Source organism: Meles meles, chromosome X, assembly GCF_922984935.1.
Source record: "Meles meles chromosome X, mMelMel3.1 paternal haplotype, whole genome shotgun sequence".
NCBI classification, from domain to species: Eukaryota; Metazoa; Chordata; class Mammalia; order Carnivora; family Mustelidae; genus Meles; species Meles meles.
Genome location: NC_060087.1, coordinates 130,515,466 through 130,587,032, shown reverse-complemented (window position 1 = coordinate 130,587,032; position 71,567 = coordinate 130,515,466). Strand labels below are relative to the sequence as shown.

At 46.5% G+C, this 71,567-nt stretch overlaps 2 protein-coding genes across 3 annotated transcripts; both read left to right on the top strand.

The window, feature by feature from the left end:
• The first annotated feature begins 40,100 nt into the window (after window positions 1–40,100).
• Window positions 40,101–42,755, top strand: LOC123935061 (paraneoplastic antigen-like protein 6B). 2 transcript variants are annotated; one of them, XM_045995503.1, is made up of 2 exons: window positions 40,101–40,346; window positions 40,768–42,755. In XM_045995503.1, exon 2 carries the CDS (start codon window positions 40,842–40,844, stop codon window positions 42,162–42,164), a length of 1,323 nt encoding a protein of 440 aa, XP_045851459.1. In that variant the 5' UTR covers window positions 40,101–40,346; window positions 40,768–40,841; the 3' UTR covers window positions 42,165–42,755. The 2 variants fall into 2 exon arrangements, with proteins under 2 accessions (XP_045851459.1, XP_045851460.1); XM_045995504.1 differs by having other exon boundaries at window positions 40,765–42,755.
• A 14,377-nt stretch (window positions 42,756–57,132) lies between these two features.
• Window positions 57,133–65,498, top strand: LOC123935503 (synaptonemal complex protein 3-like). The gene is made up of 8 exons (XM_045996395.1): window positions 57,133–57,256; window positions 58,008–58,077; window positions 58,230–58,264; window positions 59,898–60,015; window positions 60,890–60,989; window positions 62,745–62,843; window positions 65,196–65,300; window positions 65,445–65,498. Exons 1-8 carry the CDS (start codon window positions 57,133–57,135, stop codon window positions 65,496–65,498), a joined length of 705 nt encoding a protein of 234 aa, XP_045852351.1.
• The last annotated feature ends 6,069 nt before the right edge of the window (window positions 65,499–71,567 follow it).

The window sequence follows — 71,567 nt, the reverse complement described above, 5'->3', positions numbered from 1 at the left end:
GAAGGAGAGAAGTGAGTTGGGGGAAATTAGAGTGGGAGATGAAGCACGAGAGATGTGGACTCTGAGAAACAAACCGAGGGTTTTGGAGGGAAGGGAAGTGAGGGATGGGTGAGCCTGGTGGTAGGTATTAAGGAGGACATGTATTGCATGGAACCATGGGTGTGGTGCATAAACAATGAATCTTGGAACACTGAAAAAATAAAATAAAATTTAAAAAATAATAATTTTGGTAGAAAAAAATAAAGTCAAATTGCTATTAGAACAAACAAACAAACAAAGAAATATTATGGTCCAATCCTGTAACTGCTCCTTTGCCAACACTTAGTTTCTTTGCACCCTCTCCTTCCAGTGCCCTTCTTTATCCAAAGCCCCATGGCTTCCTGAAACCTGGGAAAAGGCTACTTTTCAGCTGTACTCAAACAGCTGAATGTTGTTGGGGCACATATCTCTCCAGTGCTGAATGGCTTAAACTTAATGGCCCTTTTCCTGGTATTATACTAGTCCCTCTCTCTAAATTACTCTTCAATAGTATCTCCTCTCAGCAGAATTCCAATCTCTCACCTAATGACCTTGCCCCATACTTCACTGAGAAGACAGGTGCGATGTGCCAAGATTCATGTCATCCTCCCACCATTACACCTACCCATTGCCTGTGTCTGTGTCCCTATTTCCAGCCCTGACCTGGTGACAATAAATGAACTGTCTCTGCCTCTAAGGTCAACTTCCATCCCTTCCCACCTCCTAGAAGTACATGCTAATGCCCCTTTCCCTTCCTTTTTGCTGTATCATTACCTCCTATCTTTTTATCAAATCTATCCCACCAGCACACACACATGTTCTTTATCTCACATCCTTAGAAAGCTCCCTTTGTCTTCATGTTACTTTTTAATTACAGCCCTGGTTCTCTGTACTCCTCACCAAAACTTAATAAAGTCTGAACAATTTTTCTTTTCTTCCTTCACTCACTCCACGGGGACCACTTGAACTCCTGGGAGTGGTGGAGGGAATGAAAATGCACTAAGGAAAGAGGAAGCCCATGGACCACAGGAGGATGGCCTCAGTCTTACGAAGTCCCAGGCCTTCAGAGTCAGCAGGATATGGTGATATTTCCCAATTGTACATATGGGGAAACTGAGGCCCAGGGAGGAAATGGATTTACTCTATGTCCCACAATGATGGGACTGCATTGCTAGAGCTGAAACTTGTTCATGTTCCTAGTTCTCAAATATACCAGGCTGCTTTCAATTATTTTTTAATTTAATTTAATTTTTTCAGTGTTCCAAGATACATTGTTTATGTACTGCACCCAGTGCTCACGTCAATTATTATAGTGACTTCTTTTTTTAAAAAATTTTTTTAAGATTTTTATTTATTTATTTGACAGAGAGAGATCACAAGTAGACAGAGAGGCAGGCAGAGAGAGAGGAGGAAACAGGCTCCTTGCCAAGCAGAGAGCCCGATGCGGGACTTGATCCCAGGACCCTGAGATCATGACCTGAGCCGAAGGCAGAGGCTTAACCCACTGAGCCACCCCGGCGCCTTATTATAGTGACGTCTTTCATGGTTTTCATGGCTTTTGTCCCATAGTAATAACATAGTAATAGTAATAACACAAAATATTATATGTAAAAGTATTTAAACAGTCCAGATTTATGTAGAATAAAATATAAAAGCACACCACGAACCTCTTATAGTCCCACATCTACCTCCCTCTCCTCAGTGGTACCCACTGTCAATGATAATAATGACAAAAAGAATCACACTCCACTGAACTGCCTCTGGAGAGTTTGCTGTACTTTCTCAGACTCATTTGCCCTGGATGTGAACTTGCCTTGGGCCAGCCCCTCTCAGGCTGAGAGATCACTCTGCCAAATCTATCACTTGGCTCCCTTTTATTGCTCATGGAAGGGTCTTGGGTTATTTTGTCCTAAGGAACTTCATTATGTCCCAGAAAGGCTCCTCAGTTTAGAAATGACCCTTCCTCCAGTCCCTGTGATCTTGATAGCTTCCTCCCTCACCCTTCCTCTCACATCTTTGTTCATAAATGATAACCACATCCCTGTGGTAGTCCATGCTAGAGGTCTGGGACTAATTTCTCATATCTCCTTCTCTCCCTTATACACCCACTTTTACTCTGTCACCAAGTTCTGTCCATTTGTCTTCCAGCAGTCTTCCAAATCTATCAACCTCTATCTCCATGGCTACACCTTAATTCCAAGATGCCACAATCTTTAGCTTAAACTACTGACTGCATTCATCTCCTATTTGGTCCTCCTTTGACCTCTCTTTCCCTCTCCATTTTTGTTTCCCAAGATAGCTAGAAAGATCCTTTAAAAAGTAAATCCAAACCTGTCACATCTGTCTCTGGAAAGATGCCAGGCAGGGGCTTCCTAACACCCTTGAAAATAAATCTTGACTTCTATCCATGGTCTTCTGCCTCACTGCCTCAAGTGCCCATCTGACCTCACCTCATGCTGATTTCCCTATTTACTCTGTTCCAACAACTCAGATCTCCCCGTTCTAGGGACATACCAAGCTCTCATATGTGTGCTATTCCTTCTTTTAGGAGCATTCTTCTTCAGGTGCCCAACACCTCCTCATCCCTCAATTCTTCATCCAATACCACTGTTTCAGCATATGTGGTAAGAAGATTTATTTGATCACAGGTCTCCCTTCCCTCCATGTCCTTGCCATGGTTCGCTGTAGGTAGAATACACTTCCATGTCCGTTTGGGCTTCAATCCGTGACTTGCATTGGCCAACAAAACGTGAATGGACATGAGGTACACCATGTCCAGCCAGAGGCTTTAATGTGATTGCATGGTTTGGTTTGTCCTCTTTCACCCCTTCCCTCAACCATGGGGAGACTCTGCCTTACTCAGGTGGCCACTGCTCTTTCCATCTGAATCCCCAAATGAGAAGAAACATGGAGCAGACCTGAAGCCTTGTCCACAAGTTGATGCACACCACAACTGACCCAAAGGCCTGTGCATGAGAAATAAATGTAAGCTACCAAGGTTTGGGGACTGAAGTATTCCAGCAATTGCTGATTAATGCCTTTGGGTAGAAGCACTTACTCAAAACTGGAGAATGAAGTGAAAGTCTAGAGAGATGAAAAGTGAGACATCCAGCTTCATTTCTCATCCAGTTGCCAGACTACTGGCAATAAGGTGAAAATCTCCCAGGGAAAAGATAAAAAAGGATTTTTCCATCAAGAAAAAAAAGGAGGGGGGAACTAAGTCAAGAGAAAAGACACTACAGACACTAGCCAGGAGAAAATCCACCATAGGAAAGTCAGTTTACCTTCTTGTGACCCCACAACCATGACCTCTAGTGAGTAGGGCTCTCTGACCCCCAAACACATAGAATTTCCAATCAGTTCCAATCCATTTTTAAGGGCCTCACTCTTTTCCTTTAACAAAAAAATGTACCAAATGTTCATTTTGAAGTGGGAAAGATGTGAATGTTTATCAAAAGAGGCTCTTCTGCCTTTGTAAAAGAGGGCTATAGTGTGCAGCTTGGAGCCAGTCTTGTCTCCCTGCAGCACTTCTGCATTGCTCCATGTCCACTGCCATATGTACCCTGCACAACTCACTATGCTTCCAACCACTCTCTATTTGTCTGGGTTTCTTCTGCACTCATTTTCCAAAAAGCAATAAGGGGGCCATTCCAAAATACCTATCTGATAATATCAATGCCTGGCTCAGTGGCTGTGCCAAATGGCTCTCCTGTGGCTACAAAACCCCTATCCATGGTCGATGAAGCCCTTGCCTAGTCTTCCCAGTGCATCTCCTACTCATCTCTATTTCACTTGTTCTACTCCAGGCAAAGGACATAAGCCTTTTTATAACTCGAGAACACCTGTCTCAGAGATTTCACTCTTGTTGTTTCCTTCACTTGTCTAGGCTTTTTTCCAAATCTCCCCAAATTGGGGCTCATTTTCATCCTTCTCTCATCTTCTTAAAGTGGCTTTTTTAACTACCCTGTCTGCAGTAATTCTTCCCCAATGCTTAATTTTCATCTCTTTGTCTTCACATTCACATGATTTTCAATTATATAATTTTTTCCTGTATTTATTGTCTGTTTCCCTCATTAATTATAAGGACCACTGCAGCAAGCTTCACTATGACATTCGCTATGGAATCCCCAGCATCTGGTGCAAGGCTTGGTCCAGAGAAGGCCTTCCAGAAATGGCTCTGAATGAAAGGGAAAAGTGGCATTAGTGTTAGAGTACAAAGTGCTTGATGTAAGTACCCTGTCTCTGTGTGTGTGGTTTGGGGTAGAAGGGTCGGGCTTATGGACAAATGAAATCTGACTGTTTCTCTGCCCCACTGTCAACTTTTCTGCATTCCCTCTGCAGCATTTCTCTCCCCTGGCCCCACCCCTGAGTCCCTGGGCTGAGGACTGCAGCAAAGGCAGAAAGACTGGAGAAAAGGGAGAAGACTGGGTCCTCTGTGTAGAGCAAGGTTCCTGGAAAAAGTGGGAGCCCAAAGGGGCTGGAAAGAAAGAAGTGAAGGAGGAGAAAACTAGGTCCACATGGGGAAGGAGAAGGGGCCATTCCCTCAAGTGACGAGGAGGCCCCTCAGCCCCGCTGGCTTCTCCCCACCCCCACTGCCCAACGGCCACAACACCCCTGAGCCCCACAACAGAAGAAACATACTCAGGCCCTCTTCAGGGGCGATGGCAACATGAAAGGGGATCGCTGGCTCTGGCCGAGGTTGGATGGGATGGACTCGGTGGGACAGTACCCTCTGAACTAGGGTCTTGTGGGTGCCGGTCCCACCCCTCCATACTGGAGCGACAGAGAACAGGAAGACCCCCTTCCCCTCACACATATCAGCAGCCAGCGTGCACCATTGGGCCCAGAGACAGCCACCAGGAGCCCAAGGCCCCTCGGGAAATCCTGGAGAGACAGGGACACGGGCCCGAGGCAACAGGCCCCACCTCCCACCTGTGCGGCTGGAGCCCCAGGGGAGAGGGGAGCTGTCCCAGATCCCCAGGGGTGTGAGTGAGGGGGCAGGGTGGGGGATGGGGGGGAGGGTGCCCCAAGGGCTGTGCCCGGCAAGGCTGAGGGCCTCGCTTGGCTCCGGGTCAAGAAAGCCCAGCCCCGGGAACACCAAGTGCCATCTAGGGGACAGGAGCTCCCTGCCTCAAACGGCGTGCTCGCTGCTGGCTGAGGGGGGAGGAGAGAGGCCTGGCGAGGGACACAGGGTCCCCAGCGTGTATGTGGGCAGTGGCCTGGCCCTGTGGCCTGACTGGGGTCTTCCTCAGGCCTATTCCGGGGTCCAGTTTCTGCCCCAGGAAGGACCGCAATGGCTCTGGAACAGGGTGGACAAAGGTGTCCCCTCAGCCAAGCTCAAACCCGCAGGAGGCTCCCCACCTTCTGGAGCAAAACCTCATCTTGCCCCCTGCCCACGGGTCCAGGTCCCCTCCCCACTCTAAGGTTGTGCCAAGCCCTTTCAGTCCTGCTTCTTGGTCTCTACCAGGGAGTCTGACTCCCAGGATGGGGTGGGAGCGGAGATGGGGGCATGAGCCTTGCCTGACATGCACCTCATTCCTAAACCACTGATCTGGCTTCCCTCTGGATGTCCTGTATTGCTCTGGGCTTCTACAGAGCCCTAGTGCTGGTCCCTACATCTTGTGGTCTGAGGGCAGCCACAGCACAAGACAGAGGACCTGGGGAGAACACAGGGGTTCTCCAAGGTCAGGTACAATGGGGTTAGAGCCCACATATGCAGGTCCTGTGTCTGGCATGGGGCGTGCTTTCTGGAACAGGGACTTAGTAAGGTGAGCTGAAAGGCCCATTCCAGTTCGGCCTTAGCCCCTCTACTGCTCACTTCCTTTCCATTTTAAGCAGGACCCTGCTGCCTTTGCTTGTCATCATGCTTAGACCAGGGTGCCATGTGTGCAACAAGTTTGATCTGGCTGAGAATAAGCAGGTGGTGTGCACAGAGAAATGGTGCACAAGGAAGTACCCAGCAGGGCCCTGGGGACAGGGAAGGGATGACAACCCAAAAGATGCCGGAATGACACCCCAATACCTGGCCCAGCAGAAGGCTGGCAACAGGGTCATCCTTAGGAGAAAGTGGGAGCTGAATATCAGGGTCCACTCCACTGAGGTGCCTGTGTCGCTGTGTCTAGGAGTATACACTTGACTGGAGGCTACAGAAGAGTAACTGAGAACTCACTGCCGTTATGTCTTGTGCGCAGGCAATTGCCATGAATATGTGGCACGTGTACATCCAGTCTTTTTCTTCAAGGCTTTAAAAAGACATGGATATTCTTGAGTTTTTGTCCTGATTGCAGAAGCAACGGATGTTCACTATCCAGGGACCATGCATCACTACTACCCACATGTGGTAGGTCCTTCCTCCAGGTATTTCCCAGGGCTGTCACCATTACCAACATACTGTGTGGCCCTCAGCTCTGCTTCCAGGACTGTCACTGCTATCCACATGCCTCAAGGGTCTTTCCACCATTTCCAGGGCGTGGGCTGTGCAGTCTGCCAGCCTGGCCTAGAGTTACAGCACATCCACTGAGGAGCTGTGGGACTTTGAGCAAGTCTCTGAATCTTTCTACACCCAGGGGTCTCATCTGGAGAAAGGGGGTCATAAGAGTACCCACCTCCTCCCAGGACTCCTCTGAGGACTCCTGGAAAGAGCACAGGCCCAGATGCTCAGGCCAGTGCCTGGCATGTAATATGAATTCATGTTACTTTTACTGTCTTTTCATAGTTAAGGTCATGCTATCTATGTATACAATTTCACGTTTTGGTTTTTTTCTTTAGCAAAATATTAACCATGTATCCCTGTTCTTTAAGTCTTTATTTTTGCTTGATTGATTGGTATATTCTATCATATGCTATTATATCTAACACAATTTAATGCTTTTGTAATGTTTCAATTAAGCATCTTTTTGCATGACTATTTATTTGCATTTTAGGTGTTCTCTTAGAAATATCACTGGAGGGTCAAAGAATAAAAACATCTCTAAGACTGTTGATACAGATTCTCTAGCAGGCCTTTTGGCAAGAAATAGCAATTCGCTTTCCTAATGCCAGCAAATGAAAGTGCCAATTTGTTTTCCCACAAATTATCATTTTTAATTGTTCTTTCACAAATGACAAAAGTTATTCTCTCTTTATTTTCATTTTTTGGATGACTATTATAGTAGGACTTAATACTTAATGGCTACCTGTATTTCTTCCTTGGTAAATTGCCTGTACCTATCCATTACCCATTTAGAGAGACTTAGTATTTTTATTTTCAATTTTAAGACTGATTCATATATTAACCTTTTATTCGTTATATTTGTTGCAGATGTTTTGTTCCACCTTTCATTTATAGTTTAGTTGTGCTTATGATGGTTGATATAAAGATTTAAAAAAATCTTTCATTTTGTTGAATTTATTAAAATTTTCTATCCATAATTTCTTTCCATTTTTTAAAATTTCGTTTCGGCGTAACAGGATTCATTGTTTTTGCACCACACCCAGTGCTCCATGCAATGCGTGCCGTCCATATTACCCACCACCTGATTCCCCAACCTCCCACCCCCCACCTCTTCAAAACCCTCAGGTTGTTTTTCAGAATCCATAGTCTCTCATGGTTCATCTCCCCCTCTAATTTCTGTCAATTCCCTTCTCCTCTCCATTTCCCCATATCCTCCATGTTATTTGTTATGCTCCACAAATAAGTGAGACCATATGATACTTGTCTCTCTCTGCTTGACTTATTTCACTCAGCATAATCTCTTCCAGTCCCGTCCATGTTGCTACAAAAGTTGGGTATTCATCCTTTCTGATGGAGGCATAATACTCCATCATGTACATATGGACCACATCTTCCTTATCCATTCTTCCGTTGAAGGGCATCTCGGTCCTTTCCACAGTTTGGAGACCGTGGTCATCGCTGCTATTAACATTGGGGTACTGATGGCCCTTCTTTTCACTACATCTGTCTCTTTGGGGTAAATACCCAGCAGTGCAATTGCAGGGTCATAGGGAAGCTCTATTTTTAATTTCTTGAGGAATCTCCACATTGTTCTCCAGAGTGGCTGCACCAACTTGCATTCCCACCCACAGTGTAAGAGGGTTCCCCTTTCTCCACATCCTCTCCAACACACGTTGTTTCCTGTCTTGCTAATTTTGGCCATTCTAACTGGTGTCAGGTGGTATCTCAATGTGGTTTTAATTTGAATCTCCCTGATGGCTAGTGATGATGAACATTTTTTCATGTGTCTGATAGCCATTTGTATGTCTTCATTGGAGAAGTGTCTGTGTTAGTCACCATGCAGTACATCCTTAGTTTTTGATGTAGTGTTCCATGACTCATTGCTTGCGTATAACATCCCATGCTCCATGTAATACGTGCCCTTCTTAATACCCACCACCAGGCTCACACATCCCCCCATCTAAAACCCTAAGTTTCCCAGGGTCCACAGTCTCTCATGGTACATCTCCCCCTCCAATTTCTCCACATTCATTTTTCCCTTCTTTTTCCTAATGTCCTTTGTGCTATTCTGTTTGTTCACAAATGGTTAAACCATATGATAATTAACTTTCTCTGCTTGACTTATTTCACTTAACATAATCTCCTCCAGTACCATCATGGTTTTTAAGCTCAGAATATTCTTTCTTATCCAGAGAGAATGTAAGTATTCACAGGTATTTTATTCAATTTTTTTTATATTTAGCCTTTAATCCTTTTTTTAAAAGATTTTATTTATTTATTTGACAGAGATCACAAGTAGGCCAAGAGGCAGGCAGAGAGAGGGGGGTGAGGCAGGCCCCCTGCTGAGCAGAGAGCCCAATGCGGGCTCGATTCCAGGACCCTGGGATCATGATCTGAGCCAAAGGCAGAGGCTTTAACTCACTGAGCCACCCAGGCGCCCTACCCTTTAATCCTTTTGATATATGTTTTAGAGTATGGCATGTGTTAAGGCTCTGCACTGCTTTTTCCTCCAAATAGCTGAATGTTCTGATACCATCTTTTAATCATCTCTCCATAGTGTCGATTGCTGATTTCCTTTGTATATATTATACAGATGTATGCATATATATCCTACATGTACTCTCTTTCTTTGGTTTGATTTATTTTATTTTTTTTTATTTTGATGCCACAGTGACTTCGTTACTCTGTAATCTAGAGTTCTATCTTGTAGCACTAGCAGAAATGTGAAATTATAACATCAAGTAAACCATAGGCAAAAGTATATGAAAAACAATTTGTAAATATCAAGTTTGTTGTGAAGATAACCTAAGTTGGCACTGTGTTAGTACCTAAGTTTTAATTTGTTTTAATGAACAGAGTTAAGCTTTGTACCACATTTTGTCAAGAAACTCAACCTCAGCAAGGAGGCAGGAATTCCCTCCTCCCAACGTACAACCCTGAGGGCCATTACTCTCAGAAATTACTGTCTGAGTTGCCCCATTAGTGACCATATTCAATTATTGCAAGGCAATCAATAAAGGTCTATGTGTCTTCTAAAGTAAACCAAACGAGTAGCAGCTATGTGAAAGGCACAGCTGGTGAAGGGAAAGGAACCAAGGAGCATTTGAAAGAGGCCCAGTAGTAGGCAAAGCTATCAAAAGTGTAGCACATTGTGACAAAGCAAATGTTTTTAAGAAAATCCACACTGTCCAAAATGGCAGAGAGGCATAAGAGAACAACAGTGAGGGCCAGCCAATGGGGATCTCCCTAAGGGACAGGGGTCACATGCTGAATACACAATAGAGGAATCTCACAAATTCAGGAGACATGCTTCGTAAAAGAAAAGGTAATAGGAATGAGCATGAAGTTCTGATTCTGATGGAAAGCAGAGAAGGCATGACTTCAAGAGAAAAGGATGAAGTTACTGAAGAGAGAGAAGATGTAATAATTATGGGGGCATGAGCATGAGGAGGCATTAGGATGGGCTTCGGAATGCAAGCAGAATGGTATGCTTCAAAGAGGAAACTAGAAGGAGTAAGACAGTCTAGATGTCCAGGTTAAGGGTATATGGTTCCCCAGATCCCATCATTAAAAGGGGAACCTGAAGGAACAAATAAGAATAAAATAAGAAATAAAATAAATAAAATAAGAAATAAGAAATGGCCAACAAACACTTGAAAAAAGTTCAAAGTTAAAACTGTTTTGCCATTTTCAAATTGGCAGGGATTTTTAAAAACTATAGTACATGCTAGCAGGGTGTAGTGATATACACATTCTCATATGTCGCTGCAAGAATGTAAACTGGAAAGCTTTTTGATAAGCAATTCATAACACAAATCAAGTACCTTGCACACTCCTGTTTCAGTTATTCTGGAAGGAAAAAAAAATAGTGCTGTGGAGAGATGTTTAAATGCAAGGATGTGCATAACAATGTATTCACTATGAAAAGGGAAAAATTAAAATTTCCTACAACAGAGAAATTATTAAATTATATATCTAGATGATGAAATGGTCATTGAAGATAATGGTTTTGAAGAATTTTTAATGATTTGTAAAAATGGTTATGATATAGAATTAAACAAAAATAAGTATACTATTAGTGCCTTGGTGGCGAGATCAATTAAATGTCTGCCTTTGGCTCAAGTCATGATCCCAGGGTCTTGGGATCAAGCCCCAAGTGGTCCGGCTCCCTGCTCGGCAGGGGGTCTTCTTCTCTCTCTGCTCTCCCCACCCCCCCCTTGTGTTCTCTCTCTCTCTCTCTCAAATAAATAAATAAAATCTTTTTTTTTAAAGATTTTATTTATTTATTTGACAGACAGAGACCACAAGTAGGCAGAGAGGCAGGCAGAGAGAGAGAGAGGAGGAAGCAGGCTCCCTGCTGAGCAGAGAGCCCGATGCGGGGCTCGATCCCAGGACCCTGGGATCATGACCTGAGTTGAAGGCAGAGGCTTTAACCCACTGAGCCACCCAGGTGCCCCAAATAAAATCTTTTTTAAAATCAGTATACAAGTACATGACCACAATCTGTTTATAGTTAATGTATAACTCTAAGTACATACATACTTACATATACGCCTAAAATATGGAAGGAAACACACTAAAACATTAATAGTGCTTTTTCTCTAAAAGTGATTTTATTTGCTTCTTTATACTTTTCTTCTGTTAATTCTTTTTCTGCAAACAACACATCATACTTTTATGATTAAAAGCCAGGTGGTGGGTATTATGGAGGGCACGTATTGCATGGAGCACTGGGTATGGTGCATAAACAATGAATTCTGTTACACTGAAAAGAACTTAAATAAAAAAATTTTAATAAAAAAAAAGAAACTCTGCCAACAAGAGACATTATCTACCAACTGGGAGGGGAGAAATCCGAGTTTCCTCCAGCCCTGAAGCTTAGAACTGCATGAAGGAATCAAGCTCCTATGCAAAACTGCCCAGTGCTTTGGATATGGAACCAGAAGGGACTTTTGTTCTGGACTGAGTGGGGTTGAACTTGGCTTTGAACAGTAGGGAGGGGAAAGAGATGTAGAAAGCAGGATCATATATTAGCTCTGGAGGGTTCATTCACATACAAGAAGAGGCATATGTCCTACCAAGTGAACACAGGTAACTGCCACATCTTAATTCAACTGAGATGGAGTGGGAGGAGGGAATACCACTGGCTGCTCACAGAAGTTGGCTAGCTAGAGCTTGGAGCACCTGTGTCTCCTACTTTGTGAACTGGCAAGGGAATGCACACTGGCTTAGATGCACCTGTAAGCCTCTGGAACCAACCGCACAGATATTACCCCTGCCTCAACCACAAATTTTCTGTGTGAACTTGGACAAATTACTTCATCTTTCAGAGCCTCCATTACTTTGTTGGTGAAATGATGATGATAGCAACACTAGCTAAGGCTTTCTGTATGATGACCTAAGTTGTAGAAAAGTACATATGACTGCATGCCTGGCACACAGTAAATGCTCTGCAAGTGTTTGTTACTGTTATCATTTGTTGCCATTACCTGCATACTGATTTGAGATGGACTGAAATACAAATAGCGAATACTAAGGAGCTCAGTTCTAAAATGGAGAAAGTCATTAGTCTATCAGGGAGGCCCAGAAGGACTAAAAACAAGAAACTAGAGACTTGGGTGAAAATGAGGTAGTTAAAGGGAACCCCCACATCCCAGCATCATCAGTCTTCCTCACGGGCCTGGGGAACTGTTTAGAAAATGTTGTTTAAGACCAAATCAACTACATTTTGCATTTGGTTAAAAGTGAGTCAGGACTATTGTGAGTTTAAAGGAAAGAATATATTTTAGATGACTTGAACTTCACCATTTGCCCCATCAAAACACTGCAAGGAATTTATCCAGAGGAGCCAGCCTGACAGGTATGCAAAGATGTAGTATTGATTTTGGTGTTGTACAGAATAATGAAAACCTGGAAACAGTCTCCTTATCAACTGTGGATTGGGGTAGATATAGATTTTGACACGCTGCTAAAGTGGAATGCTATGCAGTCATTAAAGGGGATGAATTTCTATGTATACCTATATATGCGCTGACATGGAAAGCTGCCCACAATACATTATTGAAGGCAAAATAGCAGGTTGAGGATCACAGCAGGCACCTTAGAGTAGCTGCATCTCCACATGTACTTGTGCAGAAAGGGATTAGAAGAATGCTTCTACAAACGTAGATAGTGATTGTAGGTAGGGTTTCAAGACATTTGTGTTTTCTTCTTTATGTCTGTCTCTATTTTTTTTATTTGTTTATTCGTTTATTTACAGCATAACAGTGTTCATTGTTTTGGCATCACACCCAGTGCTCCATGCAATACGTGCCCTCCCTATTACCCACCACCTGGTTCCCCAACCTCCCACCCCCCACCCCTTCAAAACCCTCAGGTTGTTTTTCAGAGTCCATAGTCTCTCATGGCTCATCTCCCCTTCCAGTTTCCCTCAACTCCCTCTCCTCTCCATCTCCCCATGTCTACCATGTTCTTTGTTATGCTCAACAAATAAGTGAGACCATATGATACTTGATTCTCTCTGCTTGACTTATTTCACTCAGCATAATGTCTGTCTCTATTTTTAAAATTTCTAGAATGAGCATGTATTATCTTTGTCATAGGCAAACCTGATTGGGTAAAAAAAAATCTTTTGTCAAATGAATGAATGAGTGTCTTTAAACACACACACACACACACACACACACACACACACACACACAAAGTGTTAAACCTATTAGAACTCATCCTGGGGCACCTGGTTGGCTCAGTTGGTTAAGTGTCTGCCTTTGGCTCAAGTCATGATCTCCAGGTCCTGGGATCCAGTCCCACGTTGGGATCCCAGTTCAGTGGGGTGTCTGCTTCTCCATCTCCTCTGCCTCTGCCTCTCCCCCCTCTTGCACTCTCTCTGTCTCTCTCTCTCACTCGCAAATAAATAAATTTAAAAAAGAAAACAACAAAAACCCCCCACAAAATGCAACAAATCCTTTCCTTTGTCACCCTCCTCCCACTGCTTTGGGGTCAAGTCATCATTATTAAATATGCTATCCTTTTGACTGGAATGTAAATGTCCTGTGAGGGAGAATGCAATTAGGAACATCTCACACATAATTATGAATGCTGAATATGAGTAGGTATCAGAGGACAACATGACACATGTTAGAATTCAGAAAAAAGTTCATTTTTCTTCTCAGAACTAGAATTGCAAACTCTATTTCAATCCAGGGCTTCCAAATGGTCGGTTTTCACTTTCTATGAATGGATCAGGAATGAGTACCTCTCCTGGGGGATACAAAATAAACATAAAACTGCTCTCACTACCAGCAATTGAAAAAGGCCATGCACTTCTTTGCTGACCAGAAGGATATCAACCTACCTGACTTTCACTCACTCACCTGGACAGAAACCTCATGGCAATTCTCTTTTCAGCATCCATGGTTCCTCTGCTGGCTGTAATTGGGAAATCACGTCTGGTTTGGAAATTGTAATCCCTGATTTTTGGAAAATAAAGGGACTTAACTATTTGTGCTGGATACACAATTGTGTCCCAGAGATCCATTCCAATCACTTGGCCTTCAGGAGGAAAAGGTATTCTAGGACACCCCACAGACTGGTACCGAGAATACCTCCACAGGGCCCAATTTGACTTCTAAGAAGTACTGGAGGAAAGGAAAGAGGAAGGAGGATTAATGTGGGATAGGGAGTGGGAAACTCTCTCAGCTGCAAGGAACAACTGGCTTTGTCTTCTCAGATAGAATGGAAATCTGGTCATCCCCAGGGGAGTCTGATCTAGAAGAACAGAGGACAGAGAGACCAAAGTCTCTGAAGCAGCACAAGAAAGTTTACTAACAACTTCATCTGCCACTGGGCTCGCAAAAGGATAGAGAAACAGAAACTATCAGTTTTCGGCTCCCAAGGAAACACCAATTTGAACCCTGGCTCTCCATCCCTAGCTCATAAGATCCACAAAAGGAATGCTGTCCTTACCTAAGGAGATCAGGGTCGTATATTTTACCAGTGTCCCTTCCTTACCTACATCCCTCTGAGCAGGGTCCAGTTAACTCCCACATTCCTGACAGAGGTCTGAAGGCACATCTGTAAATATCAGACTCTTAAAAGACACAAACCATTCCTGCTGACCCCGAGCTTCTGTGGGGAAGGCTGGAGTTGGTAGCATTGTAGGAAGAGAAGATGGACAGGAAGGTCTCCTTTGCTCCAAGTCCAATGCCTACTGAGCACCTAGTATGTGTCTGAGTGCTTTACTTCATGAAAACTACGAAAAAGAGTAGACACATCTCTCTCAAGAAGAAAGTAACTTAATCAAAAAGAAAAGAGTTCGAGCAGATTCCAGTGAGCCTCTACATGCTGGGCACGGTGGAGATGGGAAGTTCAGCAGCAAGGAACTGGCTTGATTTGCCCCTCAGTATATGCGGAGGAGTCCCAGTTCCAATCCCTTCAGCCCCAGCTCCCTGCCTGCTCAATAAATATTTGTCAGGTGGATAATTAAAACAATTTCAGAACAAAAGCACTGAGTACGAAGCCAAAGGATTAGTTTTATTGTAGAGAGCATAAGGCTTGCTGGAGCAACAGAGAAGGAAGAGAGGTGGGGGTGGTGATGGTGGATGACTGAGAGTGGCTTTGTGAAGGAGGTGGTCCTTAAGGGAGGCTGAGACTTGGATGGGACACTTCACACCTTTGGCTCATGGCACCAGCAGTCCTTACAACGGCAGTTTAAGTCCCTTCATCTGCTATTGCTTTGCAGGAGGGATCCCCACTGCCAAAACTTCTGCTGGATTACTTCAACTGTCTTATAACTGGATTTCCTGCCACCTCTAATCTCATGTTCTACCATTCCATTGTCTATACCAGAGTGACCATTTGAAATAACAAAACATAATAAAAAAATTTTTTTAAAGTTTTTTAAAATTTTGTTAAAAAGAAAGAATAAATAAATAAATAAATGCAAACCTAGGCACGGCACACTTCTTTTAAAAAATCCTCTGCAGAGGAGAAGTGTGCACCCCTTCTAAGACGAAACCACATTCCTTCAGGTGGTATTCTAGACCTTTGCCAACCTGGCCCTGATGTACCTGTCTGGCCTCATCTCCTCCTACTTCTGCCCACATAGACTCCATACTCCAGGAAAACAATCATTTTCACTGTTTCTGAATGCAAATGTTATGCTCTTTTAAGTTTCTAGTGCTTTTGTAGTTGCTTTCAAACATATTCACGTTCAAAGGTAATTACCATCTAATTTTAAAAACACCCTAACTGTCTCCTTGGGGATTTAAAACATCTAGAACCTCATAATTACATGCATAAGTGGAAAAGGTGATATGATGACAAAAATACATACACATTGGTACGAAGATTAGAAGGAAATGCACAAATGTGAGATAAGTCTTGTTGAATAATAGAGTTATAAACAGTTTCTTCTCTTCTACAAGAAGAAATATGTTAGTGTTGCTACAACATATTTTTTACTAATTAAAAAAAAACAGCAAGCATTAGTATACCAAATGATGGGAGGCTTTAAGGTAAAGAATCTGCTTTGGGGACAATTATTCAAGCGAAAGAGCAGAGTAGGCTGGATTTACCCCAGACACCATCCTGGAAGAGAAGAGTTTTGACTTACAGTGGGAGGGAATGGCCTGAACCACATCACAACAAGTAGAAGGAGCAGAAGACACAACCAATATTGCTGCCTGTAAAAGGAGGGTCAGAGACTAGAATGGGCTGGCTCTGGGCGAGCAGGCAAATGGATGGAAGTCAGACAACTCATAGACAAGAGATAATATGACCATACTTGGTGTCTAATGGCCACCAATTATCTAGAAATAACACATGGCTGGTACTTGAGAACATACTGACTTTGCTGCAGTAACCAGGACTGTATTCTTGGGGGTGGGAGGAAAGTAGTTAATTCCCAAGGTAATATTATCCTTTGGGAATAGCAGAAGTTTCTGAGGGTGAGAGAAAGCAGGAAGGGAAATACTTGTTGAGTATCTGCACATGCTAGGCACCATGGTCAGAAGTTACAAATATGAACCTTCATAACAACCCTGTGAGGTATATACCTTGTATACTCTTTCATAACATAAATACACTCAGAGTGGCTCTAGAACTTGCCTAGCACCTAGCACTTAAGTGACAGAGTCAATGACTGCCTGTGTATATTTCTGAACAGCCTGAAAGGGAACACAGACAAACGAAAGTTGATCACATTGAACATTGAGATCATGGGTGCTTTCCTGATGACTTCTGGTTTTCTTAATGTTGTTATAATATTAAAACAATTTCTTCTGACTGTAAATTAAAAATGATTGATGGATTCCTAAACGTTCTCCTCCCCCATATCCATTAATGTGATCTGAAGGCCAGTTTAACAAATTTAAGGATTAGGATTAAAGTCTCAAAAGGCAACTGTTACAATTTTTCAAGAAATTCCCAGAAAGATAATAAAAGCAAGATTTTAAAAACACAATACAGAAAGCTCTTGAAATGCCAAAAAAAGCAATCATTAAACTCTATAATCAATTTTTTTTTGCAAATAAGAGAATGAAAATGTATGACAGTTCCCTGAGAAGCAGCCAAAGGTCAGGGATCTTGGCTCAAATCGATGAAGCACTGCAGGGATTGATGTCCCTTGCCAAGAGGACTGGAGAGAATCTGGATATTTATGTTCCCAGAGGGAAGAGAGTTTTCAAAACGAAGCTTCTAGAGGAGTTGGCTTTGTCAGAGGCTGCACTGTTGAGTCTTACATCACAATCTAAATGCAAACAGCACAATTTTATATGATGCGGACAATTAAGACTAAAAAGGTTTATGCTCTGAATAGTCCATAAAATGCAACTAAACTGTTTATTCTCATATCTGTGAAAGAACTAATTCCTTTAAGCTGCTTCTCTTTCAAATTCTGTGTCTCAGGTGTGTAAATCATGTTTAACAAATTAGCCTAAATTACAGAAAGCAATAGTGTTATTTAGATCTCAAAGTCTCTGAAAACCTTGTGCCAGTTCATATGATCAGCACAAAAAATAGAGGTAAAACCCGAAATCTATTCATTTATTTTTTGCTCTAAATCTTCTTCCATAGTCTTGAAAAGAGACGCACTGCTATTAGATTTGTAGATTTGAATTTATATGCAATGTGGAATGTTGAAAAATTTGCGCCTGGGTGGCTCAGTTGGTTGACTGTCGGGCTCGGTTTCAGCTCAGGTTGTGATCTCAGGGTTGTAAGATGGAGCCCTGCATCAGGCTCTGTGCTCAGCAGAAGTCTGCCTGCGATTCTTCTCTCTCTTTCTGCCCCTCCCCCACTTCATGTAAATAAATAAAAATCTTTTAAAAAATTTTGCCACTTTGAAAATTGACTTAAATTTCTTAATTTTGAAACTGACCTAAAATCATAGTAAATAAACACCTTCTTTATTGTGGCTAATAAAATAAAAGATAAACTCTCTTCTGCCTGTTTTCTTGCATCCAGTGAAGACAACTAGCTGGCACCAAAAACCAAGCATTTCCCCCGGGTCTCTGCATAGGCTTGACCAGTTTGTGCCTCCTCAGTAGGTCACAGGAAACCCTGCAGAAATCCATGAGTGACTACTTGAGCTAACTGTTCTGGAAAAAGTGGTTGTTTTTTTTCCTTTTACACATTTGCAAAGTACTATAAATTAGATCTTTGAAACCCTTCTGATGTGTAGAACCACAGATTCTTGGAGGGCTTCCTGAGGCCCACTAATAGTTTTTCATTTAGGTCATACAAAGACTGTAATTTTGCCAGACTTCTGAGCTAAACAAAACAAACAAAAACCAAATCAAACAACCAACCAATGAGCCCAACAAACAAACAAACAAACAAAACCCCAAGCCATGTTAGGTCCCTTTGGGTCTTCCCTTCTCCAAACCCCCTCTAGGATTGCCCTAAAATACTGCCTGCAACATGGCAATCTTCATTCTAAACTTCTTTTCCCTTCTTCGTGATGCATACACAGTAAGGTCCAGTGAAGCTGACTGTTAAGCATGTACACACCTACCTTGAGGACACTGTGTTGAGCAAAACAAGCCAGACACAAAAGGACACATACCATAGATTCCACTTTCTAGAGCAAGGTCATACATGGTGGTTACCAGGGGCTGGGGGTGGGAGGGAGATGTGGAGTTAGTGTTTAATGGGGACAGAGATTCAGTTTGGGAAGATGAAAAAGTTCTGGGGATGGATGGTGATGATGGTTCAGCAACAATGTCAATGTGCTTAATGCCACTGAGCAGCACACTTAAAATGGTTAGAATGGTAACTTCTGTGTTATATATATTTTGGCACAATAATTTTTTAAAAGAGTGTAAACACCATCTGGGTTTATTCATATGCGTAAACCTCAATTTATGCCCTGACATATCTTCTACCGTAGCCTGTCTTCTCATTAGTCCTTGAAAAAAACTGTTCATTTTTGTCCCTGAGCCTCTGTCATATTCTTCTCTAGCCTGGAAACTGCCTATCATTTCTAGGTCTCCAAAGGTAGCTTAAATTTCTCCTTCTTTTGTTCCCCATAGTACTTCCTGTTTAAACTTGTGATGTGGGTGGTTAATCATGCAATTTCTTATTACTTCATCATTGCATATTCAGATCTTGTCCTGTTGTATCTTCCCCAACAGGCTGTAAGTCCCTTCATGCCCAGGATTGGGTCTTACATGTTGCATAATAGAGAAGTTTGAGGTAGAGAGTAATCTCAAAGGTATGATTAATGATCAAATGATGGGTGGAAAGGAGAAAACTACAGAAGGGTGTCCTATGGGTTCCATTTTCTTCCAAAATGGGCAATCTGTGAGGACTTTGAGACTCAGTCTCCTGAAGGCGACTTGCTTGGCAGAAACACTGCAGGGCAGGGAGGATGACACACTGTCTACGTAAGAATTGAGGGAGACTCTCAGAGAGGAAAAAGAAATCCCAGTTCACTTCTAAATAGACTGTCAGGACCCCAGTGTTTCCCTATTCTTCTGGGTCATTCTTTTGGGGTAAGAGATGAGTCCTGGGAAGGTAGTGCTGGAGAAGGAGGAATAAACCACGAGAGACTCTGGCCCTGTTCTGCAGCAAGCTAAGGTAAAAAGTGACTGGGTGCTCCTTGCCTGTGAAATTGTGTTATCACCTATCCTCCCTGCGTTACAGGCACTGCAGTTCAAAATGAGATAAGAGACATGGCAGTGCTTTGTTAAGTGGAACCAGAATGAAATAAAAAGAATGACCGGATACCTAAGTAGCAGAAATCTTGGCAAGGCAGGGTTTACAACAGGCAGTAGATGACATCTGAGTTACTCGTCTATACCCATCCCCATTGAGGCGGTAGCCAAGAGAACAGTCTGGGGCTGTGCTGTCCACTGGGGTAGCTGTGCAGTTTTATGTGTATGTGTACTGAGTGTGACTTGAGAGGTGCTGTGCAGGTCAAATACACAATGGATTTTGAAGAGTTAGTGAAGGAGAAAAGAACGTGAAATATGTCACTGATAAATTCTTACATTGATCACACGCTGAAATAATACTTTTGGATATGGTGGCTTAAATAAAACACATCGTTAATGTTAATTTCACCACTTTCTTTTAACTTCTAATTCAGCACACACGGAGCTCGCATTATATTTCTATTGGACAGCGGTGCCCCCTAGGGAATGGTGGATGCGTGACATCTCCAAGGCAACGGATGCCTCTTCCGCACCAAACATCCAGTCTTGTAGTTCTCCCCGCTTCCCAACTTCTCGTCCCTCACTCTGTGGAAGGACTGACCCACTCCTTCAGGTGCAGCCTGAGGGGCTCGCCTCTCTGTCCCTACTATCACTCTTCCTCCGGTCTGAGGAGTGGGCTCCAACACGGAGCCCTTTAGCTTCCAAACACTGTGGCAGAGAGGCGCCGCTGTGGGCAGTGCAGTCAGTCCGTGCGCCAGCTTACCTCCAGTGCTTAGAGCTCAGTCTCCTCCAGTGAGCTCCCATCCAAGTGTCACACGCTGCAACGCACGGCCGTCACCATGGCAACTCAGTCTTCCGGGCCGCCAAAGTCACTCCACTACCGCCTAGCCGCAGGCTCCGAAAAACCTGCCACAGGCACACAGGGCACATGCGCTCCGAGGCCATCGCCACCTCCCAAGCTCCTCCCGGGCCGCAGCCGAGTTTCTGGAGTCGCAACCTCTCCTTTACACACTCCTCTGAAAGGGCTGTTAATCACGCCTGGCTCCCAAGGGCGCACAGAGGCGCTCCTGCCCTGCCGAAGGATCCTGGGAGTTGTAGTCCGTAGGCGGCGTCTACACGGGCACCTTCCCCTCATAGGTGACTAGCGAGGAAGCACCTGTCCTGGCAGCTGACTCAGCCGCAAGGACCTCGAGAACGAGGACCTCGGTGATGAGCTAGTGCCTACTGAGCCGGCTCCGGCGCCCTTGGCCCAGCTACCTCCTAACACACCTGTAGCCATGGATGTGCTGTCAGGGAAGGTACCAGTGTAGTTATAGGACGCAGACTACAGGGGACAGTGAGGTCGTAAAGATTAACTTGTGCCAAGCTATGGGTTGAGCGTCTTCCATGGATCAGATGCTAGCTCAGGCTCAGAAGAGCAGAGAACCCAAACAGGCACAGGCCCTGCCCTTAGGGAATTAAGCAGTTAGTTACAGAGCAGTAATTCCAGGCACAAGGATGCAGGAAGTTACTGAAAAGGCTACCTAGACCACACCAACAGTGGAAGTGAGACTCTGTAGGGGACTTTCAATCACAAAAGTGCTTGACATACCCAGGCCTCAAATCCACAGAGCCTAATTCCGTTCTGGGTCTACGGACCATCTGCATGTATGAAAGCACTGCTAAAAGGAACAACACAATTTAGCAGACAAAGGTGAAAGGCAAATACCACTTGCACCAAGAATCTCCTCTAACACCCCCAAACACTATCAAAACCAACCCCAAATCATGTTCATTCTACCTTCAAACTATCAAATTTGTTTACTTTTCAACACTTCCTTACATATACCCCCATAGTCCAACTGTCGGGGAGGAGGTCTACAAAAAAGGGGTTTCTGTGCCTCTGGGGATGTGCACACATTCCAAGGGTTAAGGGGGCAAGTCAATGTTTAATTTTCAAATTCAGGTGCTAAGGACCTGAAATTTTGTTAATGCATGCTACCCATCTCCACAATCACATTCTTGAACTTTACAAAGGAAACCATACTCATTATTCATCCTGAAATATTCATACTGATAACTGAAGGGTATTATGCCAGGATTTTGAAACCCCAGGGAGCTGGCAAAATAAATGAATACTACCAATTACCAGTTTATTTTTAAAAATTATTTATTTATTCATTTGACAGATAGAGATCACAAGTAGACAGAGAGGCAGGTAGAGAGATAGAAAGGGAAGCATACTCCCTGCTGAGCAGAGAGCCCGATGCAGGGCTCATTCCAAGGACCCTGGGATCATGATCTGAGCCAAAGGCAGAGGCTTTAACCCACTGAGCCACCTAGGCGCCCCCCCATCCCCAATTAATAGTTCAGAAAAACTTTCTATCAGTGGCTTAATTGAATCATCAAAAAATTCTGTAAGGCTTGGATTTTCCTACCTTACACACATTAAATTCTGCTGGGAATGATGCATAGTTCCAAACTACCAGTATTTTAGCCTGTGTTGATGAGTTGAAATCTAATGTGCCACAATATTATTACATAATTTATACATTCTGGAAAATAGACTCCTTTTTCCCCCATAATAATTTTTTGGACAGTTATTCTTGATGCTTGGGCCTGAAAGGAAAAGACACAAATAACTGAATCAGGTTAGAATAATCATTTTCACAGTACCTTGAGTATGTCATTTTATATATGGAGTATTTTCTGATGCTACCATATATTCTAGACACACTTAATAAAATGGACAAATAAAAAGTTCACAAGGTTTTTGAGATAAATGAGCTTCTTAAAATAGTTAAAAGCTATTTTGACCAAATTAAATCAATAAACATTCCAATAATCATTACTGTATTTCACCTGACAAAATATCTTATATTTTCTACCTCTTTTAAATAAACTAAAGGCCAGTTAACAAAACAATTAATATTTAGCTCTATATCCATTTCTTTTTCTTAAAATGACACGAGGAAAGGCTGACCACAATGCCTAATAAAATTAGTGAAGTTATTTCTGAGGTTTACATGATGGTGATTTATTGATTCCCAAAAGACCAACACAAGAGCGAAAAAGACGCAGGGGTGCCTGTCATACTTTCTATTATAATGCCTTATTTGATAGCATAGCGTTTTAGTTACAGATCACGTAGGTTTATAACATACCAGGTGATGAGTCTTGTTACCCAGTTCTGCAATTGATTAGAAAATGGACAACATGTGATACCTGTAGAGCATTTAAACCTCAGTATTGAAGACGTTAGTAATATATTATTATTATAATATTCAAAGAGGTATCCTATCACGTGTTTCTTAGTGGTTTAAAACATATTCTTCCAGGGGCGCCTGGGTGGTTCTGTCAGTGAAGCGTCTGCTTTCGGCTCAGGTCATGATCCCAGCGTCCTGGGATCCCGCCCAGCATCGGGCTCCCTGCTCCGCAGGGAGTCTGCTTCTCCCTCTCCCTCTGCCCCTCCGCCCCACTCGTGCTCACTCTCTCTCAAAGAAATAGATAAAATCTTTTTTAAAAAATTCTTCTGTCTGCGTATTAACGCAATTATTTAATTTGGCGGGGAAAAAGTCAGACTGTTCTACAGAAATTAAGGGCGATGTGCTTCATCGGTGTGACAACGATGAGGGCTTTCTCTAGTAAAGTTCCAGGGCATATATTCCCCATACGTTGAATGACCTAGATCTGCAACTTCAAAGTTTTAGCAGCAATAGGTGGAAAACATGCATAAGGTAAGGGCATTTTAATCAAGAACTAATTATTGTCAAAAGCGTATTTAAATTAATGCTCAGTGTGCCCAGACTTTTCCAAGCAAATCACTTGAAGCAAAGTAGTAGTCACTCTTCTTTCTTTCTTTCTTTCTTTCTTTCTTTCTTTCTTTCTTTCTTTCTTTCTTTCTGTATTATTTGAACATAAATGTATTCTTTGTTTCGGGGGTACAGGTCTGTGAATTATCAGTCTTACACACCTCACAGCGCTCACCATAGCCCATACCCTCTCCAATGTCCATCCCCCAACCACCCCATCCCTCCCATCCTCCTCCACTCCAGCAACCCTCAGTTTGTTTCCCGAGATTAAGGGTCTCTTATGGTCTGTCTCCCTCTCTGGTTTCGTCTTGTTCCATTTTTCCCTCCCTTCCCCTATGATCCTCTGTCTCGTTTCTCCAATTCTTCAAATCAGTGAGACCCTGTAATTGTCTTTCTCTGACTGACTTCTTTTGCCTGGCGTAATACCCTCTAGTTCCACCCACGTCGTTGCAAATGGCAAGATTTTTTTTTTTTATGTTTTTTTTTCTCATTTTATTTATTTTTTCAGCGTAACAGTATTCATTCTTTTTGCACAACACCCAGTGCTCCATGCAAAACGTGCCCTCTCCATTACCCACCACCTGTTCCCCCAACCTCCCACCCCTGACCCTTCAAAACCCTCAGGTTGCCCCAACCTCCCACCCCTGACCCTTCAAAACCCTCAGGTTGTTTTTCAGAGTCCATAGTCTCTTATGGTTCGCTTCCCCTCCCCAATGTCCATAGCCCGCTCCCCCTCCCCCAATCCCACCTCCCCGCAGCAACCCCCAGTTTGTTTTGTGAGATTAAGAGTCATTTATGGTTTGTCTCCCTCCCAATCCCATCTTGTTTCATTTATTCTTCTCCTATCTCCTACCCCCCCATGTTGCTTCTCCATGTCCTCATATCAGGGAGATCATATGATAGTTGTCTTTCTCCGATTGACTTATTTCACTAAGCATGATACGCTCTAGTTCCATCCACGTCGTCGCAAATGGCAAGATTTCATTTCTTTTGATGGCTGCATAGTATTCCATTGTGTATATATACCACATCTTCTTTATCCATTCATCTGTTGATGGACATCTAGGTTCTTTCCATAGTCTGGCTATTGTAGACATTGCTGCTATAAACATTCGGGTACACGTGCCCCTTCGGATCACTATGTTTGTATCTTTAGGGTAAATACCCAGTAGTGCAATTGCTGGGTCATAGGGTAGTTCTATTTTCAACATTTTGAGGAACCTCCATGCTGTTTTCCAGAGTGGTTGCACCAGCTTGCATTCCCACCAACAGTGGAGGAGGGTTCCCCTTTCTCCACATCCTCTCCAGCATCTGTCATTTCCTGACTTGTTCATTTTAGCCATTCTGACTGGTGTGAGGTGATATCTCATTGTGGTTTTGATTTGTATTTCCCTGATGGCGAGTGACGTGGAGCACTTTTTCATGTGTCTGTTGGCCATCTGGATGTCTTCCTAAAGCAATCTACACATTTAATGCAATCCCTATCAAAATACCATCCATTTTTTTCAAAGAAATGGAACAAATTATCCTAAAATTTATATGGAACCAGAAAAGACCTCGAATAGCCAAAGGAATATTGAAGAACAAAGCCAAAGTTGGTGGCATTACAATTCCGGACTTCAAGCTCTATTACAAAGCTGTCATCATCAAGACAGCATGGTACTGGCACAAAAACAGACACATAGATCAGTGGAACAGAATAGAGAGCCCAGAAATCGACCCTCAACTCTATGGTCAACTAATCTTCGACAAAGCAGGAAAGAATGTCCAATGGAAAAAAGACAGCCTCTTCAATAAATGGTGCTGGGAAAATTGGACAGCCACATGCAGAAAAATGAAATTGGACCACTTCCTTACACCACACACAAAAATAGACTCCAAATGGATGAAGGACCTCAATGTGAGAAAGGAATCCATCAAAATCCTTGAGGAGAATGCAGGCAGCAACCTCTTCGACCTCAGCCGTAGCAACATCTTCCTAGGAACAATGGCAAAGGCAAGGGAAGCAAGGGCAAAAATGAACTGTTGGGATTTCATCAAGATCAAAAGCTTTTGCACAGCAAAGGAAACAGTTAACAAAACCAAAAGACAACTGACAGAATGGGAGAAGATATTTGCAAACGACATATCAGATAAAGGGCTAGTATCCAAAATCTATAAGGAACTTAGCAAACTCAACACCCAAAGAACAAACAATCCAATCAAGAAATGGGCAGAGGACATGAACAGACATTTCTGCAAATGGCAAGATTTTATATTCCTTTTGATGGCTGCATAGTATTCCATTGTACGTATACAGACCACATCTTCTTTATCCGTTCATCTGTTGAGAGCCTAGTACTCACTCTTCTAAGTGAAAGAGTAAGAGATAGAATCTATAGCCATGTGTTGCAAAGGCTTGTGGTTTATTTCTCAGAAATTGTGAAACAGCGGGCTCTAATGAGTGGAGGACCAATCCTTTTGCAGGCCAGGTGGCTTCCTAAAGGACTTAAGTGAGCTGTCAGCTGGTTGGTAGGCCCTTAAAAACAGCTTTTGATGAGAGATTGTTGTGCGATTGTTGGCTGGCCTCATGGAAGGAATTTAAAGAATGAGATGGCATACTACATTAAGTCTGCTTTTGGTCCCTTCCGCTTCTTCTTCTTTTTTTCTTCCGATTTTTTTTTTTTCAACTGGAGAATAATTGACGTACACTATTGTATTAGTTTCAGGTTTTCAGCATCGTGATTTGACACTCGTATACAGCACAAAACGGTCACCACAGTCAGTCTCATCACCATCCGTGTCCATACAAAGTCGTTACAGTGTTATTGGCTACGTATTCCCTATGCTGTACACTACATCCCCCGTGTCTTATTTGTTTTATAACTGGAAGTCTGTACCTCTTAATCCCCTTCGCCTATTTCATCCACACTACCCCTCTACCCTCCTCCCCCTCTGGCAACCATCATTTTGTTCTCTGTATCCATGAGTCTGTTTCTATTTTGTTTCGTCTGTTTTGTTTGGGATTCCACATGCAAGTAAAGTCACACAGTTATTTGTCTTTCTCTGTCTGATTCATTTCACTTAACAGGACACCCTGTAGGTCCATCCACATTGCCCCAAAGGGCAACATGTCCTTTCTTTGTGTGGCTGAGTAATATTTCGCGGTCTATACACCAGATCTTCTTTATCCATTTATCTATCGATGGACATTTAGGCTGCTTCTATATCCCAGCTATTGTAAATAATGCTGCGACGAACATAGGGGTGCATATTCCTGTTTGAATTTGTGTTTTTATTTTTTTACTTTTTGATAAATACCTAGAAGGGAGATTGCTGGATCACATGGTTTTTCTCTTTTTAGGTTTTTTTTTTTAAAGATTTTATTTATTTATTTGACAGATAGAGATCACAAGTAGGGAGAGAGGCAGGCAGAGAGAGAGAGAGAGGGGAGGAAGCAGGCTCCCCGCCAAGCAGAGAGCCCGATGCGGGGCTCGATCCCAGGATCCCGGGACCATGACCTGAGCCGAAGGCAGAGGCTTTAACCCACTGAGCCACCCAGGTGCCCCTCTTTTGGGGTTTTTTGAGGACCCTCCATACTGTTTTCCATAGCAGCTGCACCAGTTTACACTCCCACCAACAGTGCACAAGGGCATCGAAAATAGAGCTATCATATGATGCACTACTTCCACTACTGGTATTGACCCAAGGACAAAGAAAACTCTTCTTGGAAAAGATATGTGCACCCCTGTGTTTACTGCAGCTTATTTACAGTAGTCAAGATACGGAAGCAAACTAAATGTCCAGCAGTAGACGAATGGATAAGGGAGATGTGGAGCATGCGCACGCGCCCACGCGCGCGCGCGTGCGCACACACACACACACACACAAATATTACACAGCCATAAAAAAGGATGCGGTCGTGCCATTTTTAGTCTGACTGAGTCAGACTGAGAAAGACAAATACCATATGATTTCACTCCTGGGTGGAATCTAAAAAACAAAACGAATGAATAAACAAACAAGCAGCAGAATCCGAGCTGCAAATTCAGAGAACAAACTGCTGGTTGCTTGAGTCGCGGGGGAGGCAGGGATAGGGTGGCTGGGTTATGGACACTGGGGAGGGTATGTGCTCTGGTGAGTGCTGTGAATTGTGTGAGACTGATGATTCATAGACCTGTACCCCTGGGGCAAATAATACATTATATGTTAATTAAAAAAAAAAAGACTCAAGCGTGGGTTTATTTCTGGGCTCTCTATTCTGTTTTACTGAACTATGTCTCTGTTTTTGTGCCAGTACCATACTGTTTCGATTACTACAGCCCTGTAGTATGACTTAAAACCTGGGAGCATAATACCTCCAGCTTTCTTCTTCTTTCTCAAGATTGCTTTGGGTATTTGGGATCTTTTGGAATTCCATACAAATTTTAGGATTGTTTGATCTAGCTCTGTGAAAAATACCATTGGTATTTTTGATACAGATTGCATTGAATCTGTAGATTACGTTGGGTAGTGTGGACATTTAATTAATTAATTTATTTATTTTTAACACATAATGTATTATTTGCCTCAGGGGTACAGGTCTGTGAATCATCAGTCTTACACAATTCATAGCACTCACCATAGCACATGTCCTCCCCAAGGTCCATCACCCTGCCACCCTATCCCTACCCCCCCACCCCCTAGCAACCCTCAGTTTGTTTCCTGAGATTAAGAGTCTCTTATGGTTTGTCTCCTTCCCTGGTCCCATCTGGTTTCGTTTTTTTCCCCTCCCTACCCCCCACAACTCCTTACCCTGCCTCTCAAATTGCTCATATCAGAGAGATCATATGATAATTGTCTTTCTCTGATTGACTTATTTCACTCAGCATAATACCCTCTAGTTCCATCCACGCCCTTGCAAATGGCAAGATTTCATTTCTTTTGATGGCTGCATAGTATTCCTGTGTGTGTGTGTGTGTGTGTGTGTGTGTGTGTGTGTGTGTGTTGTGTACATACCACATCTTCTTTAGCCATTCATCTGTTGTTGATGGACATCTAGGCTCTTTCCATAGTTTGGCAATTGTGGACATTGCTGCTATAAACCCTGGGGTGCACGTGTCCCTTCGGGTCACGACATGTGTATCTTTAGGGTAAATACCCAGTAGTGTGATTGCTGGGTCATAGGGTAGCTCTATTCTCAACTTCTTGAGGAACCTCCATGCTGTTTTCCAGAGTGGCTGCACCAGCTTGCATCCCCTCCAACAGCGTAGGAGGGTTCCCCTTTCTGCGCATCCTCGCCAGCATCTGTCGTTTCCTGACTGGTTAATTTTAGCCCTTCTGACTGGTATGAGGTGGTATCTCATTGTGGTTCTGATTTGTAGTTCCCTGATGCCCAGTTGATGTGGAGCGCTTTTTCATGTGTCTGTTGGCCATCTGGGTGTCTTCTTTGCAGAAATGTCTGTTCATGTCCTCTGCCCATTTCTTGATTGGATTATATGTTCTTTGGGTGCTGAGTTTGGTAAGTTCTTTATAGATCTTGCATACCAGCCCTTTATGTGATAGGCCGTTTGCAAACATCTTCTCCCATTCCCTCGGTTGTCTTTTGGTTTTGTTGACTGTTTCCTTTGCTGTGCAGAAGCTTTCGATCTTGACAAAGTCCCAGTAGTTCATTCTTGCTTTTGTTTCCCTCGCCTTTGGTGATGTTTCTGGGAAGAAGTTGCCGCAAGGCTGAGGTCAAAGAGGTTGCTGCCGGTGTTCTCCTCAAGGATTTTGATGGATTCCTGTCTCACATTGAGGTCTTTCAGCCCTTTGGAGTCTATTTTTGTGTGTGGTGTAAGGAAATGGTCCGGTTTCATTCTTCTGCATGTGGTTGTCCAATTTTCCCAACACCATTTGTTGGAGAGACTCTCTTTCTTCTATTGGACATTCTTTCCTGCTTTGTCAAAGATCGGTTGACCATCGAGTTAAGGGTCCATTTCTGGGTTCTCTCTTCTGTTCCATTGGTCTAGGTGTTCTGTTTTTGTGCCAGTACCACACTGTCTCGATGATGACAGCTTTGTAATAGAGCTTGAAGTCTGGAATTGTGATGCTGCCAACTTTGGTTTTCCTTTTCAACATTCCTCTGGCCATTCGGGGTCTTTTCTGGTTCCACCTAAATTTTAGGATTATTTGTTCCATTTCTTTGAAGAAAATGGATGGTATTTTGATAGAGATTGCACTAAATGTGTAGATGGCTTTGGGTAGCATAGACATTTTCACAATATTTGTTTTTCCAATCCGTGAGCATGGAACGTTTTCCCATTTCTTTTGTGTCTTCCTCGAGCTCTTTCATGAGTACTTTATAGTTCTCTGAGTACAGATTCTTTGCCTCTTTGGTTAGGTTTATTCCTACGTGTCTTAATGGTTTTGGGTGCAGCTGTAAATGGGATAGACTCCTTAATTCCTCGTTCTTCTGTCTTGCCGTTGGTGTATAGAAATGCAACTGATTTCTGTGCGTTGATTTTATATCCTGACACTTGACTGAATACCTGTATGATTTCTAGCAGTTTTGGAGTGGAGTCTTTTGGGTTTTCCACATAAAGTATTAGTATGGACATTTTAATAATATGAACTCTTCCAGTCCATGAGCATGGAATATCTTTCTGTTTATTTGAGTTGTCTTCAGTTTCTTTCAGCAGTGTCTTATAGTTTCCAGAGTGCAGGTCTTTTATCTCCTTGGTTAAGTTTTTTCCTAGGTCTTTTATTCTTTCTGGTACAGTTGTAAATGGGATTGTTTTCTCAATTTCTCCTCCTGGTAGTTAGTGAATAGGGCATAGAAAGGCAACAGATTTCTGTATGCTGGTTTTGTATCCTGCAAAAAATCTACTGAATCCATTTATTAGTTCTAATGGTTTTTTTTTGGGGGGGCAGGGGTGGAGGTTTCAGGGTTTTCTACATACATAAATTATCATGTCATCAGCAAATAGTGACGGTTTTACTTTGCCTTTCTGATTTTGATGACTTTTCTTTTCTTTTTGTTTCCCAGATGCTGTGGCTAGGCTCATCTGCTTCTTTGGATTTAAAAAACTCCAAAGAAATTCTAAAAATTTTTTGGAAAAAAAAAAAAAGTTGAATCATCTTACCTCGCATTCACACGCCTCATACTTCTCCGTGAAAACATTCATTCATTGGGGGGGGAAAAAATCCCATCCATCTCTCCTAAAAATTCATTTCCAACCAAGATTTTGCCTTTCAGGTCAATGAATTCGTTTTTGAAAACTCTACTATCTGTGTTATTCTGAGCAACTGGGTATTATGATCAATAATTGTGGTGGTGGATGCTTCAAAAATGCGGAGTCTTGGCATAGTGAATAAAAGTCACAATGAATAAAAGAGCATTTCAATTTGCTTATACACTTTTGTTGCAGAGAGGCACTATAGGGTTCCACAAGAGACGCTGAGGATAAAAGACAGATTACATTCGGATAACATTATGTGAGGGAAGGGGGATGGAGACCTAAGTTCATGGAGATGAAATGTGGATGTCGATTTTCCAACTTAAAGGAGAGCGTTTTCTTGTGTTTTTAAGTCAGCGGTGATGGGTGTCAAATTGCCAGGATCTTTAGATTTCACTGGGTGCCATCAAAATAGTGACGTTCAAGTTTTGTTTTTAAAAAGAATGTCGACACTTAACGATACAGCAGAAGCGACATATTTACTACTTGGGCTTAGACTGAAACATTTTAGATGTCAACTCCCATGTGCCAGGGGATCCACAGTTTCTCAGAGTTGTTTGAGAGGGTTTGTGAGCAAACACTGACTCCTTCCCATCTAAGCTGTTCTCTGCTGGCTGGGATTCTACAGTATCCCACTAACTGGTCTTCCGGAAGACCACCTTGCCCCACCCAGAACCTTCCCCACACTGCAGCAAGAGTGATCCCTTCAGATGCGAATCTGACCACATTAATCTCTTGCTTAGGAATTCTTCTGCGGCTTCCCACTGTGCTTTGAGTTCTTAACCCTGGGCCAAAATTCTTAACCCTGATTCACACAGCCTGAGAACTCTGATAACCAGTCTGCCAATCAGGATGATCTCAAGCCAGCCTTTCACCCTTGCTTGACCTGTCCTATTTCAGCCCCCCTTAGGCAATATTGTTCCCACCACTGGACATTTGAACATTGTTGTACCCTTGGCCCGGAATGCGCTTGCCTTCTTCCTTTCCCTGGGCATCACCTACCCGTCCCCCAGGTCTCAGCGCCCGTGCCATTTTCTTAGGAGAGACTTCCTTGGCTTTCCAGACCGATTCTTATCCCCCTTGAGAGTGCTCACACAGCATTGTGTGCCTATGACACAGCACTAGTCCTATTTGCCATTCTGTAGGTATCAGCAGGTATGATACTTAGCGCAGCTCCACAAAGACTCGGGAGTGATCAGAAGTACAGCCCTCCCCCATGTACTCCCAACCCATCCACAGGTCAAGCTCTCAGTTCCTTTTGAATGAGATAACAGCTCTTTGGCCTCCCTTCACTCCTCCCTACGCTACCATTTATGGGGCACTGCCTGGGCTCTGAGATCGCCACACTTGATGAGTCTTGACACTAAAAGTTTTGTCTTGACGCTGAAACGTTTCTGTTTCAAGCACCTGACCCCAACAGCCAAGAGTCCTGGTTTTCAAGAGGATGGTCTTTGCCAGGCTCCACAGAAGTGAAAAATAAATAAATAAATAAATAAATAAATAAATAAATAAATGGCAGAGGGGTGGGGGTGAGGGGTTGGGGAGAAGAAGAAAAAAGAGGCCAAGAGGTACACCCTTTATTCTCTTTGGACTTTTCTCGTTACGTTCACTGCCCAGATCCCTGAACTCTAGAGCCATACTTGACTTGGAGGGCGCACTCAGTGAACATTGGTTGACCTTTGTATCTCTGTACCATCCACCCCCTGGGAGGAAATGCGCACAAAGAGTGCACTTGCTGCCACCTGGGTGGATGCTAGGGCACTGGGGTCGGGGTGGAGTGGATCCCCTTGACGGGTATGACAGAGTGCATCCCTCACCGTTTGCTTGGGGGATGGTGTCCTTAGGGTCTGTGGTCACCCCTTAGACGACGCCCTGAGTTAGGGCAGGGTGTTCTTCTGCTCTGATGTCCAGGCGTAGGCTCAGCACATGGTGTAATGAGTGGAACGTAGAGGGTACAGCTTAGCTCCTTGTTGGATGAATTAAAGAAGGTCCTCCTTTGGTCTGGGGAAGGCCCTGGGAGCTCCCTAAGTTCACAGGGGTGGAATTTCCTTCCCTCCCCGTGGAGAGGACGGAGGGAGGGAAAAGATAAAACAAAAAGGCATCTTTCCTTCCCCAGGGGCAGGGACAGGAAGTCCCCTGTACGCGTGGGGTTCCCGGAGGCTGAAGGAGCACTCGCATTTGGAGAAGGCTTGAGGTTGGTTAGGAGAGAGGCAGCCCAGGAAGGGGGGGGGGGCGTGGGCAAGTAGGCAAAGGCTTCAGGGCTCACTTGAGGGAGCACTGGACTGGGTTGGGTTGGACCGGGCTGGGCTGGGCCCCCGAGAGGGGAAGTAGACTCAGTTCACCTGGGTCAAAGCATTAGAGGGCAGGACACACCCTTATTCCAGGCACAGTGGTGGCAGGTCAGGAGAGACAGATTTGCCCTCCTTTCAGGGGCTTCGGTCCTAGGAACCGGCAACGGCCATGGCTAGGTTCTGGGGGGGTGGGGCTGGGCTGGAAGATGGGGATCAAGCCTGAGAACCCTGGGCCAGCCCGGCCTGGCAGTAGCTCCCCTCCGCAGCCTGGAAGTTGCCATTCCCAGAACCTTCATGACTGACAGCTCTTGAGTTTCCTCTACCTCCTCCCTCACTGGGGGCTCTGACCCCCGACTCCCTCACCCTGCAGGATATACAGGATGCGGAGCCTGGAGAGAGGCACTGTACCCACTGTGGCGGGGAACACAGTATCACCTCAGGAGAATACAAGCACTCGGAATCTTCAGAACACTACCACCTAACAGTCTCTCAGGGGATTCTCACGGCCTCCCTGTGGGACAGGCAGATGAGCCTGATTGACAGATGAGGAAACGGGGGTTCTCTAAGGAAGTGAGACTCTCCCAGGCAAACACAAGGGAACCCGGGTGTCTTAGCCAGCTCTGGCCACCATCAGGAAATACCGCGGAATGGGCAGCTTCAATGACAGACCTTGGTTTTCTCGTAGTTCTGGAGGCGAGAAGCCTGAGATCAGGGTGCCAGCATGGCTGGTTTCTGCTGAGAGCTCTCTTCCCGACTTGTAGGAGGCTGCCATCTCCTCGTGTGCTCACAGAACCTCTTCTTTGTGCACTTGGGGTGGGGGAGAGGGAAGAAAGAGAGGCAGCAAGAGAGAGACAGACAGACAGACAGAGCTCTCTGGCATCTCTTCTTAGGAGAACGCTACTCCTACCGGATCCGGCCCTTAGGAACTCATTTAACCGTTAATTGCCCCCTTATAGGCCTCATCTCCAAATACAGCCCCTGGGGTTTAGGGCTTCCGCATACAAACGGGCATACACACACACACACACACACACTCACTCTCACACTCACACACACACACACACACACACACACACACACACACTCATACAGACCTTGCGGAGACCAAATTCATAGCACTGGGTGCTCCGTAATGGACGGAGCCTTAGAGAACATGGCTCCTCTTACCGTTGCCTCTGTTCGAAGCATACACAGTTCGGTGCATCTTGAAAACTGCATCCGCCCAGTGACTGACCCAGCCCCCTGTCAAGCTACAGAGAGCATTTACGTCTTCCCAGAAAGTACCTCTGACCTCCTTGCCAGTGACTCCTACCTCCCTGGAGGCAACCGCCCTCGGGATCTCCTGCACCACAGATCCTTTTTGCCCGCTCTTGCATTCTGTGTCGGTGGAATCCCACGGTGCCCCACTCTGGCGTCTCACATTTCTCACTTCGCATATTGCCTGTGAGACAGACCCATGTGGTTGTGAGGGTCAGAGGTCCACAGCGTAGGGATTCCCAGCAAGCCCCTTGTCCCTCCTCCTGCGGATGGGCATTTGGGTGGGCTCCGGTGTGGGGCTATTAGGATGAGAGCTGATGGGAACATCCTTGTGTGAGTCTCTTTGTGTTCCATTCTCCTGGGTAAAAAAGTAGGGGTGCCGGGGCTGGGTCACGCGGTGGGTGGCTAGGCTGTTTCAGATGACTGCACGCAGATGTCTAAAGGTGTTCTGATAATTCACACTCCCATCACCAATTCTCGACATGAGAACCACGCAAACCCTGACCCAAGGCAGAGGCCGGCCGGCCACCACTTGAGTCTGGCCACGTCCTGTGTCCCATGTTTGGACTGAGCCTGCTGCCACCCAGCTTCCCACCCCCCGAGGGGCTGTCATGAGTTACGGAGTGTGCTGCCGCCAGCCAGGTCTGTGAAGGACCGACGGAAGGCATGCTGCCACTTACCCAGTACTCGGCAGCACCCCGAGTGGGGAAGCGTGAGTGCCATGTTGGGGTGATGCTCCAAAGGACGTGTGGGCCCAATGGGAGCCTCCTGTACCCGTGAGGTTCCAGTGGGCAGCTGGACACAGAGCTGGCAGCCTGGAAGGAGCTGAGGAGGTACCGTTCCCCAGGTAGGAGCAGCCAGCAAGGGAATGGCGGGTAGAGAAAGGGAGGAGAGGGCCCGCCGGGCTGCCCAAGCACCCGTGGAAGGTTTGGGGCAGGTTGGGGAGCCCCCAGACTCTGGGAGCGGGAGCTGGGTGTGTGAGCAGAGTGGGTGGTGGAGGAAGAGGGCTGTCGAGCAGCCAGAGCCGTCTTCGGCTGGCAGGGACCTGGTCTGAAGCCACAGTTTAGGAAGCGTGGGTGGGCACTGCCTGGTTAGAAGGTAGGCGGGAACCCCAGGCTCTCCCTGGAGGAGACAGGAGGGGCCCATTCAGCTGTGCAGGGCTTGGGCCCTTGGCGACTGTGGTGCAAAGCAGAGAAGCCCTTCCTGGGTTGTGAGCAGACAGTGCTCCCCCTCAACCCGTGGAGGTTAAGGGGCACAGCCGAGGTCGCCCTGCCGGGCAACAGCCAGGTGAAGAGAAGCCCTGGAAGCCCCCTCGGCTGCCCCGCCCGTGTTCTCTGTGCTCAGCTAGGCTGGCCGTCGTCCCTCGGACTGCATTCGCAACAGCTACTGCTAGAGGAGGTGTGTTATGGGAGCATCCCGTCCCCTAGCAGCCCAGGCCCTCTGTGAGTCTTGATTGAAGCGTCTCTGTGCCACCCCACAGTGAAGTGTTTCTGAGCTTGTTTCTCCCCGTGGCTACCATCTGCTGGGCACCGGCTCTGTGCCGGGCCCAGAACCGGCAATCGGGCGGACCGAGCCAAAAAGACGGAAGACCCTGGGAGCCGAGCCAAGCAGGTGGAACAGTTACAATTCCTTGGCGTCCAGCAGGGAGCCCAGCCGTCCACAGGGCCTGGGTGGTGGTGGGGGTGGGAGGAAGAGGGCACAGTGCGTACCTACCTGGTGTCACACAGGGCTCTCGAATGCGAGCGTGGACACAGGAACTCATCCCTGCCTCTGTCACCTCACTTTCCAGCCCCCCTTCTCACGAAAGGCGAGAGGAAAGGCAGCTGCCGGCGTGATCCCCATGTCAGAGAAGCACCGTCCCATCCTCTGGGCCCACACACAACTGGGAAATCTGGGACCCTGCTCGAGCCCACCCTGTGCCTTCTCCCTCCCTGGAGGCCGGATCCCCTCCTTTCTCTCAAGCCCTCTGCCTTAGGAGGCCCAGACCACCCCCATCTGGTCTGGCCTTCTGGCCTGCTGCAGAAGGCGCCCTCTGCTCCAGACTCGCCTCCCTGCTGCCCAGTTCACCACACAGTGGGTCTGATCATTGTCATCCCCTCACTTCAAACCCACCGGGGCTCTCCACAGCCCTCGGGGTAAAGGTCCCGGGCCCCTGGCAGACAGGAGCTGGCTGACAGATTCGGGCGCTCACTTGAAGGATGGTGCCGAGAGCCTCCTGTGGGTCAGACTCTGTCCTAGACACTGGGGACCCTCGGGTGAGAAACATGGGCAAGGCCGCCTGGGGAGGAAGGCCACAATGCCCCCAAAGCAGAGACCGAAACCTCTGCCGTCTGTGTGTCACGGGGTGACCCATAAACCACTGTTGCTGATGTGAAATGTGGACAGGGAGTATTCCAGCCCCCCCCCCCACTTTTGATGTGGGTGGCCGGGCAGAAGAGGCCTCTGGGAGGAGAGGACGTTTCTGCCGAGATTTGAACAAGAAAGAGGAGGAGGAGGAGGAGGAGGCGGCGGCCACCACGGGAAGTTCTTGGGCAGGGTTGTCCCACCCAGAGGAGGAAGGAAGGCAAAGGCCACCGGTGAGAAGGAGCTGGGTGTGGTGCTCTGGGGCCAGCCGAGAAGGCCAGTGAAGCAGGGGTTCGGTGAGAGGTGCTGGCGGCGGGTGGTGGGGAAAGGAGAGGCCAGCTCCTTGCGGGGACGGGTGGAGAGGGGTTGTCGGCCAGGGAGGGGACTTTGGAGTTTTCCTTAGTCTGAGGAGTTGGGGAGCCACAGGGACGACTTGTCACTGGCGGGGAGCGGGGTCTGGTGGCATTGCAGACCCCGCGAGTTGGCTCCGGCTGCCATGTGGGTGGGAGTAACGTAGACAGAGAGGCCGGACCGGAGGCTGGGGAGCAGGAGATGGGGCCAGGACCCATGGAGACGTGGAGAGGATCCGCAGTCACCAGCGAGAGCTGATAAGATCCCACAACGGGTTAGACTGGGAGTGAAGAACAAAGGAGAGGGGACAAAGACTCCTGGCGTCCTTGATTCTTTGCCGCAGCAGCAACCAGGTGGGAGGCGGCGGAGCCCTTGGGGGGAGCCCAGGGAAGAGGCTAGTGTGTCCAGCGGGGCTGGAGCGCTCCTGTCTGGACATCTTCATTCTGAAGTTCCCAGGGGGCATCCCAGTGGGCAGTTTGATGAGCATGTGTGGGGCTCGGGGAAGGGGTCCCACCCAGAGACAAGACACTTGGAGCCATCGGCAGGCAGACGGTCGCTCAGACGAGAGGACGTCAAGTGAGAATGGTGCTGGAGGCACCAAGGGTCCTGGGGCTGAGCCTGGGAGTCTACCCGCACCACCCTGAACTCAAGCAAAGGAGAGGGAGGAGGGAGTCCTGAGGGTGGGCAGGCAGAGAGGGAGGAGGAGCTTAGCCCGAAGGTGGGGGCTCACAGAAGCCGAGAAAGGAAAGGGTTTTGAGAAGGAAGGAGCGTCAGCTGTGCTGAGACGTGGAGCAAAATGGGGGGCCGAGAGGTGACAAAGGAAAGGTAGTTGGGGCGTCACAGCCCAGCCCTGGCAGAGGGGGGAAACGGGTACCCCAAGGGAGAGCCAGAGAGTCCTGGACTCGGAGTCAGCAGGTACGGAAGGAAGGAGAGTAGGAGAGGCGAGGCTGAATGCAAAGGGAGCGAACTGACAGTTGGCCTGCAGGTCAGCTGGCCCGCTGGTGACATGGAACCCACGTATGTTCCCACGGGAGCACCCTCTCTGGGGAAGGATCCCAGACAAATCATGGCAGAAACCAAGAAAGAGGACAACGTGGGGTGCAAGCCATGGCAGGGCCAACGCCAAGGTTTGGTGGACAGACATTCTCGAGGTGGGTGTTAAGAGCAGCAGTGCACCTGTAGTAGGAGGGGCCGTCTTGGCCGTCGGCAGGGAGAAAGGGAGGGAGCCCACCCACAAGGCCGACTGGGAAGGCGGGTCTGTGACAGAGCACCTGTGTTTCCTCATCTACCCAGCATTTACCACCCAGGAGATAAGAAAGCTGGGGGAGTAAGACCACACGGGCCAGCCAAGCTCCGACGATGAGACCAACTCCAACATGGCCTGCTTCTGGGCCATGGGTGAGTGTAGGGAAAAAAATGAGAGTGCCTTCGGCCTCGATGCTAGGGAGGTTTCTCCTAGAAACAGGCCAGTGAGGCTTCTGCGCAGTGGGAAGGAAATGAGCAAAGGAGATTCACAGAAGCGGAGCTGGGGATGGCTGACACACTCGTGCAAGGATGCCCGACCTCACTGCCGACCAGGGAAACACAAGGCACCCAAAAATGAGGTAGCGCTTCTCCCCGTGGAGCTGGGCAAGTGGTCAAGGCTGGACAAGACCAAAGGCTGCTCAGGCTGCGGAGCGCACAAGACCACGCCCAGGCTGCCGGTGGGAGCGAACACAGCTTCAGCCACCCATGGGAAACAACAGATTAGCAACACCTGGCCGTGGCGGCGATGGGCACCCCAGGGCCCAAGTCCCAGCAGAACCCCTTCTTGGTGTACGGGCCAGAGCCTGTCGTGCCAACAGCGGCTCAGACAGGCATGTGCAAGGTGCCGGTGGCAGCCGTGTCTGTGACAGCCGAAGACCGCGAACGGTGCAGACGAACGCCCGTCCGCGGGGTCATGGACAAGTCAACCAGGGCTCTGATTCGACCAGGAGCATGAGTGAGCCGGATGCTCGGAGGAAACCTTGACCAGTACAGCTTGAGTGTGCAAAGCAAGTCACGGGAGAGGATGTCTGGCCAGATGCCAGGCAAGGATAGAGAAGGGGGGTGGACAGGCGACAACACCTGTGCCTGAGGGTGTGACCCTGAGGGAACCTGTCTGCCATCGGACCAGCAGAGAGGCTGTGCCCGCGGCACAGACGCCCATGACAGGACAGGTGCAGGGTGCCGAGACCCAGAGGGACTGGAGCTCCATTCTGAGCGCTGGCAGCACTGCCCTGGTGTGGTGACTCGCCTAGGTAGCAGAGGAAAGGGGAAGGATCTGTGGAAGAAGGCGGACTCGGAGGTCTCTGGGGAGGCACTGCACCCCGAGCGGCCCTCAGGGGCCCAGAGAGCAAATGTCTCTGAGCCCATTAGGCTGGCAAGGGCACCAGGACCAGGGGACACATCCAGGGCTCCACTCCCAGCCCACCAGCTCTCCTGCACACACGCACACCCCCTCAGGTAGAGACCCCAGTTCTGTCGTTCCACTGAGGCCCAGAGAAGGTGCAAGTACTTGCCCAAGGACACATGGCAAGGTAACAGGCCCAAGGGGTCAACCTCTGAGTACTTGGAGTGAGCAAAACAGGAGAAGAGTCCGTGGCACCCTCCTCGAGACAGGCCACCGGCACTGGGGTAGCGACGCGCCTTGGCCGGTGGGTCCGGGTCGGCGGGTCCTGCGTGCACCCACCGTGGCCTCGCCCCCGCCCGCCCCCCAGCGAGCCTGGGGACTGCAGACCCTCCGTTGGGGTGGAGTGTGTGAGTGCTCCAGCGTGCGCACGAGGCGTCTCCTCCACGTAATTAATGGCACCTGGACGAGGTGCTGCCCGCCGAGCTGGGACAGGACCAGTCCTGGGTGGGGTGGAGGAGGGGGGAAACAGGCGAAGAGGCCCCCAGGACACCCTCCCTCCCCTCCCCCCACCCCAATCCCGTTCCCCACCCACGCCAGAGCGCAGCGCCGGCGGGCGCACGCATCTCGGGCCTGCCCAGCCCCTCTCTGGCGGGCCCCCGTGGACGTGGGGGCCCCGCGGATGTGGAACCCTCGCCACGCCGACGCCCCGAGGGCACGCTCCGGGAGCGGCGGGCGGTGGACGGGGCTGGGTCAGGGATGGGGGCACCGAGTCGCGGATCCCCCGGGTCCCCCCACCTGTGCCAGCGGCCCCTCAGGGGGCGGGGTGGGGGGGGGGCGGAAGGGGCAGCTGACGTCACGCGCGGTCCCGGGGTGCCCGCGGCGGTGGCCGCAGCCCGGCCGCGTGATCCGCGCGCGCCAATGGCCCGGCGGTCTCCGGGGCGACGCGGAGGGTCCGCGCTCCGCCGCCGCCGCGCCCCCGCCCCGAGTCCGCACTGCAGAGAGTGGTGGCGAGCAGGCGCCGGCGCGCTGGCCCACGTGCCGCGCGGAGAGAGGGACCGCGAGAGGAAGCAGGGGAGCCGCGCGAGAGAGCCAGGGAAAGAGACGCGCAGCCCCTGCGCCCCTCCTGCTGGGACCTCCGCCGGGAAGGACCCCGGCCCAGAGGAAGGTACCAGACCCCGGGGAGGGTGCGCTTGACCCCGGGAGACCCCGCCGCCCGCCGCCCCCTCCCGCGGGACTGCGCCAGCCCGCGGGGGCAGGGGGTGGAGGGTGGGGGTGGGGGTGGGGGGTGGGGAGCGGGGTGAGGAGCGTGCTGTGGCCCCGGCCGGTCGGAGGAAGGCGGGGCAGGGATCGAGCCTGGGCGGCAGAGGCACCGCCCCGGGCGAGGAGGGTCACCTGGCGGTGGGAGGAGGGTCACCTGGCGGTGGGAGGAGGGTCACCTGGCGGTGGGAGGAGGGTGTGGGCATTAACCTCGCTCTCGCACGGTTCCTGTTCACAGGCAGTGGAGACCTGAGCTGTTCTCTCCGAGTCCTAGCCGCCCTCCACCACCAACCCCCCGCCCCCCTTCATTCTTTCTTCTCTCCCAGTAGCACCCTCCCTGGTGTGCGTCGGGAACGGTTTCCTGCTCGTAGTATTAGCCCCGCGCCCGCAGAAATCGCGCGCGATGGCGGTGACGTTGCTGCAGGACTGGTGCAGGTGGATGGGCGTCAGCGCTCGCAGGGGCCTGCTCATTCTGGGCATCCCGGAGGACTGTGAAGAAGCCGAACTCCACGAGTCCCTGGAGGCCGCCCTGTGGCCCTTGGGCCAATTCACCGTGCTGGGCAAAGTGTTTCGAGAGGAGGATAACGCCACTGCGGCCCTGGTAGAGCTTGACCGGGAAGTCAACTATGCTTTGGTCCCCAGGGCAGTCGCGGGCACCGGGGGTCCCTGGAACGTGGTCTTTGTGCCCCGTTACTCAGGCGAGGAGTTTCTCAGTCGCGTGTACCACTTCCTGGAGCAACAGGGGCAGATGGTGGAGACCGTGGCTGGGGTCCTGGGGCTGGGACTGCACAGGGTGTGCTGGCTCCGATCGCTCACTCATGCCATCGAGCCCTTGGTGGAGACCCTGCGGTATGAGCGCCTGGGCGTGTTCTCCGGGAGGGATCCGCTCGCCCCGGGGGAGGAGCCCTTTGAGGCCTGGCTCGACCACGCCTCCGATATGCTGCAGGTGTGGCAGAGTGTCTCAGAAAGGGAGAAGAGGCGGCGGCTGATGGAAAGCCTTCGAGGCACGGCCCTGCAGGTCATGCACGTGCTCCTGGCGGACAACCCCGCCAGGACCGCGCAGGACTGCCTGGCGGCCCTGACCCAGGTGTTTGGAGACAACGCGACCCAGAGGACCATCCGGATGAGGTGTTTGACCGCTCACCAGCAGCCGGGCGAGGGGCTTTCCGCTTTCGTGTTGCGGCTGGAAGTCCTGCTGCAGAAAGGCATTGAGAAGGGGGCCCTGGCCAGAAGCTCAGCTGACCTCCTGCGCCTGAGGCACATGCTCACCAGGGCCATCGTCCCTGAGCCTCTGGATGAGACACTGAGGAACCTGAGAATGTCTGGGAGGTGTCCAAGTTTCCTAGAGATGATGGGGATTGTTCGAGAGTTTGAGGCATGGGAGGCCACTCTAGCCAGGATCCGGGGAGCCCAGGCAGAGGAAAGGGCCCGTGCCCAGGCCAGGGCTAGGGCGGAGGATGATAAGATGGAGGAGAGGCAGCTGGAGGAGCCCGAGTGGGAGGAGGAGGACAGTGACGATTGTGACACTCTCCCCGCAGACCTAGGTCAGGCAAGCCCCTCAGAGGCCCCTGGGGGCCCCACTCCTGCCCAGATGGGCCGAGCTTCCAGGGCGGGCCCAGGAGGTCCTGGCTATGAGCCCGAGGAGGGGCTTGAGCCCTTCCCAGAGGGGTTCGGAAACATGGATGGGGCTGGGGAGATGATCTCCCCCATGTTCTCCTCAGGCTAATAGGCTCAGAAGGCCCAGGGGCCCCCTCTGTCCTCTCAGGGAGCAGAGCTCTGGAGGCAGGGGGAGGCCATGCCGGGGCAGCAGCCCCACCCCACGTGGGGCGGCAGGACCGAGGGAAGGCCCCACCCAGCCCTCCCACCCAGCCCAAGCCAAGACCCCAGGCACTCCACCACCCATAAGGGGACCTGAACACCACCATCAGCCCTTCCAAGTGACCAGGATGACCACACTTGACACCACGTGGGGCACCACATGGCGGGGGGGGGGGGGGCAGCCATGGCAGCACCATACCTGGCCCCAGCCCCAGTCCCAATCCATGCCAACTCAGGCAGCCAGTCTGGGAAGCACCCCTGAGTGGCTGACCCTAGCCTAGGTGAGGGGCACCCGAAGCCATCTGCCACCCACTCTGGACTGGGAGATGTTAGGGACCGCCTCAAGGGTGCCAGCCTCTTGGGTCTCCCAAGAGGGAGACCCTCATGTACATCCCCCGGGGCACGTCGCTCCATGTTCTGGGAAACCCGCTGGTGTCCCTGTAGGGCCCTTAGTGACCCACGTGTCACGTTACTCCCTTCCCCACTAGATCCTGTTCCTGCGCAGAGCCTTGAGATGCGCAGGAGCCCGCGGTGGGTGTCCTGGCCTACCGGGGCAGCCGCCCCCCAGCCCGGGGAGCCTGCCGTGAGCTTCGGTGGCGACCGAGGCTCCGCTCGCTCTCTCCCAGTGTTGTGAGCTCCACCTCTGCTTTCTCAGTGTAGATTTAAGCCGGCCACTGCTTGTTCTCGTGGAGATGTGTGTGTGTGCTTCTCTGAGCAGCTGTCCATCAGCAGCAGCAGCCCCATCCCCGAGATCCCCAGCCCAGTTCCAGGAGATGGCGGGAAGGATGCCCGAGGGCACGGCTGCTGCTTGGCCCGCGACCTCGGGAAGGAGGAACCGACCAAGGACCGAGGTCTCCTCGGGAGTCTCCAGCGGGAGTCTCCACGGGAACCGTCTCTGATGTGCCACCCCGTTGTTTCTTGTGACTCCGTGTCCCCGGCTTGGCCGAGTGTCCCCTCCTGCGTTTTCTGCCATCCTGGGACTGTCCTGTGCAGGCCATAGGGTGGGACCAGGCCCCAGCATGTCGGCCAGAGGGGAGGGTGCGTGCCCTGGGGTGAGGGGACGTGGCCAGCGTCCGTCGTCCTGGCCAGAGGCTGATCATGGGGCCCCCAGGAAGGGAGACTGAGGCGGGAGGGCCATGGTGTTGGGGGAAGCAGAGACACCTCCTCGTTTGGGACCCCAAGAGGAGGGGGAGGCCATGACCCATGGGCTCTAGTGGCCGTTAGATGTTCCTCTCTCTGTTGTCATTCCCTCTCTTCGATGGTTTCAGTAAATGTTTCTCTTCAATAAAGTTCATTGAATGTGTCAGCTGAGTCTCGTCTCTGCTGTGGGCAATTGAGCGAAGAGTGTGCGGGCATTGGGGAAGGGGGTGGGTTGGCAGGTGGCAACTGTGGTCTGGTACAGGGGTTAATTCAAGGGTGCATCCAAGAGAGGCTGTGTGATCCCTTGGGCTGGGTGGAGAGTGGGGACAGGAACTTGGCACAAGCTGTGGCTGGCAGGGACTCCTAGAAAACTCAGAGAGTCTTTAGGGAATATGTGGGTTAGACCTTCAAGGCAGGGAGAGGGACAGCAGGTAGGGCCTGAGGCTTCAGGATCTGTGGAAGGGCTGTATGGCTCAGGGCATCCACTGGGTTAGAGAAGTCAGGCATGTGATCGCACAGGCCAGCCAGTCATGGAATGGCCAGGGCACGAGGTCGGGTGTCCACACCAGGAGCTGCACGGCTGTGTCTGTCATAGAAGGATATCCCAACCATGTGCGGTCATCTGAGTCTCTCCTCTTTATAAATGTCGGTACCCCCCACCCCCCGATCCCGAAAAAACAATGCAGACTATCAACTTTTCTTTCCTAATACGGAGTTACAAGTTTTACACGTGGACTATTATACTGGATTTATTTGTTTTAACATTTAGTGCATGAGATAAGTTTTATCCCATAAAAGATAGTTCAACTATTGCATTTAATTTTGTCTTGGGGAAATGAGGTCATTTGCTTGTCTATGGCAAAACATTCAACCCATGGGGGAAAATGTGCACAGTATATAGGACAACCAAATTATAGAGCGAAGAAAAGAGGTACAGAGAGGGAATCAGCACAAACATAGCCCAGAGATTTTTTTTTTCTTGAGAAAATCCAGCAACGCAATATTGTTTTTCTGAATATTTCACAGGTTCTTAAATGTAATGTTAAATGCTCATATTTACCATATGACCCCACATTGTTTCTTCTCAAAATGGAAATATCACAAAGATGGTCAATGAAGCTTCCTGAATTTCAGGTACATCTAGGCTAAGGAGGGAGAGCAAACAACAGGTGAGGGTTTATAAATAAAATTCCTGAACTATGGAGGATAGCTACTCCTGTATTAAGCACCAAAGGTATAGAAATATCTGAAGTATCTATTAGCTTTACATTTTTTTTTGACTTTAGTTCCATGATTAAGTTATTGTCTGACTGTAGTACTAAGTGAAGAATGCTAGAGAGCAACATAAGCTCACAGCTTTCAGTATGTAGAGGGCCGGGAGGCGGTGGGGGGAGGCGGGGAAGGAGGGAGGGAGGGCGAAGTCCTTGAGTGGCATGGATCAAACTGCTAATAGCAATTATCACGGAGGTGACAGGAGACACTCACTTTCTACTTCATGCACTTCTGTGAAGTTTAGATACTGTTTTAAAAGATTTTATTTACTAATTTGACACACAGAGAGAGATCCCAAGTGGGCAGAGAGGCAGGCAGAGAGAGGGGGCGGGGGAGCAGGCTCCTTGCTGAGCAGAGAGTCTCATGCGGGGCTTGATCCCAGGACCCTGAGTCCATCACCTCAGCTGAAGGCAGAGGCCTAACCCTCTGAGCCACCCAGGCGTCCCAAGTTTAAATACTTTTTGTTACCAATCAGAGATTACTCTTGTAATCAGGAAAAAATTATAATAATCACAGCCATCTGACTTCAGGCAATGCTTTAAACACTTTCAAGTCAATTTCACTGAAAACCTAGAGAAAATTCCAATAGACTTTCTTATTAAGTTACTAATCGGCTTTTGGGTGTCCACAGACAAATCTCCACTAACGTATAAACGTGCTTCAGTGTCTCTCAAAAAACCATTAACCAACCTACGTTGGTTCCTCTAATGTCTCTCCTCTGAAACCCTCACCCCACCTCCCCTTCCTTTCCTCCATATTAGACAAGCTAATTGAAAAGCAGTCTATATGCGGAGAAAGGGGAACGCTCTTACACTGTTGGTGGGAGTGCCAACTGGCGCAGCCACTCTGGAAAACAGTATGGAGGTTCCTCAAAAAGGTAAAACAGAGCTACCCAGTGCACCACGGAACCCAGTGGTTCAGTTGCTAAGCGTCTGCCTTCAGCTCAGGTCATGATCCCATGGTCCTGGGACCCAGCCCTGTGTCAGGCTCCCTGCTCTGCGGGAAGCCTGCCTCTCCCTCTCCCACTCCCCCTGCTTCTGTTCCCTCTCTCACTGTCTCTCTCTCTCTCTGTCCAATAAATAAAATCTTAAAGAGAAAAAAAAAGGATTAGAGCTACCCCTATGACCCGGCAATTGCACTACTAGGTATTTATCCAAAGGACACAAACATAGTGATTCAAAGGGGTACATGCACCCCAATGTTTATAGCAGCAATGCCCACAATAGCCAAACTATGGGAAGAGCTCAGCTGTCCATCAACCGATGAAGGGATAAAGAAGATGTGAGTCATATATAAAATGGAATATTACTCAGCCGTCAAAGAGAATGAAATCTTGCCACTTGCAACGACATGGACGGAAGTAGAGGGTAATTTGCTAAGCGAAATAAGTCAGTCGGAGAAAGGCAAATACCATGTGATTTCACCCACTTGTGGAGTTTAAGAAACAAAGCAGATGAACACAGGTGAAGGGAAGGAAAAATAAAATAAGATGAAAATTGACAGGGAGGCTAACCGTAAGAGACGCTGAACTCTAGGAAGCAAACGGAGGGTTGCTGGAAGGAAGGTTGTGGGGGGGGATAATTGGGTGATGGGCATTAAGGAGGGCACTTGATGTAATGGGCACTGGGTGTTCTATGCAACGATGAATCACTAAATTCTACCTCTGAAACTGCAAAAAAAAAAACTCTACATTTGCAACTTACTCCTTACCCTCACATTTGCTTCTTACCGCACTGATATCTGGAGTTTGGCCACATTATTCTTACTAAACCTGTTTAAGGTAAGCATTGACTTTCTTTCTTTCTTTCTTTCTTTCTTTCTTTCCTTTGTTTCTTTCTTTCTTTCTGAGGGGGCGAAGGGGGGAGAGCAGGGGAGGGGCAGAGGGAGAGGGAGAGAATCCCAAGCAGACTCTGCACTGAGCGGGGAGCCTGAGCAAGGTGGGTCTCCATCTCACGACCCTGAGGTCATGACCTGAGCCAAAATCAAAAGTCAGGCTCAACCAACTGAGCCGCCCAGACACCCCAAGCATTGGCCTTCAATTGCATTTCACTAATAACCTTGCAAAACCTCTCTGCAGTATTTGACGGGCTGGTCACTTCCCCTTTTTGAAATGCTTTGCTATGCTTTCATTTAGTCCATGTTCTTCCTTGGTGGAAACTCTTCTCCAGCTCCTTCTTAGACTGCTTCTTCCTCCCTACCTTTAATTTTTCAGGATTCCATCCCTTCTCCTTTTATATTCATTGAACAATTTTATGTGGACTGAAAACTACCATCTGTATGCTAAAAGCTGGTCCTGCACAACAAGTAGTTTGGAAGTAGTGGTCAACAAATGTCTGCATAAGGGGCCGAGCATCATGTTTGTTGCATGGTGGATTTAATACCGTGTGGGAATTCCCATGCTTTTGAAGGAAAGGAAAATTAACACTGAGTCTAAACAGTGGGACTCACGTAGGGATGCCTGGGTGGTTCCATCGGTCAAGCCTCCAGCTCTTGATTTCGGCCCAGGTCATGATCTCACGGTTGTGAGATCGAGCCCCGCGTCAGGCTCCACGCTCGGTGTGGAGCCTGATTAAGATTCTCTCTCTCCCTCTCCCTCTGCCCCACCCCACCCCCCATGAAACAAAAAAAAAGAAAAGAAGTAAGTAGTCACACATAACGAGCAATACATACCACATAGTAATGTTAACATTGGATTTGACCTTAGAATGATTGGTTGGGACGTTAAAAGGTGAGCTGTAAGCACTTCTTCTGAATTACACAAGACCCTTGCTACTTGGATTCGAACATACAACTAGGACATGACTTATCCCAAGACTAGCATTAATTAGTACAGGGGGCAGATTTCAACTGTACATTCATAAAAGTTTTCACTAACTACATCCAGAAAAATACCAGCTGATTAGCCTAAAACAACCTCTAGCTAGCGGTTGAAGAATAGGGTTACGTTAAAATAGTTACTAAGTTTCTCAGAGTCCTCAGTCTCTCATGGTTCCTCTCCCCCTCCAATTGCCCCCAACTCCTTTCTCCTCTCCGTCTCCCCATGTCCTCCGTGTTATTCCTTATGCTCCACAAGTAAGCGGAACCATATGATAACTGGCTCTTTCTGCTTGACTTATTTCAAACTCAGCATAATCTGCTCCAGTCCCGTCCATGCTGATACAAAAGTTGGGTATTCATCCTTTCTGAGGGAGGCATAACACTGCATAGCGTATATGGACCACATCTTCCTTATCCATTCACCCGTTGAAGGGCATCTCGGTCCTTTCCACAGTTTGGCGACCGTGGCCATCGCTGCTATGAACGCTGGGGGTACAGATGGCCCTTCTTTTCACTACATCTGTCTCTTTGGGGTAAATACCCAGTAGTGCAATTGCAGGGTCATAGGGAAGCTCTATTTTTAATTTCTTCAGGAATCTCCACACTGTTCTCCAGAGCGACTGCACCAACTTGCATTCCCACCCACAGTGTAAGAGGGTTCCCCTTTCTCCACATCCTCTCCAACACACGTTGTTTCCCGTCTTGTTGATTTTGGCCATTCTGACTGGTGTAAGGTGGTATCTCAATGTGGTTTTGGTTTGAATCTCACTGATGGCTAATGATGATGAGCATTTTTTTCAGGTGTCTGTTAGCCATTTGTATGTCTTCTTTGGAGAAGTGTCTGCTCGTGTCTTCTGCCCATTTTTTGACGTGATTATCTGTTTTGTGTGTGTTGAGTTTGAGGAGATCTTTACAGATCTTGGATACCAGCCCTTTGTCTGTACTGTCATTTGCGAATATCTTCTCCCATCCCGTGGGTTGCGTCTTTGTTTTATTGACTGTTTCCTTCTTTTTTTTCCAGTGGAATTTTTCCTTCTTTATTGTGGTAACATACACATAATGTAACATTTACCATCTGAACTATTTTCAAGTGGACCATTTAGTGGTACTGAATACAGTCACAATGTTGTACAACCATCACTATCCATCTGCAGAATGTTTTCCATCTTGCAATATTAAAACTCTATGCCCATCGTTATAGAATATTTTAACTTGGAAAATTACAGAATAACAAAACATAAGGCTATAGAAAATTTAAATAATTATTATTCATAATCCCAATATAACACACACAGAGAGAGAGAGAGAGAGAGAGGACTATGAAAACAGCTTATATTCACTGTTTCGGGACTACAAATATCTGTGGTCCTACTTTAGACCACAAGGAAATGATTCATTAATTCTGTGGTTATGGAAAATAAAAACCTAAAAACCTTATTTAATCTTAAAAAAAAAATCCTTTCAAACTCTAGATGTTAAGTCACACTGGTATTAAATGGGAAACCTTGAGACGTGATAGCCTTGTTCATACAGGTATTTTCCTTTGCTGTGCAGAAGCTTTTGATCTTGATGAAGTCCCAAAAGTTCATTTTCGCTTTTGTTTCCTTGGCCTTTGGAGACGTATCTTGAAAGAAGTTGCTGTGGCCGATGTCAAAGACATCGTTCTCCTATGCCTATGTTCTCCTCTAGGATTCTGATGGATTCCTGCCTCACGTTGAAGTCTTTTATCCATTTCGAGTTTATCTTTGGGTACGGTGTAAGAGAATGGTCGAGTTTCATTCTCCTACACATAGCTGTCCAATTTTCCCAGCACCATTTATTGAAGAGACTGTCTTTTTTCCACTGTGTATTTCTTCCTGCTTTGTCGAAGATTATTTGACCATAGAGTTGAGGGTCCATCTCTGGGCTCTCTGCTCTGTTCCCCCGGTCTATGTGTCTGTTTTTGTGCCAGTACCATGCTGTCTTGGTGATCACACTTTGTAGTAAAGCTTAAAATCAGGCAACGTGATGCCCCCAGTTTTGTTTTCCTTTTTTTCAACATTTCCTTAGCAATTCGGGGTCTCTTCTGGTTCCGTACAAATTTTAGGATTGTTTGTTCCAGCTCTTTGAAAAATGCCGGTGGAATTCTTTTTTTTTAAGATTTTATTTATTTGACAGAGAGAGAGAGAGAGAGAGATCACAAGTAGGCAGAGAGGCAGGCCGAGCGGGGGGGAGGGGCTGCGGCGGGGAAACAGGCTCCCCGCTGAGCAGAGAACCTGATGCGGGGCTCCATCCCAGGACCCTGAGATCATGACCTGAGCCGAAGGTAGAGGCTTAACCCACTGAGCCACCCAGGTGCCCCATGCCAGTGGAATTTTGGACTGGAACGGCATTGAAAGTATAGATTGCTCTAGGCAATCTATACACATTATATACACAATCTAGGCAGTAGAGACATTTTAACACTGTTTGTTCTTCCGATCCATGAGCATGGAGTGGTCTTCCAACTTTTTGTGTCTTCTTCAGTTTCTTTCATGAGTGTTCTGTAGTTCCTCGAGTACAGACCCTTTACCTCTTTGGTTAGGTTTATTCCCGGGTATCTTATGGTTCTTGGTGCTATAGTAAATGGAATCGATTCTCTAATTTCCCTTTCTGGGATTTCCTTGTTAGTGCATAAGAAAGCAACTGATTTCTGCACACTGATTTTGTATCCTGCCACATTACTGAATTGCTGTATGAGTTCTAGTCGTTTGCGGGCGGAGTCATTTGGGCTTTCCGTATAAAGTATCTTGTCATCTGCGAAGAGAGAGAGTTTGACTTCTTCTTCTTCTTCTTCATTGCCAATTGGAATGTTATCTTTAATTTCCTTTTGTTGTCTAATTGCTGTTGCTAGGACTTCTCGTACTATGTTGAACAAGAGTGGTGAGAGTGGGCATCCTTGTCGTGTTCCTGGTCGCAAAGGGAAGGCTGTCAGCTTTTCCCCATTGAGGATGATACTCGCTGTGGGTTTTTCATAGATAGCTTTTATGAAGTTGAGGAATGTAGCCTCTATCCCTGTACTTTGAATTGTTTTAATCAGGAACGGATGATGGATCTTGTCAAATGCTTTTTCTGCATCAATTGAGAGGCCCATGTGGTTCTTCTCTCTTCTCTGACTGATTCGTTCTATCACATTGATTGATTTGCGAATGTTGAAGCACCCCTGCGTCTCGTGGATAAACCCCAGCTGGTCATGGTGGATAATCTTTTAAAGGTACTGTTGGATCCTATTAGCTAGGATCGTGTTGAGAATCTTGGCATCCATTTTCATCAGGGACAGTGGTCTGAAATTCTCCTTTTTGGTGGGGTCTTTGCCTGGTTTGGGGATCAGGGTAATGCTGGCTTCGTAGAAAGAGTTTGGAAGTTTTCTTTCTGCTTCCACTTTTTGAAACAGCTTCAGGAGAATAGGTGTTATTTCTTCTTTGAATGTTTGGTAGAATTCCCCAGGGTATGCTACCTGAGGGTTTTGGAGGGGAGGGAGGTGGGGGGTGTGGGGTGAGCCTGGTGGTGGGTATGAGGGAGGGCACGTATTGCATGGAGCACTGGGTGTGGTGCATAAACAGTGAATTCTGGAACACTGAAGAGAAATTCAAGAAAATAGTTATTAAGTAATGTTTTGTGGCTTATGTGATCTAGTTCAAGGTAACAGATTCACATTTGTACTGATATCTACCTATTTTAAAACATAAAACATAGGGGCACCTGGGTGGCTCAGTGGGTTAAAGCCTCTGCCTTCGGCTCAGGTCATGATCCCAGGGTCCTGGGATCGAGCCCCGCATCGGGCTCTCTACTCAGCAGGGAGCCTGCTTCCCTTCCTGTCTCTCTCTGCCTGCCTCTCTGCCTACTCGTGATCTCTGTCTGTCAAATAAATGAGTAAAAATCTTAAAAAAAAAAAAGAATTTGGGAATTTCAGTTTAAAACAAAAGACACCAATGTAAGACCAAATTAATCAAAAGACACCAATGTAAGACCAAATTAATCTTAAATTTGAATGGAAACAGCAGGAACTCATGAGTAGGAGGGAGCATGGGTTCATTTGGTATGAACTCTGATTGTCAGTATGGGCCCTCAAAGAAGTGTATTTCCTAGCTCTGTCCACTGCAAAGATCCGGAAGCAATGAACATTATCGGTTGCAACAATGAGAACCCCTAGTGCCCACCTTGCGATCTCTAGAAGAAACCAGAGGTCCTTGGAGAAATGGCTGGTTTCGGATCCAGGGCAGAATAAGGACGAGAAAAGTGTGGAACATCTTAGAGTATCCAAAAGTTAGGATATGTGTTGAAGTTATGTCAAAAAGACACCGGGAGGCATGTGAAGGGGCTCCCAATGTCCAAGTGTCAAGCAATGTGAGCCTCAGAAAGAATAATAACGGCAATGGTTTGGGTCACCAATACATTAATACCCATGAGTTCGCCGCGATACTGAAAGAGTCCCCAAACGATCCTTGTTCACTTTAAGAGACCAGAAGACAGCAACCCATCCCTCTGAAAGGGAAAGAATAAAGCAACAATTCTACCTTTCTTGTGTGAATTATATTTCAGGAAAACAAAGCAGTTCGTAGTTACCTTCCATAGGAGAATTCCAGCCAATAAATGGAGCAAGAACAATAAAGTAGGAAAATTACCATTTTACAGCACCCAATGAATTAATGGATCTACATAATAACCCTCAATGGCTGCCAAATATTTTACATAGAGGTTGAAATACAGGGTGAGCATACACTACGGTTTTCCCTGGGGGCAAGTCCTGGTTTACATTGGTTGTCCTATACCACACCCTCCCTCGCTCTCAAACTTGTCTGCATTTAGATGATGCATTATATCACCACCCTAGTAACAGGGAACTTTGTAAAGAATGAGGAAAACTAGTAGCACCTGAACCCACTGCTCAATCTTAATATTATCTATATCTATATCTCTGTGTATATATGGAGAGAGAAAGAGAGAGAGAGAGAGGCCCTCAGATATTAAGGATCTCCTGATGGGATGCGGAGATAGCTGGAAATGAGCCAACGGCAGAAAGTTCTTAAAGACTCAGACAGAGAGGAGGAGTGCCTGGGTGTCTCAGTTGGTTAAACGATCGACTCTTGGTTTGGGCTCTGGTCATGAGATCAAGCCCCATATTGGGCTCTGTACTCAGCAGGGAGTCCTCTTGAGATTCTCTCTCTCCCCCTGCCCCTACCCCTACTTGTGTTCTCTCTCTCTCCCTCCCTCCTTCTCTCTCTCTCTCTCTTTCTCTCTCTCTCAAATGAATAAATATGTCCTTGGGGTGACTGGGTGACACAGTTAGTTAAGCGACTGACTCTAGTTTTCGGCTCAGCTTGTGATCTCAGGGTCATGAGATCAAGCCCCGCATCAGGCTCTGCGCTCAGTGCAGAGTCTGCTTGAGAGTCTCTCTCCTTCTCCCCCTGCCCCTCCTGTCCGTTCTCTTGTTCTCTCTCTCTCTCTCATAAATAAGGAAATCTTAAAAAAAAAAAAAGAGAGAGATTCAGGCAGAGAGGGAGCTACAAGGGCAAGAAGAAAGAGATTAGCTTCTCTGTTTAGTGCACTATTTCCTAGTGTCTCTTCTAAGAAAGAGATGTCTGTATATCAACTAGTGTTTGTTAGCACTTTTTAAATTCTTTAAAATATTTAAAATTTATGTATTTGACAGAGAGAGAGAGAGAGATCACAAGTAGGCAGAGAGGCAGGCAGAGAGAGGGGGAAGGCAAGCTCCCCACTGAGCAGGGAGCCCAATGCAGGGCTCCGTCCCAGGACCCTGAGACCATGACCCGAGCTGAAGGCAGAGACTTAACCCACTGAGCCACCCAGGTGCCCGTTTGTTAGCATTTACAAGGGGTTTTCACCTTGTATTACCAGTTGTCATAGTGCAGAGTCTCCTGGTCACCTCTTGTTGGTGACGGCTGTGAATGGGCAGAGTCCCTTTTGACACAGAGGAAGGTTTTCACAGAAAAGGACCCACGGACTTCTTATCACATTATATCATTAAAAAACCAACTGCTGCTTACTTGAGCAATGTGTGCCAATTTGTTCTATACTACTTATGTCCCTTATTTTTGTCATCCTACTGTCGGTTGTAAGCCTAGCATTGCAGGTAAGTCACACCTTTTAGAATGGCCACCTCCCCACAAGACAAGAGGACCATCGCTGGCAAGGATGTGAGAAAAGGGAACCATTGCGCAACTGTTGGTGGGATTGTAAGCTGGTGCAGCCTCCATGGAAAACAGCAGGGAAGAACCTCAGAAACTAAACAGTAGAACGACGGTACCATCCATCAATTCCACTTCCGGGTATATATCCAAAAGAAGCAAAAAGACAGGGTGAAACAGATATTTGTGTACCTGTGTTCAGATAGCATTAGCCACAGTAGATACAAGTGGAAGCAACCTAAGTGTCCATCAAGAGATGAATGGACAAGAACAAACAAACAAACAAACAAACAAATTTTTAGAAGTGACATATACCTGCAATGGATCATTATTCATCTCTTTAAAAAGGAAAGAAAAACTGAGACATGCTACGATATGGACGAATCTTGAAGACATTATGCTCAGTGAGATCTTCCAGTCACAGAAGGACAAATACTGTACGTATGAGGCATCCAAACTCATAGAGAGAGTATAGTGGTGGTTGCCCGGAGTTAGGAGGAGGAGGAGGGAATGGGGAATAGGTGTTTGATGGGTACATAGTTCCAGTTCAGAAAGAGGAAAACGTTTGAGAGATGGATGGCAGTGACGGTTGTACAACAATGGGAATATACTTAAGGCCACTGAGCTGTATGTCTAAAATGGCTTAAAAGGTAAAATTTGCATTATTTGTGTTTTGTAGCAATAAGAAGACAGAGGGGAAACCCTGTTGTAAAGACTGATATCTGGATAAGGAGGATGTGGTTCATATACGTATAATGGAATATAACTACTCAGCCATCAGAAAGGATGAGTACCTACCATTTACATCGACGCGGTTGGAACTGGAGCATATTATGCTAAGTGAAATAAGTCAGTCAGAGAAAGAAAATTATCATATGGCTTCATTCATATGTGGACTATAAGGAATAGCGTGGAGGACAATAGGGGAAGGGACGGGAAACCGAATGGGAAGAAATCGGTGAGGGAGACAAGTTGTGAGAGACTCTTGAGTCTGGGAAACAAACCGAGGGTTGCAGAAAGGCGGGGTTGGGGGGGTAGATGGGGGGATGGGGTAACTGGGTGATGGGCATTAAGGAGGGCATGCGACGTGTTGAGCACTGGGTGTTATACGCAACTAATGAATCATTGCACATTATACCGAAAGGAATGATGTACTGTATGTTGGCTAATTGAATTTAAATTTTAAAAAAAGATTGACATCTGGGCTACATGAAATGCTTCCACAAAACTGCAAGAAAGAAAGTCACCCTACCCATTTGAAGAAAGGTCACGACACCCACATGGATGATGCCATGGAAAAGGAAATTGAAGTGGCCTCTAAGCATATAAGGAGGGCAATCCACTTAGTGGTTGGAGAAATGCAAAAGAAGACCACCACCGTCAGCCCAAATGTAATCCAATTATACTCAGTATTGATGAGAATATGGAACAGTTAGTACCCAGCCTGCTGGTGGGAGTCTTACGTTGGAAATAATTTGGCTGTACCGAATCTCACTTAGCCTATGACCTAGCAAAGGGTCGTTAGCGGCTCTCAACTCGCGGAGTCCTTTAAACGCCGCGAAACACCATTGCACGTATGCCAGACGTCAGAGTGTTCCCAGCATCACTGCTTTTCGGGGCTCTGAAGTGGAAAGTATGCACCTGTCCATGGACAAGGGAACGGATGAACGGACTGGGGAGCGGTGCCACAATGGCGTGCGCTACAGCGGGGAAGATGAAAGCAGTAGGGCTCCGCGGGATAGTATAGCTACTGTTAGGACACAGTGTCGGGCGAAGAAGGAAGTGGCGGGACACGGGGCAGAACGTGATACAGTTTATTGCACCACCCAGGCAGCACACCAGGAGGCCAGGACCGTCAAGGATACGTACACGGGTCTCTAAAACAAAACAGAAAAACCAACCAACCAGCCCACCCAGACGACGACGACGACGACGACGACAATGACAACAAAACCCAAACAAAGAAACGAACGACAACACGCTAGAAAGCGGGGCAGGGGTGGTTTACACAGGGCAAGCAGGAGGATGGCTATTCCTCTGCGAGAGGAAGCAGTGGGTGGGAAGGGCCCCAGGAGAAGACGGAGTGGGAACTGTCCAAGTGTCCCAGGTCAGGAAGGTGGAGGCTTGAGCACCGACCTGTTCCACACTCCCGTGTCCTTTTGTGATTTCCGCGGAAGATGACCTGTGTAACGTCCTCGAACCGCAGCCGGGGCCTCGGACCTCGACCCTCGACCCTCGACCCTCGTCCCTCGACCCTCGATCCTCGACCCTCGACCCTCGACCCTCGACCCTCGATCCTCGATCCGCGACCCTCGACCCCCGGTCCTCGATCCTCAGCACCAGTGAGTGCCTGGACAGCGGTTGGTCGAGGGGGCGTGTCTCGGCCACGGCCCCGCCTCCCGCATGCGCGCTGTGCCAGCCAATCAGCGACGCTCCCGCCTAGGCGTGGCTGGCTGCCTCCTCTCCCTCACGACGCCCTCAGAGGAGCTTCGCGGAGGACGTGGTGTGGAGGTTGCTGTGCGGCTGGAGGGATGGAGGGAGGGACAGAGAGAGACAGAGGACGGGGGTGGGGCATAGGGACCCTCAGGGAGGCCGCGGCGGGTAGGGAGGCGGACCCGGGGGCACTGTGTGGCCATGGGGGGGGGGGGGGTCTCCTCAGACGTGAGGGGACCAGGCTGTGGGGCAGCGGCGGCCGGGCTCACCTCTGACGTGATGTGCCCGCGGGGTCCTCTGGGGCTCCGACAGGACACGACGAGGCCCCTGAGGGCAGGGCCGGCAGGGCCGGCCGGGCGGGGAGCGGGTCCGTCGGTCCCCACTTCCTGGGAGGGTCGGTCACAGCTGGTGAGGAGGGGCCGTCTGCCTCTGTCCCTCCTGCCTGGCCGACCCGGCAGGACAGTTTGGTCCCCTGAGGTCGTCCGGGGGTCCAGAAGGAGCGTCGAGGAGCCGCCCCCGCCACCACTAGACCTGACCGTCCCCGGACAGGGGCGGAACGGTTTATTCCCCATCCATTCCAAGGGGACCCTTGTTTTTGTCCCGGGCCCGGCGGGGCCTCCAGACCAGCACGGGGTCCGGCGGGCCCCGAAGGGGGTGGGGACGGCTTCTGTCCCAAGGCAGGAGCAAGAATGTGGCGGAAGGTCCGGACACTCCGATGTCCCGGGTCGGGTCGCATGCCCTGGGTCGGGGCCGGGGCCGGGGCCGGGGCCGGGGCCGGGGCCGGGGCTGAGCACGGAGCCAGGAGCGCTGAAGGGTCGGGGGTGGGGGTGGGGCTGGGGGTGAGGGTGGGGAACGGGGAGGCGGGGGAGAGGGGTCCACCAGCCGCATCGTCTTCGCCCCCTCCTGGGCCAACCAGAGACATGAGGACACACACACTCTGATCTGCGCAGGGGACCCTTGCCTGGCGTCGCTCCCTGAACATGTCCCCATTTCTTTAACACGTGTTTGCGCTCACAGGGCGCAGGAGAGCTCGGAAGACACCTCGGGATGCCGCCGGCTGGGAGCAAGCGCCTGGGGAGGGCTGCGAAGGCCCCCGTGGAGGCTCAGGGCATGGCAGCCTATGACCTGGGGAGACAGGAGAGAAGACAGCTGAGCGGGCCAGAGGTTGCAGGTACTGTCTGTCCCACACCTTTGCAGAGATAGCGCGTGTAGATACGGCGCACGGGGCAGGTCACTGCTTCGGAGTCCTCAGCGTTGCAAACAGTAAATTCCTCGCGCGTGCGTGCGTGCGTGTGTGTGTGTGTAGTGTGTGTGTGCGGGGTGTGTGTGTGTGTGTGTGTGTGTGTGTGTGTGCACGCGCGTCCCCGCGCGCACGCGCATGTAAAAAGCAGTTGCAGGTACCGGAGGTTGCCCCCTTGATCCTCCTGTCCCAGACCGGGATTACAGAGGCGTAGATAGCCGCTCTTCTGCTCCCCCCGCAGTCCTTCTTTCCAAAATCTCTCACACCTGCTGGGTGAGGTACTCTGGCATCAACCTTGAAAGACTTGTAATGCTGTCTCCGTCGCGTGGTCCTGGTCCCTGATCTAGTTGCATCGGGCCTTGCACGGGCATGCTTCCTTTCCTATGCCTGCCTTAAAAACCTTGTGGTTGCACGGGGGAGGCCTGAAGAGCTCCACGGTTGAGGATATTGCTCCCCGAAAACTGACCCCCAAATGCCACACTTTGTCGTTTTTTTGTTCTGTTTTGTCTTTTTTTTTTTTTTTTTAATTTAAATTCAATTAGCCAACCTGTAGTACACCGTTGGTTTGTGATATAACGTTCATCAGCGATTCGTCTGTTGCCTAGAACAACCGGCGCTCATCGCATCACTCGCCACCACCATACTTCATTTTAAAACGTTTTCCGCTTTTATTTCAACGCAGGAAACAATCCAGTAACCCACGAACGGGGGCGAAAAAGGCCTTCTGCAGAAACATTTGAGGAAGATGTCGGGTAATGTGCTCATAGTATTTCCACTGGCCAGATCAAGTCAACCTGGCTTACCTAACGATTATTCTCTGTAAAATCCCAGAATGAGACATTTCCTCCGAAACAAATATGATCTCTGTTTGTCCTTAATAATGTTTGATGTAACATCTTCACAGGAATGAAGTGCGGAAGATGCTGCAAGGACTAGGAGGTACGCTTAAATGATATTTGCAGTGAAAAAAAGAATAGTTTTAAACCATACGGCTTTTATAAATGAAAATGTTAACGAGGGGTCTGCAACGCTGATTTTAATGCCTTGTTCTCGTGTGTAGGATATTATACAAGTGTTTAGTGTGATTCAACTTTGCAAGTTTCTTTACTGACCTTTTCCATTGTTGATGTGGAAAAGTAAAAATGGTACTAACATTGATGAGGTAAGAATGATGCTATTATTTTACACACATTTACATTTCATATCAATTAATATAAATTAAATGAAGAAAAGTGCATACCTCCTTTTGTGTACAGAGATTAGGTGATATGCCAATTTTTCATGTCGATTTTAAATTTTCTTAATTTAATTACTTGTCATGGCTTTCCGGTGTCCTTGTCTTTGGAGTAGCAGCACAAATTGAATCCTCTAAAAAACAAACAAACAAAAAATTCTTTATTGTTATTTTTCATTAGCAAACCATGTAGCTGCAAACTAAAGAACTCTCCCAGCTAGTGAGAAATATATAATCACACCCAAACTCCCAAGTTTTATGTTGTTCTGTCAGATGCCGGTTACACCATCTGCGCTACAGGACAGTACACTTAGCAGAGTCCGAGTCAATTTGCGGCTCTTCCATGGAGATCAACCCTACAAGCAAGTATGGCTTGAAAGCTTTGCTCTATTTGGTGGTCACAAAGAGCTGGCTTTGGGAGCTCTCTAATACACTTCTTACTATAGATGGATTCCGGGTGTGTAAAATATTTTGTTATAGAGCAGATCCTTCATGACTACTGAAAAATAACTACTGATTGTAGATCCGTAAAGTCAAATCATAGGATTCGCAAAGGATTTAGTTGAAGTATTAAGATTCTGTGAAATGCAGCCCTTACTGCATAAAAGTGTTATGTAAAAAGCTCCGTGAGAATATTTTAAAAATGTTTTTGGATTCATTTATTTAAATTAGGGTTTTTACACCTACAGCCCTTGTCTCTTTTAGTAGAACACGGTTAAAAGCATCACTCACTAGACTGCTTGAAAAAGAATTTTTTTAAATGTGCGATATAATTATTTTCATCCTTCTGAGGATCATCTTTAAGAAAATTGCACATTTTATATAACGCATCCTAATGACAATCCATCTAGACATGTCCCTTGAATTGGCGGGTATATTATAAATTTAGAAAAACTTGCCTTTTAGCTGTTTTCTCACAAGGAAATTAAAGTCTGTCTTTGGGATTCTCGATACACGTTTTGATAATGGAAAATATTTTTATTATTATCCCCTTTCCACTATCTCTAAACTAAAAGGTGACCTGCATTTAGAAAAGTTAGAATTGGGATACTAGTACTAGAGAAGATTTTACAGAAAACGGTGAGCAAATCTTGCTTTTTGAAATGATGCCTGCGTTATAATTTTTATTTTACTTATTTTATTTCTTGAAGTGTAACTGACATACAATATTATATTAGTTCCAGGTATACAACACAGTGATTGGACATTTATGATGTCTGTATTATGAATTTCGAATGTCTTTGCATATTGCCGAGGCAAAATTTACCCATATTGATTTGTATATATGAAAACAAAATAATTTTCAACGCTCAATGTCAATGAATATTCTCTATACAGCTGACATTAAACAGGCTCTTCTTGCAAAGAGAACAATGTTCGAAATGAACACAAAAGCTTCTGTCAAAACCACCAACGAAAAAATTGAGCATGTTTGGAAGATACAGCAAGAAGAAAGGTGACGTTGTTGTTGTTGCTTTTTCAAGTCACGATGACATTTGTATCATTTCTTAGTATTCACTGGTGCAAATAACCTAAGACAAATTCTATTATATTGAATTTTCCAGTAAAAAATAGATTTTGCTTGATTTTTTTTCTAAGCGGATTAATTCTGTTAACCTCACTCCTTAACAGAATTGAGAGGTATCTCCTAGAAGCCCGTAAAGATGACCCTTTCCTCCCTTTCAAATAACAATTGAGTTTTCTTCCTATAACATTAATTCATATTTATTCTAGACCTACACTACCCGAGCTTCGGGTAAGTGTCTTAAACCATTATTCTTGTGATAGTTAACTGTATTCAGTTATGTAGAAAAGGTTAATCTTATATTATAAATAATTTGCCTATTTTAGCTAACTCGTGTTCACTGTTCTTTCTTAAAAATCATTGTTGTACCAAAGAGGGGAAATATTTAAGTGAAATATTCCTGTTTGGAAGTCTTCTATGACAAATGCATACGATATCCTTATTGAATCTACTTATCGTATCAGAACATACATGTTCTTCAGTAAGAAGAAATGAAAAGTAAACTGCTTTTAGATAAAATGAATTCTTCTGGGAAACTGATAGCACAGTAAATCCTCACTAGTTTTTAAGAGGTAAGGCATATGAGAGAGCTTATATGTTGGCCAGTTAGGAACAATACTTTTGGAATAAGAGTAAATTGTTCATGTACCCTTTCTGTTTCCCATGAGACTATTTCAGCCGCCATTGTGCTATTACTGCCTTCTCCTTTTATAGTGTAAATTGTGTCGAATCAGTTTTGTTTTGAATATGGTTAGATTTTCATATCTTCTTGAAGTATGACAGTGCTTGTTGCTGTGGTTTACAGGCAGAATCTTCGTCTCAAGTATTCGCGGCAGTTTCTGACTTTGTTTTGGGAGTGGGATGCAGACATGCGGAAAGCCCAGGAACAAGAAGAAAAACTAGCTGTTGGTATCAGCCTTGGCTTTAAAATTGATTTATTTGTTGTACCAAAGTCTCAAGTAGCAATAGGTCATGCAAAAACACAGGAGAGAATGTAGAGTCCACGAGCCCAGATGGGTAAATGTGGGTAGAAGGTGTGGCGGTGGGAGACTGGATGTTCTATTTGGATTGCTTCTGTCTATTTAGTGATACAGGAAGGTCACCCGTTAAGAGTGAGAGTGGTGGAGGAGGTGTTCCCTTTAGGGGCCAGAGAAGAGTCCTGGAATTGTTTCCTGAGAGCGGGCCAGCAAACGGACTAGGGAAATATCACTGCCAAGAAGCATTATGGGTTTAATTTAGGTTAGTGTCATAGTGATCATGAATTTAAAGTGAGACCACTCTGCATGGTTGTGGCAGGGCAGCTGGAGAGTTGGGTTTTCCAGGGTTGCGATTTTGCCAGGCAGATTGACAGAGGGAAAGGGAGGCAAGGTACGTACGTGTGCAAGCGCATGGGTATAATGATTGGCCATGGACTTTAAGCCGAGAAGGAGGAAAAGGGAGAATATGAGAGTGGGGACTGGGGACAATGAAAAGTCGTAGGATCAACGGGATGTTAATCCTGAAAGAGTTTTTTTTTTTTTTTTTTAAACGTTTTTTTTTAAATATTTTATTTATTTGACAGAGAGAGATCACAAGTAGATAGAGAGGCAGGCAGAGAGAGAGAGAGAGGGAAGCAGGCTCCCCGCTGAGCAGAGAGCCCGATGCGGGACTCGATCCCAGGACCCTGAGATCATGACCTGAGCTGAAGGCAGTGGCTTAACCCACTGAGCCACCCAGGCTGAATGTTGGGGGGAAAGTGGAGAAACAGTATAGTACAGTGGTCAAGAGCCTGGACTCTGGAACCATTTGGAGGGGTGGGGGGACCAATCCTGGTTAACCCATACTAGCTGTGAAATCAGGGACAAATTGTTTATCTCTGCACCTCACTCAGCTTCCTCACCCATGAAAGGAGACGAGACATAATAAGGGTGCTACAATGAATCTTGGAACACTACATCAAAAACTAATGATGTAGTGTATGGTGACTAACATACCCCAATAAAAATTTTTAAAAAAAGAGTACTTGCCTCGTAGAGTTGTTTTGAGGATTAAATGAGATCATATATAATAAGTTTATTTAAAATGGTCCAGAACAGGGGCACCTGGGTGGCTCAGTGGGTTAAAGCCTCTGCCTTCAGCTCAGGTCATGATCCCAGGGTCCTGGGGTCAAGCCCCGCATCGGGCTCTCTGCTCAGCAGGGAGCCAGCTTCCTTTCCTCTCTCTCTGCCTGCTTCTCTGCCTACTTGTGATCTCTGCCTCTCTGATAATAAATAAAATCTTAAAGAAAGAGAGAGAGAAAGAAAGAAAGAAAGAAAAAAAGAAAGAAAGAATATTTCTTCCGTAACTACTGTTAGGAAGGATTGTTGTATAGATTTTTACCTACCTGTGGTAAACACATTATTGGAAAGGTCATTTGTGGATTTTGAAGTAAAAAATTAAAACGTGTTTTCAATATGGGTGAGAAAGACAATCTCCTACTTAATGGCTACTAGGTAGGATCATCGTATTGTCTTTGTATATTAGTGGTGAACACAATAACCTAAACTTGGTCACAAAAAGTTGTTAAAACAGGAAATGTTAACAAGTATTGATTTAAAGAATACTCCTTTCAAACTTGATGTGTAGTGATGTTTTATAAGTATTAAATGTTACTCACATTTTATCACCCTTTTCTATTTTAGGGTATGTTCCAAGAGCAACGAAAGCTTCTTCAACAAGCTAGAGTGGTTCAGAACCAGAGACTGCAAAAAATTAAAAAGTTATATGAGCAATTCTCAGAGGTCTGTTGTATTTGGCAACACAATATATTCTTATGAAACATCACGTGAAGGGGCGCCTGGGTGGCTCAGTCGGTTGAGCAACCGACTCCTGGTTTTCGCTGAGGTCGTGGGTTCTGATTTCGTGGATTGTGGGATTGAGCCCCGCCTCATGCTCCCTGCTTAGCGGGGACTCTGCTTGAAGATTCTCTCCCTCTTCCCCTCCTCCCACGTGCATGTGCACATGCGCTCTCTCTCTCTCTCTGAAATAAGTAAGTAAATATTTTTTAAAAACACACAATATGTATATAAAAGTGGAAGATACTTTGTTTCTTTCCAAATCTATGGGGAGGAAACATTTAGGTTATGCATGTATATTGTTAAACATTTTCCATTTGAAATTCATTGTTTTGGATTTAACATAACTGGCAAATGCGTTTTTATTTTTAGGGTTAATTAATAGTTTTGTGGGAGTCATTTAAAACAGGGAACTGTAAAGTGGGAATCTTACCTAGAAATACAGGTACTATGAAGAAAACTGGTACTTTATTAACACTTCAATCATAATTTTTTGCTCAACAATCAGTCTGGAGGAGATCAGCAATAAATATGTAGTGGAGACTCGGGAAGTCTATAAATCACTCCTACGTGTCTTTGACTTGTATTAACGGTTTCTGTTAAATATGAGTAGGCAGTTGTAATTGATGCATAAACACACTCTCATATTCAAATGTGTTACATGAGTGCTTTATGGCATATTTGCTTTTGGGATATTGGACTAATAATGACTTTATGTGCATGCTTAAAATCCTAAGGAAAGGTCTAAATGTATAACAGAATGAAAGAGCGAGAAGAGGACTAAATGTAAACTGAGAATGATCTGCTGTGATATTTGCACATTAGCAAATTGCTCTCAGTGACACAGACCTCTTCTTCGTGCAGATATATACTTATTTAGGAGGCAATGGAATCCTGCACATTCCCCCTTTTTTTTCTTGGTGTGTGTGTGGGCGGGGGCGGGGTTGGGTGGGGGAGGAGGGGTGTGGGAGGTGTCCTTTACCTCTGTAACTGTACCTTAATATCTTTCTTTGAATTCCCGCTGCCACTGCCCTAGTTCAGGATCTCATCCTTTCCTGCTTATACTATTAAACTCTCATCTGAGTTCTCTCTTCTTCAGCCCATCCTTCACAGTTCTGCAATATGATGTTCCAAAATGTATACCTTCCCTCCTGAAAACCTGTCATTAGCTTCCCATTTTAAACACTCAGGAATTCAACGTCTGCCCTGTAGCAAGACCCCCTTTGTAGTTTTATACTTATATTCCTCCTTTTCCTCCCACCCCTCCAGTACTCACCAACTAACCCACTCACTAGACTTACTTCCTTGTTTCTAGAGTACTTTCAATTCCCTCTTCCCTTTACCTACTGAAATCTTATTCTTTTGCCAATGAAATCAGAATCAATTTTATTTTCCAGTACACAGTCATGGCAAGTTGGGTTTCCTTAATCGTGTCGTTTTCATTTGCATGTCTTTTTATTCTCACTGGAATAGGGAAGGAAGAGATCGTGCATTCACTTTCAAATTCCTCCACAGCCCTTAACGGTACTTTTTACGTAGTATGCCCTAGATCACCATTTGCTAAATGAAGATTAAAGATTCAGAACGTGTTTGTTTTTTCATCACCTAAAGAGGTCGTGTTACAGGTCATTTTATTCCCGCCAATGGGATCATGTTACAGTGATTTTTACTCGTTATAAGTGCACTGTTCCGTGGTGTTTAGAAAGCTTATTAGAGAGTTTTGAAATTATGGTATTTCATTCTATGAGACTGTCAGTCCTTTTCTTTTCTTTCCTCCACCTTGACCTTAACTGTTTATAACCCATTCTTTCGAGCAAAGTGTACTACCGCCGTGTCTCTGTAATAATTATATTTGACTCAAACACAACATTTAAAAAATTTCTTAAGTGGGTATTTTGATCTCCATGTATTAGGTGTAGTATTTTATTTGGAATAAATAATGAGCATCCTTTGAATATTAAGAATTGTTACTTTCGAAATTTGATTTTTTAAAGATTTTATTTACTTATTTTTGCGGGGGTGGTCGGGGGGACAGAGAGAGAGACAGAGCGAGTGAGCGAGCACAAGCAAGTGCATGAGCAGGGGGAAGGGCAGAGGGAGAGGGAGAAGCAGACTCCCCACTGAGCAGGGAGCCAGATGTGGGACTCGATCCCAGGACCCTGAGATCATGACCTGAGCCAGAGGCAGGGGCTTAACTGACTGAGCCACCCAGGCACCCCTTGAAATTTTTAATTCTACGTGTTTGGAGCATGAGATGAAAAGTGGTGATTTATAACTGAACAAGGCTTTTTGTTTTAGAGTACGCAGGACTTAGAGAAGGAGCATGAACGTCTTCTTGCTGATGAACAAAGAGAAGTTAGGGAAGAAATGACCAAGTTGCAAGACAAAATTATGATGGAAGCTGTAAGTAGTGTATATTTAATATTAAGAACACTTGGTTTAAGTGTTACGGAGGGATGTGAGCTTTGGGGTATTTTGTTTGCCAAAACGTATATAACAATTACCTAAATAACATGCAAATCTTTAATATTCCCTTCCTTGAAACAGCAACGGCAAAAGCTGGCAATTGTTCAAAAGCATCTTCATTCCTTGTTGTTCTGATGACTTTGAAGAAAGAACAGGAACCTAAGTTTTACAGTACAAGTGTAACATTAGCTACGCCGAACCACGTTGTAGTCGTTTAAAAATTAGAGTTGAAATCAGTACATCTTGTTTATCATAGCTTTCTTGTTATGTGCAAGACTCTTTTCCTGTTCAAACCCCAAACCCTGAACAGCTATGTGGGCAGCAGCAGTTCCACAATTATATGCATTAAGCTTTCAGTCCTTCATTAGTAATGGTGACTTTTTGTACTTAACACTGTCAACTAACTTTTAACAATAAGGATGATTTAATTTTAGGCTTGGCCCCAGTGGATCTGTATCAGTCCCCAAAGTTTCAATGCACAAGTACAGAAAGAAGGCTACATTGCTTTTCGAAAGGAAAAAAAAATAAACAATATAAAATCTATCTTAACTGTGTACCCGCTTGTATTTACTCACTAGTTTACAGAGACAATGCCAATAAAAATATGATTTCAGAAGAAAATGCACTCTACCGCCTTATAAAAATCATTGAAAGTAAACATGAGATTGTGTTTTTGAATAAAGTGAACTGCCTAAAACCACTGGGAGAACAGAACTACATATATAAATACCAGTGCTGAGACATGGGTTTGTAGGTATGTCCTTTCCACAAAGACATCAAAGTGTCATTTACTTGGTGTTGCTTCACTATTAAATGACACCTGCCGTTAGGATTGATCGAAAGTATTTCATTAATATGCACATACACTTAATTGCTTATGGTTTGAGTATTTCACATCTGTCTTTAAAGATAAATCACCTACAGTTCTTTGGTTTTGTTTTCAAGTTTAATATTCACTGAGTATGCGGAAAGTTGATTTTACATTTGAGAACTAGGAACTTGAATAATTAATTCTTATACACTTGCTTCCGTAATGGGCACTTTTTTTACATTTAATAACATAACACCATCTTCACTTGGGCATGTCATTTAATAAACATGACATTGTTTCAGAATATATTTGGGATAAGTCAGTTAAATGTATTTTTTGTGAATTAATAAATTGTTTTCATGTATCATTTAAAACAAAACAATCCCATTTGGAGGAGAGGAAGGATTTTCACCTGTTTTTTCTGCATGGTGTTTTGTTCTGTTTTACGTTAGTTCTGACCCCTATATACCACCACCCTTCTGTTTGTTTTGAGGTTTTTCCAAGTTTTTTAAAATAAACCCATATAAGATCTCATTTTCTAACAGCAACAGTGTATACAGGAATAAATGAGTCCCCCACCACTATCCAATATTTGACATTACAGGGAGAATTTAATTGCTCAATTTTGTGTGTTTGTAAAGCACTTTCCTTTCAAGCCAAACAGGTGTTGGTATATGCGTCTGAAGTTCTGTTCCAAACCTCTAATAAGGTCCTCATTTGGGAAGTTTTCTATTAGCTATAGAGACAAAAATAGGTACTCCAAAGGTCCCCCATGAAAGTTCCAGTGTTCATACTAAGCCATCTAATTTTATGTGAGAGCGCAGAGACGATAATCGGTACATAATGTACTTAGTGTTCAAACAGTTGACATTTATTTCATCCCCCGACAACCTCAAATGAGTAAATACGTACTCGAAGCAACTTTGGCTGATATTCTAAGGGGAAAAAATATTTTGCCGTTATAATTATTTATATATTTGTACATAATTTGCCATTATATATTATTTGCATACATATTACAATCTACACACACACACACACACACACACACACGTTCTAACATATATATTAAACATTATTCTTTAAAAAGATTTCATTTGTTTATTTGAAAGAGAGAGAGAGCATGAGAGAGGGAGAAGGGCAGAGGGAGAAGCAGACCCCCTGCTGAGCAGGGAGTCCGATGCGGGGCGGGTGGGGGCGGTGGGGGGCTCGATCCTGGGACTCCAGGATCATGACCTGAGCTGAAGGCAGTCAGTCAACCAACTGAGCCACCCAGGTGCCCCTAGAGCTGGACGCTTAACCGATGGAGCCACCCAGGAGCCCCACAGCATCCATGCTTGATTAAAAAATAAAAAAAACCCTCAATAGGGGTGCCTGGGTGGCTCAGTGGGTTAAAGCCTCTGCCTTCAACTCAGGTCATGATCCCAGGGTCCTGGGATCGAGCCCCACATCAGGCTCTCTGCTTGGCAGGGAGCCTGCTTTCCCCTCTCCCTCTCTGCCTGCCTCTCTGCCTACTTGCGATCTCTGTCTGTCAAATAAACAGACAGACTCCTGGCAACCACCACTATACTCTATGAGTTTGGATGCCTCATACGTACAGTATTTGTCCTTCTGTGACTGGAAGAACTCACTGAGCATAATGTCTTCAAGATTCGTCCATATCGTAGCATGTCTCAGTTTTTCTTTCCTTTTTAAAGAGATGAATAATGATCCATTGCAGGTATATGTCACTTCTAAAAATTTGTTTGTTTGTTTGTTTGTTCTTGTCCATTCATCTCTTGATGGACACTTAGGTTGCTTCCACTTGTATCTACTGTGGCTAATGCTATCTGAACACAGGTACACAAATATCTGTTTCACCCTGTCTTTTTGCTTCTTTTGGATATATACCCGGAAGTGGAATTGATGGATGGTACCGTCGTTCTACTGTTTAGTTTCTGAGGTTCTTCCCTGCTGTTTTCCATGGAGGCTGCACCAGCTTACAATCCCACCAACAGTTGCGCAATGGTTCCCTTTTCTCACATCCTTGCCAGCGATGGTCCTCTTGTCTTGTGGGGAGGTGGCCATTCTAAAAGGTGTGACTTACCTGCAATGCTAGGCTTACAACCGACAGTAGGATGACAAAAATAAGGGACATAAGTAGTATAGAACAAATTGGCACACATTGCTCAAGTAAGCAGCAGTTGGTTTTTTAATGATATAATGTGATAAGAAGTCCGTGGGTCCTTTTCTGTGAAAACCTTCCTCTGTGTCAAAAGGGACTCTGCCCATTCACAGCCGTCACCAACAAGAGGTGACCAGGAGACTCTGCACTATGACAACTGGTAATACAAGGTGAAAACCCCTTGTAAATGCTAACAAACGGGCACCTGGGTGGCTCAGTGGGTTAAGTCTCTGCCTTCAGCTCGGGTCATGGTCTCAGGGTCCTGGGACGGAGCCCTGCATTGGGCTCCCTGCTCAGTGGGGAGCTTGCCTTCCCCCTCTCTCTGCCTGCCTCTCTGCCTACTTGTGATCTCTCTCTCTCTCTCTCTCTCTGTCAAATACATAAATTTTAAATATTTTAAAGAATTTAAAAAGTGCTAACAAACACTAGTTGATATACAGACATCTCTTTCTTAGAAGAGACACTAGGAAATAGTGCACTAAACAGAGAAGCTAATCTCTTTCTTCTTGCCCTTGTAGCTCCCTCTCTGCCTGAATCTCTCTCTCTTTTTTTTTTAAGATTTCCTTATTTATGAGAGAGAGAGAGAGAACAAGAGAACGGACAGGAGGGGCAGGGGGAGAAGGAGAGAGACTCTCAAGCAGACTCTGCACTGAGCGCAGAGCCTGATGCGGGGCTTGATCTCATGACCCTGAGATCACAAGCTGAGCCGAAAACTAGAGTCAGTCGCTTAACTAACTGTGTCACCCAGTCACCCCAAGGACATATTTATTCATTTGAGAGAGAGAGAAAGAGAGAGAGAGAGAGAAGGAGGGGGGGAGAGAGAGAGAACACAAGTAGGGGTAGGGCCAGGGGGAGAGAGAGAATCTCAAGAGGACTCCCTGCTGAGTACAGAGCCCAATATGGGGCTTGATCTCATGACCAGAGCCCAAACCAAGAGTCGATCGTTTAACCAACTGAGACACCCAGGCACTCCTCCTCTCTGTCTGAGTCTTTAAGAACTTTCTGCCGTTGGCTCATTTCCAGCTATCTCCACATCCCATCAGGAGATCCTTAATATCTGAGGGCCTCTCTCTCTCTCTCTCTCTCTCTCTCTCTCTCCATATATATATATATATATATATATATATGGATATATGGATATATATATACACACAGATATAGATACAGATAATATTAAGATTGAGCAGTGGGTTCAGGTGCTACTAGTTTTCCTCATTCTGTACAAAGTTCCCTGTTACTAGGGTGGTGATATAATGCATCATCTAAATGCAGACAAGTTTGAGAGCGAGGGAGGGTGTGGTATAGGACAACCAATGTAAACCAGGACTTGCCCCCAGGGAAAACCATAGTGTATGCTCACCCTGTATATCAACCTCTATGTAAAATATTTGGCAGCCATTGAGGGTTATTATGTAGATCCATTAATTCATTGGGTGCTGTAAAATGGTAATTTTCCTACTTTATTGTTCTTGCTCCATTTATTGGCTGGAATTCTCCTATGGAAGGTAACTACGAACTGCTTTGTTTTCCTGAAATATAATTCACACAAGAAAGGTAGAATTGTTGCTTTATTCTTTCCCTTTCAGAGGGATGGGTTGCTGTCTTCTGGTCTCTTAAAGTGAACAAGGATCGTCTGGGGACTCTTTCAGTATCGCGGCGAACTCATGGGTATTAATGTATTGGTGACCCAAACCATTGCCGTTATTATTCTTTCTGAGGCTCACATTGCTTGACACTTGGACATTGGGAGCCCCTTCACATGCCTCCCGGTGTCTTTTTGACATAACTTCAACACATATCCTAACTTTTGGATACTCTAAGATGTTCCACACTTTTCTCGTCCTTATTCTGCCCTGGATCCGAAACCAGCCATTTCTCCAAGGACCTCTGGTTTCTTCTAGAGATCGCAAGGTGGGCACTAGGGGTTCTCATTGTTGCAACCGATAATGTTCATTGCTTCCGGATCTTTGCAGTGGACAGAGCTAGGAAATACACTTCTTTGAGGGCCCATACTGACAATCAGAGTTCATACCAAATGAACCCATGCTCCTACTCATGAGTTCCTGCTGTTTCCATTCAAATTTAAGATTAATTTGGTCTTACATTGGTGTCTTTTGATTAATTTGGTCTTACATTGGTGTCTTTTGTTTTAAACTGAAATTCCCAAATTCTTTTTTTTTTTTAAGATTTTTACTCATTTATTTGACAGACAGAGATCACGAGTAGGCAGAGAGGCAGGCAGAGAGAGACAGGAAGGGAAGCAGGCTCCCTGCTGAGTAGAGAGCCCGATGCGGGGCTCGATCCCAGGACCCTGGGATCATGACCTGAGCCGAAGGCAGAGGCTTTAACCCACTGAGCCACCCAGGTGCCCCTATGTTTTATGTTTTAAAATAGGTAGATATCAGTACAAATGTGAATCTGTTACCTTGAACTAGATCACATAAGCCACAAAACATTACTTAATAACTATTTTCTTGAATTTCTCTTCAGTGTTCCAGAATTCACTGTTTATGCACCACACCCAGTGCTCCATGCAATACGTGCCCTCCCTCATACCCACCACCAGGCTCACCCCACACCCCCCACCTCCCTCCCCTCCAAAACCCTCAGGTAGCATACCCTGGGGAATTCTACCAAACATTCAAAGAAGAAATAACACCTATTCTCCTGAAGCTGTTTCAAAAAGTGGAAGCAGAAAGAAAACTTCCAAACTCTTTCTACGAAGCCAGCATTACCCTGATCCCCAAACCAGGCAAAGACCCCACCAAAAAGGAGAATTTCAGACCACTGTCCCTGATGAAAATGGATGCCAAGATTCTCAACACGATCCTAGCTAATAGGATCCAACAGTACCTTTAAAAGATTATCCACCATGACCAGCTGGGGTTTATCCACGAGACGCAGGGGTGCTTCAACATTCGCAAATCAATCAATGTGATAGAACGAATCAGTCAGAGAAGAGAGAAGAACCACATGGGCCTCTCAATTGATGCAGAAAAAGCATTTGACAAGATCCATCATCCGTTCCTGATTAAAACAATTCAAAGTACAGGGATAGAGGCTACATTCCTCAACTTCATAAAAGCTATCTATGAAAAACCCACAGCGAGTATCATCCTCAATGGGGAAAAGCTGACAGCCTTCCCTTTGCGACCAGGAACACGACAAGGATGCCCACTCTCACCACTCTTGTTCAACATAGTACGAGAAGTCCTAGCAACAGCAATTA

Excerpts from the sequence above, each read along its gene's own strand:
- LOC123935061 (XM_045995503.1), top strand. The coding sequence starts at position 40,842 with ATGGCGGTGACGTTGCTGCAGGACTGGTGCAGGTGGATGGGCGTCAGC.
- LOC123935503 (XM_045996395.1), top strand. The coding sequence starts at position 57,133 with ATGCCGCCGGCTGGGAGCAAGCGCCTGGGGAGGGCTGCGAAGGCCCCC. Across the intron at positions 57,257-58,007 it reads GAGCGGGCCAGAGGTTGCAG|GAAACAATCCAGTAACCCAC; the intron begins GTACTGTCTGTC and ends ATTTCAACGCAG. Across the intron at positions 60,016-60,889 it reads AAGATACAGCAAGAAGAAAG|GCAGAATCTTCGTCTCAAGT; the intron begins GTGACGTTGTTG and ends TGTGGTTTACAG.